This window comes from Arvicola amphibius, chromosome 8, assembly GCF_903992535.2.
Source record: "Arvicola amphibius chromosome 8, mArvAmp1.2, whole genome shotgun sequence".
NCBI classification, from domain to species: Eukaryota; Metazoa; Chordata; class Mammalia; order Rodentia; family Cricetidae; genus Arvicola; species Arvicola amphibius.
In genome coordinates, this window is record NC_052054.1 from 74,399,964 (window position 1) to 74,470,599 (window position 70,636).

The window sequence follows — 70,636 nt, forward strand, 5'->3', positions numbered from 1 at the left end:
TCAGAAATTCAGGGTACTTAGATCTAAAGGGACGGCTCACCAGTTAAGAGCACTACTGTTCTTGCAGAGGACCCAGGCTGGGTTCCCAGCGCCCGCATGGCAGCTTCCATCTGCTGGTTAACTTCAATAACACAGTAAATTCAATTCCAGCCTGCCCCTCCCCCTCAAAAAAAAAAACCCAAAAAGATCTTATTGACCCCCAAGGATCCCCAGGATCCACTCCAGAATAAGGCTGCCTGGGTCTGGAGGCCAGGCATCACCAATTCCACAAATGATTAATGAATCTGAATGAGCACACACTTCGTGTTAGGCCTTCTGGTGACACCTCCATGCTGTTTCCACTAGAACAGGGTTCCCACCCTGGAGCATGTTTTTTGTTTGTTTGCTTGGTTATTTTGAAACTGGGTCTTCAAATTAACTCACATAGCCAAGGATGACCTTGAACTCCTGGCCTTCTTATCTCTGCCTGTCCACTTACTGAGTGCAGAATTACAGATGTGGATCACCACACTGGGTTTAAGTGGTGCTAGGGATCAAACCCAGGGTTTTGGGAGTACTAGAACTCTACCAACTGAGCCGCATTCTACGCCTACCCCTAGACTTTAGTTTTCTTTAGATTTATTTTACTTTACGTGTATGATTGTTGTGCCTGTATGTATGAATGTGTATGCCTTGTGCCTCTGGATGCCATCAGAGCCTTTGGAACTGGAATTACAGACAACTGTGAACCACCCAATGTCGGGGTGCCGGGAACTAAACCTAGGTCCTCCAACAAGAGCAGCCAATGCCCTTAACCACTGAGTCATCTCTCCAGCCCCTGCCACTGTGATTTTTAGGAGACTCTTAAGCACCTACCCACACAACTAGGGTCTGAGAGGTTCACAGAAGATACGGTTAAAACAGTGCTCAAGGGCCAGAGCAGGCATGTCCGCGCTCTGCCGTCCCCCCTCCAACACCCTCACTTCAGCGTTCCCTTCCCACTCAGATGCACATGATCCTGTGCGACCTGCAGCTGGGTCTCAGCTCCTCGCACCGGGCCTTGGAGAAGAGAATCGACGGGCTGGCAGGCAAGCTGGATGCCCTGACTGAGCTGCTGGGCACTGCCCTGCAGCAACAGCAGCTACCAGAACCCAGGCAGGAGGCCACGTAGCTGGTAAGGGGGCAGGGATTGGGCCAGGAAAAGCCCTAAGGAAGAGACAGGCACCTGGTGGCTTGTTGCCCTTGTATAAAGTCACCCTTTCTCTTAAGCTGTGTCACCTCTGAGGGCTTTTGAGTTCTGGGCTGGACTGAGAAAGGGAGCCTGAGGGATTTTAGGCAGGGGCGCTACCACTGAATCATGCCCCAGCCCCTCACCTGGCCCTCTCCCTGTCTTTGCTTGGCCTCTGTCTCCATGTCCATTTTGTACCCCCCTCTCCTGGTCCTTTGCACCTTTCTCTCTTCCCCTGCCTGGCTTCCGACAGCCTCCACCTCTGGCGTCCTTGCCCTGTGCTTTCTAATCTACTACCCATCTACCACCCCTTTGTCTTCAGCACTCACAGAAGAAGAATCAGGCTATGTACCCCAGGACTGACCTCAACAACATCCTCCCTGCCACTTCTGACCGAGTCCCATGAATAAAGCACTTCAAGATGCTAGGACCAAAGCGAGCCCACGTTGAGATGCGTGGACTCTCTGGTGGTAGCGGCTTGGATCTCCAACATTGATGGGATCATGGCTACCCCTACACACATGCGCTCATCAGAAGTCTTCTTGCTGTGCTGCTGTTCATGAACTCTCAAGCTCTGTCAGAGGTGAAGGTGCCTAGGGCTAGACTACGGGTTCCTGGGAGAGAGGCAACTGGTAGCCTGGGGTCCAGGATGCTGGGACGCTTCAGTTTACCAAGGGCTGGCCTCGCTGAAGGAACCAGGTCCGAGAGGCAGGAGCCGGTGCCCCCTGGTGGACGCCATGGAAGATTCCGCTTTCCCGGAATGCAGAGACATTTGCTGGGAGGAGGGGTGTGGTGCCGCTCACCTGTCCACTGTCACACTTTGTAATAAATGGTAAACAAAGCCAGACGCTGCCATTTCTTTCCCAACACCAAAGTCCTTCAGACCTTCTTGTAGAAGGCACTTGCCCTGTCCAAGCTCAGTTTCCATCTACAGAGGAAGCCTGAGCAGGGTATGGTGGCAAATACCTCACCAAAGTGTTCTGAAAATGGGTCTTCAGCATCTTAGGCTGGTCTCCAACTAACTCATGCAGCCAAGAATGACCTTGAACCCCTGACCTTCCCATCTCTACTGTCCACTTACTGAAAAGCTGGTATTACAGATGCAAATCACCGTGCTTGTTATATTTTAGCATCATTCGCTGTCTCTGCTCTGTTTTGGGATCTGTGGTGCACACCTCTAATCCCAGCACTTGGGACAGGAGGATGTCTGTGAGTTCAAGGCCAGCCTGGTCTAGAGGTACCTACTGACTACCACAACCCACCCACTACCCACTACCACAAATGGAAAACAAACAAAATAAAAATGCTATCCAAGTCTCCTGAAGTGCCCACGCCCAGCTTCATAAGCCAGGCTGTTGTCATGGACCCCCTGTCCAGATCTGAGGCCAGAGCAAGGCACTTGAATTCTGGCAGATGGACATCAAGATTCTAAGTCTACCTTCTATTTGCTGTTGACCTAGGACAGGCAGCTTCATTCACTTCTCTGAAGACTTTTTTAGCCACCTGTGAAGTGCTGTGTCTCCATGGAACTGCTGGGAAGATCTAAGGAAAAACAGTGCCATAGAAGGCTGGGCCGGCATGTAATATTGCCCCAAGTGGGAGGGGCTGTTTTCACCATGGTTAATAATTTTCACACATGGTACGTGGCTGCCCAGTACTCGTTGACTTCCCCCTATTCATTCACGCCTGACCCTGTCCTAGATGCTAAGTCACACGGAGGGATGAGTAGGCACCCACTGTGCCGCACACAGTAGTTTCACAACTGCTCCCGTGGAGCTGCCTGGGTCTCAGGAAGTGAGGAGCTGGTGCTGACAGAGCACCTACCGTGTGCCCAGGTTTTGGACCCTGCTTCTTGCATTTTGCATTGTTTGTGTGTGTGTGTGTGTGTGTGTGTGTGTGTGTGTGTACTTGTGAGTACGTATGCATGTAAGGGCCACAGGTCAAGCTTGAGTGTCGTCCTTGGGCTCTGGTCTATCTTTCTGTTTTTCTGAGGCAGGGTCTCACTATGCAGTGCTGGCTGTTCTGGAACTTGCTCTTATAGCCCAGGCTGGCCTCCAACTCAAGAGATCCATCTGCCTCTGCCTCCTGAGTGCTGGGATTAAAGGTGTGAGCTGCTAGGTTCAGCCCCTACCTTTTCTTTCTTTTCTGTGCTTTTTCTTTTGGGACAAGATTTGTCATTGGTATGGAACACACTACACCCATTCATGGCTGGGAGTGCCAGGCATCAGCCTGTGTTTGCTTTCCCAGGCACTGCCACATCTGGCTGATGTCACATGGGTTCTGGGATCCAAGCCTTATGTTTGCTCCACATGCACTGTGCCAACTGAGGCATCTCCCAAGCCCCGCTATTTTATTTGGGACAGGGTCTCATTATGTAGCCCTGGCTACCCCGGTACTTTGTAGTCCAGGCTATCCTTGAACTCAATCCTTTGCTCAGCCTCCTAAGTGCTGGAATTACAGTCATGTGCCCCCTCTGGCTAGTACCCTGTTTTGTTTTAAAAAACACATTTTGTGTGTTGTATGTGTATATTTGTGTGGACACCATGGGCACATGTGGCAGGTCAGGGGACAACTTACAAGAGTCAGTTCTTTCCTTCTATAGGATCCCCAAACTCAGGTCACCAGACTCGGAGACAAGTGCCTTTGCTCCCTTAGCCTCTCTCCAGCTCTCTGCTCTTTAGAAACCCTTAACTCCCACCATCACACATACCTCAGCTTCCCCATTACACAGAACTAGAAACTGAGCTTGCAGAGCACACAGGCCTGATCTGAGGTCCCAGCCAGGAAGCCACACATCCGGCTGCAGAGCCCAGCTTCCCAGCCAGCCCTCGTGTCCCCTGGCTGGTCTGCCCGCCTGCCCTGCCCCATGTGAGTCAGAGCCCAGTGGCCTTGGGCCTGGGACCCAGGCTGCATTCCTGCTACCCAGGCTGAATCATCCTGGCTTGGAAGGGGGAAGCCCAGGCTACGAGTCATTCTGGCTGAGCTATCTTTGGACTTCCCTCCAAGTCCTCTGCTAGTCTCGCCCCTGGGCTAAATTGGAGTATCCACCACCTACTGCCTCCACTGTCCTTCCTCTGCATGCCTGCCCACTTGGTGGCTAAGCAGGGGTTCCAGAAACAGGTTGGAGGGGTTCCAAAGATGTCCATCCCCTGCAAGAGGCCCTCAGGTCTAGAGCTATATCCTGTCAACTCGCTCCTATGGGACCACTATTTCCAGATTCCCTTCAGCTGGGAAACTTCTGCCTACTCCTCGTTTGGGCCTTGGCTCAGATGCCCCTTCCTCCAGGAAGTCTTCCAGGAAGCCCTTTCTAGTGACCTATCCTGTCATCATAATATTGATTGGGCCAAGCATCATGTTAAGCTCTTTATAAAACTTCACTAGTGGGCTGGAGAGATGGCTCAGAGGTTAAGAGCATTGCCTGCTCTTCCAAAGGTCCTGAGTTCAATTCCCAGCAACCACATGGTGGCTCACAACCATCTGTAATGGGGTCTGGTGCCTCTTCTGGCCTGCAGGCATACACACAGACAGAATATTGTATACATAATAAATAAATAAATAATAAAAAAACTTCACTAGTGCAGGGAAAGGAGACCCGGGGACGGTGGAGGGTTGAGTTTTCTACATGAGTTAACTGAGTAGTGGACAGACAATAAATCTGCACAGGCTGGAGTTATAGCTCAGCAGTAGAGTACTTGCTTAGTGTGTGTCACGCCCTGAGTTCAAATCTTGACACTATACAAAAACAAAAAAGTCAAAGAAACCTATCCAAAACCATAGTAAAGAGATAGGGAAAGCCAAATGTTAGGGTGCATACCTTTAATCCCAGAACTTAGATGGCTGAGGAAGGAGGTCATGAGTTCGGGGCCACCCTGGGCCACAGAGTGAGATTCTGTCTCTTAATAGATAAAGAAATGAGGAGTCATAGGGAAGTGGGATGTGGTCCTGCACCCCACTACTCAGTCAAGAGGTCGCTCAGTCACCATTACATTATATTTTAGCATCTTTCACTTTCCTTGCTGTTTCTGGAACCCTTTAGCTAAGCTAGGGATATGGGAACAGAACGATGGTTTCCCCACAGCTCCACAGATGGAGTGCCCCTTCAGCTGGCCTTCCCAGTCTGTGTACTCTACCATCTCCCAAGGCCACGAGGCCAGAGACCGATCTCTGGGACCTGCAAGTCCTCACGGCTGCTCTGCTGAAGGGGATGGCCATCACGCTAACTAGCTCTCTGTCACATCTTCAGTACCGAAGGTTCCCGCACACTACCAATCTTAGAAAATGTCCCCAAGGAAAAATGTTTTATATATCTGGGTAGTCAGAAGCACCCTGCCATCAGAGAGCTCAGACTTAGAGGTGGGGGTGAGGAGTGCAGTTCAGAGGTAAAGTGTTTGCCCAGCATGCAGGAGGTCCGGGTTCCACTCACAGCAACACACACAGACTCTCAGACACACGCACGCACACAAGCACACACATACAAACTCAGACACATGCACTCGTGAACACATGCATCCATGAACCCACACACACACGTGCACACATGCATGCCTGCACAAACATACACACAAACACACATACACGCATCACATCTTTAATGGATTTTGACTGAAACAAAGGCAGAAACACAAGAGGATTTTGGCTGACACTGGGAGCCCCCACAAGAGACCCCTTGTCCTGGGGTAGCTCGGCTCTGTCCCTATTCTCGGGGGGCTCAGAGCCTGACTCCCCTCTTCCCATAGCTGTACATTCCCCTTCACTGTATCAATGCTTCCTAAAAGCCCCATGCCAGGCGGGAGCTGAGCTGCGGGCGGACGTTGAGTCAGAGGGCGCTGGCCTCCAACAGTCTGGAGAGATGAGCTGGGTTACTTGCCTGCACTCCACGAGGATATGTGGGGGAGCAGGGCTCATAGAGGAGTCAGAAGGGCCAGAGGCCAGCCTCCCTCCTTAATGTATACCATACTCCTCGTTGCCCCAGGACCTTCCTAACATCCAGACTGATTGCACCGTTTCCTGTTCAAAATCCACAGTGTCTTCCAGGGGCTTTCTGTCAAGGGCTAGCTGCAAGGCCTAGCACAGACACTCGATCTCTGCCTCCAACCCCCATTACTTTGCACTGCTGGGGAATTGAACCCAGGACCTTACATGCAGTAGACTACATGCTGGTGCTCTATCTCCACCCTCACTGTTGGATTCAATTTCAGGAAATGCTCTACCACTTGAGCCATGCTCCCAGCCCCTCACTGGGGATTTTTTTCTTCGGGTATGCACACGAGTGCACGTGTGGGTATGCACATGGCATAGCATATGTGTGGTAGTTGGAGAGCAACTTGTGTGAGTTGGTTTGCCTCTTCTGCCTTGTGGGACACAGGGATAAAACCCAGACCAAATGTCAGCACTAGCAGGGAGCAGCAGTACCTGCTAAGCCGTCTCCCTGGCACCTTGGTGCACTTGGGCAGATGCATCCTCATGACTAGGCACCACTCAACCCAAGCAAGGAGTCCCCAGCCCTCTTGAAGCTCTCAGGACCACTGCAGTCCTCCACCCGGCTGGCTGTCTTCCACACCATCCCTCCTGGTGTGGTTAACCTGGAAAGAGATCTTGGGGTTCACCTGCTTAGGGCCTAGGAAGTGAGTGGGATTCACAGCTGCTGTTATGTCCTCCATGGACATTATGCCCACCTAGGGCAGGAGTGTTCGGGGTGTCAGGGGCCCCATGAACCTTCACCTGGAGTTTCTTCAAGGCCTGGCTGTGTTTGCCTTCCCCAGCCCCCCTCCCTGTCCCAGTAGGTTCCCTTCTGTGGCTCCCTTACCCCACTGTTCTCCCCCTCCCTCCCCCCATTGCTTAGAACAACCATCTCCAGCATTTGTAGCATGATTTATCATCCTCTGTAAACATCCTCACTCCGCTGGCTGTGCAGAGACCTGTTTGGAGCCTATGTGCTGGGGAGTCTCTGCCAGCATACCAGAGCCAGGCGGTGACGGGGCAGAGGGAGTGCCAAATGCCAAAACCTTCCTTCCTCTTACCAAACGAGGTGAGCCTTCTGTCCTGTCGGCACCCTCCCTCATTTCCTTGTGGACAGACTCCTAGCTCCGCATGGCGGTGCTGGCCTGTAACCTCACACTCCCAGTGCTCAGTGAGCGGAGGCAGGAGGACCAGGCAGGCAGGCAGGCAAGGTCGTCTGCAGCCAGCAGTCTACAGTATGTGAGACCCAGTCCTGAAAAGAGACAAAGAGAGAGAAGGAAAGAAGAAGAGGATCAAGGGAGGGAGGGGGGAAAAGGCAAGGAAAGACTAACTTTAACTCTCATCTCTCCTAGCACTTGCTCGCACTCAGCTCAGACGCACGTCTTATAAACATCTAATCGGGACTGTAAGGGACACTTCAGGTTCTGTGTGGTACTTAAGGCCCACCAGCCACCAAACAGCCAAACATTCAGATCTGAAGTTCAGCCTTTCAGTTCATCCATTCCTTTATGTATTATACAGGCACCCAAACCCAGGGCCCCTCACAGGCCGGGTGTGCGTGCTCTCTGCTGGGTTGCACGGGTCTCGGTTTTAAGCACTGCATGCTTTGCAGGTGTGGTGCACACCTTTAATGTCAGCACTCCAGAGTCAGAGCCAGGCCCATCTCTGTGATTTTGAAGGCAATCTTTTGTTTGAAGACTGTCTCAAAAACAAAACAAACAAAAAAAAAACGAAACAAAAACAAGTACTGTACAATTATCGGTTCTGGAAATCGTTCAAAGCCAGCCCTTAAGGAACACAAGGTGGGTGACACATGACATGGAAGACTTTGACACAAAAAGCTGATGAAACAGATACACAGATGGCAGGCTGGCTCATGTCACTTAGATTAGATTAGGTTGGAGACCAGTTTAGTTTATCCATCATTACAGGTGTTGGGGCATCAGAACCTTCTAGAGTGGGAGAATTGGCCTAGGAAAATGACTCGGGAATTGAAAAATTATTCCATATTATTGCAAGAACATCACCCATCTTGTGTCTTTCGTGTGCTTTGCATTTTTTGAGACAAGGCCTCACTAGATAGCCCACTGGTGACCGTCCTGCCTCAACCTTTTGAGGGCCATGATAACAGGCGTGTGCCACCACACTCTTCATGGACTCTCTCAGCAAAGCTCACTTCTCCCAAGAAAGGACAGACAGATAAATGCTGACAAACATCTCACAGAATATGCACTTCGATTTTGAGAAATTTTCATGTTAGAATGGGGAGTTTAAACGCTTTGCCTGGGCCTGTGATGGGAATTACTTGTAAGTCCTCAAAAATTCAAGGACTGCCTAAGCTACAAAGTGAGTTCCAGGCTAGCCTGAGCTGCTTACTGAGACACTGAGATACTGTTTCAAAGTAAAATCATTAAAAAGAGAGGCTGGGGGGTGTGGTTTGGTGGTAGAGCCCCTTCCTAGAATCCCCCAGTGAGGGGCTGGGGCGTGGCTCAGTGGTAGAGCCCCTGCCTAGAATCCCCCAGTGAGGGGCTGGGGTGTGGCTCAGTGGTAGAGCACTTTTCTAGCTTATGGAAGACCCTGGACTCAGTCCCTAGCATCATATTCACAGACAAAGCAGCCTTTGTCTCTCATGATGGTCTCCAGGTTCACCTCCAGCTCATCACCTTCTCTCTGGAGCACTTTGTTCCCTTGGCTTTAAGTCATGACCTTCCTAACGTCCCTGCTTCTCAGCCCCTCTCCAGCATTCAGCTCCTTTCCCCATCCCCAATTCCAAGAGGCCAAGCCTCACTTGTCACCAACCCCTCAGCCCAGATGACCTCAGCAGGTCTCAGGACTTTAAATACAAGCTACATGTAAACTTAGCATACCTGTGTAATTATTGGTAAGAGGACAGAACACCTGTCATTTGTTTAAGACAGACAAAATCCATCCCAGCACTCGGGAGGCAGAGGCAGGCGGATCTCTGTGAGTTCAAGACCAGCCTGGTCTACAAGAGCTAGTTCCAGGACAGGCTCCAAAGCTACAGAGAAACCCTGTCTCGAAAAACCAAAAAAAAAAAAAAAAAAAAAAAAAGACAGACAAAATCCAAAAGGAAAACGTATCAGTTCACTTCTCTATTACTCTGATAAAACACTGACCGAGACAGATTCAACACAATGCCCATCAAAATCCCGCAAAATTCTTCAAAGACCTTAAAAGAACAGTACTCAACTTCATTTGGAAAAGCAAACAACCCAGGATAGCCAAAACAATCCTGTGCAATAAAAGAACTTCTGGAGGCCTCACAATCCCTGACTTCAAACTCTACTACAGAAATATAATACTGAAAACAGCCTGATACTGGCATAAGAACAGACAGGAGGACCAATGGAACTGAATAGAAGACCTGGATATCAATCCACACATCTTCGAACACCTGATCTTTGATAAAGAAGCAAAAATATCAAATGGAAAAAAGAAAGCATATTTAACAAGTGGTGCTGGCATAACTGGATATCAACATGTAGAAGAATGAAAATAGACCCATATCTATCACCATGCATAAAACTCAAGTCCAAATGGACCAAAGACCTCAACATAAAGCCAGCCACACTGAACCTTATAAAAGAGAAAGTAGGAAGTACACTTGAACACACTGGCACAGGGAATCACTTCCTAAATATAACCCCAGCAGCACAGACATTGAAATAATTAATAAATGGGACCTCCTGAAACTGAAAAGCTTCTGTAAAGCAAAGGACACAGCCAACAAGACAAAATGACAGCTCACAGAATGGGAAAAGATCTTCACTAACCCCACATCAGACAGAGGCCTCATCTCCAAAATATACAAAGAACTCTAGAAATTGGACACCAGGGGCTGGAGAGATGGCTCAGAGGTTAAGAGCATTGCCTGCTCTTCCAAAGGTCCTGAGTTCAATTCCCAACAACCACAGGGTGGCTCACAACCATCTGTAATGGGGTCTGGTGCCCTCTTCTGGCCTGAAGGCATACACACAGACAGAATATTGTATACATAATAAATAAATAAATATTTAAAAAATCTTTAAAAAAAGAAATTGGACACCAAAAGATAACATAATCCAATAAAAAAATGGAGTACAGACCTAAACAGAGAACTCTCAACAGAGGAATCTAAAATTGCTAAAAGACACTTAAAGAAATATTCAACATCCTTAGTCATCAGAGAAATGCAAATCAAAACAACTCTGAGATTCCATCTTACACCTGTAAAAATGACCAACATCAAAAACACTAATGACAACTTATGCTGGAGAGGTTGTGGGGTAAAGGGAACACTTCTGCATTGCTGGTGGGAATGCAAGCTGGTATAGCCCCTTTGGATGTCGGTGTGGTGATTTCTCAGAAAATTAGGAAACAACCTTCCTCAAGACCCAGAAATACCACTTTTGGGTATATATCCAAAGGATGCTCAATCTCACCACAAAGATATGTGCTCTATGTTCATAGCAGCTTTGTTTATCATATCCAGAACCTGAAAACAACCTAAATGCTCGATCAAAGAATGGATAAGGAAAATGTGGTACATTTACACAATGGAGTACTACACAGCAGAAAAAAAATAAGGACATCTTGAATTTTGCAGGAAAATGGATGGAGCTATAAAACATTATTTTGAGTGAGGTAACCCAGACCCAGAAAGACAATTATCACATGTACTCACTCATAGGTGGTTTTTTAAACATAAAGCAAAGAAAGCGAGCCTACAAACCACAATCCCAGAGAACTTAGACAACAATGAGGACACTAAGAGAGACTTACATAGATATAATCTACATGGGAAGTAGAAAGTAGAAAAAGACAAGATCTCCTGAGTAAATTGGGAGCATGGGGACCTTGGGGGAGAATTGAAGGGGGAGAGGAGAAGCAGGGAGGGGAGCAGAGAAAAATGTAGAGCTCTATAAATATCAATAAAAAATGTATAAAAAAACTGACCAAGGCACTGGAGAGATGGCTCAGTGCTTAGGAGCACTGGCTACTCTTCTAAAGGACCTAGGTTCAATTCCCAGCATCCATACGGCTGATCTCAACCATGAGTAACTCCAGTTCCAAGGTGGTCTGATGCCCTCTTCTGGACTCATTGGGCACTGCACATATATGGAGCAGAGACACACATGCTGGCAAAACATCCGTATATAAACGAACAAATCTCAAAACCAACTCTGACCATGAAAGGGTAGGAGCTGTACTTCATACACGCAGTCACTGCTCATCATTGAGGGCTCATCATCAGGGGAGGGACTGAAGCCAAGACCACGGAACTGCTCTGCTTAGCGGCTTGTTTCTCGCAGAGGCTTGCTCAGTCTGCTGGTTTTTATAACCCAGACCACCTGCTTGGGGTGGCACTGCCCACAGTAGGTGGACCCTCTGCCAGCAATCAGCAATCCAGAGAATGCCACATGGACACGTCCACAGGCCGATCCGACAGCGGCAACTCCTTATCAAGGTCCCCTCCCCAAGAGTGTCAGCCAAGCTGGCAACCAAGCTCAGTCAACACAGAAAACAAGCACACCTGGGGGGCGGGGCACGGGGGTGGTGGAAACAAGGTAAGATGCCTCCAGACTGGGTAGTGGACAAGCGGGAGTTCTTGACTCCATCACACCCTTGTGTAGGCTTCAAAATTATTTAGTGAAAAGAAAAAAATGTTATCTCCAAACGCCAACTTCTCTGCTGCCAGAAGCTCTTGCTGTAGAGCCCAGGCTAGCCTTGAACTCAGGACCTTCCTACCTCAACTTCCCTGGGATTGGGGTTATAGGTGTGCGCCACAATGCCTGGCTTTCTGCCAACCTTAAAGTTTGTCTAGTTCTGTCCTTTCCCACATGCCATAAGGAGCATCATTCATCAAGTTAAGCAGTCCCCAGACCCTTGCTTAGGGTAGGTGTGTTAGTGTACATCTGTCATCCCAGCTGGGTGGTCACAAGTTCAAGGCCAACCTGGGCTACATAGTGAGTGAGAGGCCAGCTGGGGTTAAGAGACTCTGTCTCCAAAGATTGTCCTGCATCAAAAGAACTCTCTTTTTTTAAAAGGTATTTCTTTATGTGTAGCGAGTGCTAGCCTGTGTTTACCTATACCACATGCTTGCAGCTGTGGAGGCCAGAGGACATCAAATCTTCCAGAGCTGGAGCTACTGATATGGGTGCTGGGAACTGAACCAGGTCCTGTAAAGATCAGTTGGAACTTGACCACTAAGCCATTTCTCTGGCCCCTCAAAAAGAACTTTTTAAACATCATGGTGTTTTTAGTAAGTGCACACAAGTACAGAAGGTTAACTCGTGCTGCTAACTCGTGCTAACATGCGCACTACCTTAGCACCTATATTCTTGTCATGAGAACCCTTAAGTTTCCCTCAGCAAACTCCATGCATTCCCCATGTGGTTATCATCTGGAGTCATCATGTTGCCCGATGGATCCCCAAGATAACTGTCTGTCACCCTGAGTCATACTTCCTCTCACGCCAGCTTAACCCTCTGCTCAACTTTCCAAACTCCCTGTCAATCAGCTCCTCTACCTTCCCAAGTCATCTCGGGGCATCTTGCCTAGACAGGTCCGGCGGCTTCCACATGCCCTGCCTGCACTTGACAGCGCTGCAGGCCTTTCTCCTCAAAGCACCAGAGAGTCCTTGTTGTAGAAAGCACAGTGCATTCTGAAGTGTCCCCCCACTCCCGCCGCCCCCGCCACCAGTCCTGACTCACATGTGTCTCTCACCTTTACCCTCCAGGCAACCACCATTGTGAAGCTTGGGGGTTACTAGGGAAATATTTTATTATTAATAACAATAACACATCAGAACATGCTAGGCCTTGTATGTAGCCCTCCAACCATTTCTTGCTGCACCTGGAAGTTTTAAATTCACACCATGACTTAGGAAGACAGTAGCTCCGGGTGTAGGGCCAGCTCAGGCTCCTTCCACAAGCATCATGGCCTGAGCTCTCCCGAGAGCCCACAGGGCAGAAGAAGGAAAATGGTTCCTGATGCTGTCCCGACATGTGTACCATGGTTCACACATTCACACCCTACCCACTACTCCACGTCTCCCTACTCCACGACCACATGATAAATAAACAAATGTCAGAAATTTTGAAAAACAAACCAACCTGTGCCTCCATTACTAGTGCTCATGTCCCCACTTTCTTCTTGCCGTTTTGTGGCCCCTCTGGCCATCTCCATGGCTTGTCCCACCCCAACTTTCAGGGACAGGTCAGAGGTGAAGGCCACCTTGGTCAGCAATGGCCAGTGATATCATCAAGTACGCCTACAGAATGCAGCCCCATAAAGAATCCAAAGGGAGAGGATGGCAAAATGGCTCAGTGGGTAAAGGCCCTTGCTGCCATGCCTGAGGGTCTGAGTTCAATCCCCGGGCCCTACATGTTGAAAGATGAGAACCCAAATGCTGTCCTCTGACCTCCCCACATACACTAGAAATAAATGTAACAAAAATAAATTTAAAAGCAAGTGGTACACACCTGAAGTTCCAGCACCGAGGAGGCTAAGGTAGGAGTATTGGCCTGAGTTTGAGGCCAGTCTGGGTTACATAGTGAGGCTCTGTCTCAAGAAACCAACAAAACAAAACGGAAAGACGAGCTTTATGGCCATGCCCCTAGAGATGTGGCAGCCCCTGACCCTCTCTCACACCCAACTCTATGACACACTCCATCCTTCATAAGAGCTAGCACCCAGCATTCCCTACTTCTACGGGAATGGGACACCTGAAGCTTGTGTCTGGTGCGTGGGGGACAGTACTAGGGACAGAGCCCCATCTGTGAAGTGCTGCTGCCAGCAAACGACCTTGTGGGACCCTAGCTAGAGGACACCCAGTTCGTGCTGCTTTGCATGCTGGGGAACCCCCTCGCCCACACCTGCAGTCAGATGCTGTAGAGAGAGATGGGGGAGGGCGGACTGAGTTTGTTTCTTCCTGTCCCAGGCCCACTCCCACCTCTTGGGTGCTTCTGAACCTTCCTGAAGACTCGCTTCCTTGCCCTTTAATGCCTTTGCTCAAGCACCACCCCCTCCTCCTATAGTAACTTTCTGGGGCTCTGCCATGCTCTATGACTTTTAAAACTCTCAATGCCCTTGTCTTTTTTAATTTTATTTTCTTCATAAAATTAATACATAAAAATTGAATGTGTATGGTGGGCAATGAATTTTATTACATTTGTGTGTGTGGTATGCACACACATGGAAGGCAGCGGACAACTTTTGGAACTTCATTCTCTTTATCATGTGGGTGCTGAGGATGGAACTAAGGTCATCAGATCCAGCAGTAGGAACCTTTACTGGCTGAACTATCTCACCAGCCCACACAATGTTTTGGTATAAACGTATATAGGCCACAATTACAGCACACTCATTTGTGAAGTGTTCCAACTGTCCTGTTGCAAGGATTAAGTCTCCTTCCTTGATTCTTTCAGAGGTGCCCCCGGCCAGACGTGGTGGCACATGCCTATGGTCCTCGGGAGGTGGAAGCAGGAGGATGAAGGGTTCAAAGCCAGCCTGGGCTACCCAAAACTCAGGACAAGCTCATGGCCCTCTCTAAGCCTTTTGCAAGGATTATATTCCTTTGTTCTGGTTCAGCATTTTTAATTCCAAAAAGCCGCACACAAATGACTAAGATGTTATCCCCTAAATAATAATCCTTCCTTGGGTTTACAGAACTCAGAAGAACCCGCTGACCTTCAGATGACATCGGAGCACCCTTCAGTTCAGTCACGACTAACATAAACTTTGCAAACTGCTCTGCAGTTTAGCTTAAAAACAAACAAACAAGGTCATAAAACGAAAGAGAAGAGAGGAAGTGCCCCCCCAAGTCCAAGCCCACTTTGAGCTTCCACAAGGAAAAAGGATGGAAATCCAGTCTAGCATGCAGCCTTCCTACCCACTGTCTCCACACAACTCTGTTTCCTCTTCAGAAAAGTGTGGGTGTGAGGGTGCCCATCTTTAATCCCAGAACCCCGGAGCAGATCTCTGTATGCTGGAGGCTAGCCTGGTCTACATAGGGAATTCCAGGACAGACGGGGCATAATGGTGACCCTGTCTAAAAAAAAAAAAAAAAAAAAAAACTGAACCGGGAGCTCAGTTGGCAGCACCCAGGAGCTGTCTGCATCCACCCCATGATGAACGCTAAAACTTCAGTCCCAATGGATCCGATGCCCTCTCCTGACCTCCATGGGAACCAAGCACACACATGGTGTGCTTACATGCATGCAGGCAAAACACCTATACACACAAAATATTTTTTTTAATTAAAAAGAATACTGTCCCATGCATGTATAAACAGGAATACGTTTACAGAAGGCAGGCTCAGGATGCGTGTGTAGGCATCAACAGAAAACTGGAACAGCCTGAGCAGCTGCTAGGTTGAGAGCTCTCTGAGGTGGACTGTGCAGCTGACTCTCTCAGGGAAGCTCTCCCTGGGTGAGTCAACCTTGGCTTGGTAGCCAGGGCTCTGATACTCCCTAACCACGGGGCCTTGGAGTTCAGCTTTCATTTTCCTGTCAATAAGGGAGGGAGCTGTACCAAGAGAAGTCAGGGGAAGCACAGCCTGGTACACAGTGGCCCAAGGTCAATGCTTAGCCTCTCCCTTGCCCATTTGGTGGTGTGTGCACAGATGAGTGCACTCACTACGCATGAGTGAACATGGAGGACAGAGTTTGATGTCAGTGATGTCTATTTTTTGTTTTTGTTTTATGTGTATGAGTGTTTTGCTGCATGGATATCTGTGCACCACATTCATGCTGTGCCTGTGGAAGCCAGAAGAGGCCTATTTTTGGGTCTGGAAAGATGGCTCTGCAGTCAACAGCACTGGCTGTTCTTGTAGAGGACAGGGGTTCAATTCCCAGCACCTTTGTGGTGGCTCACAACCTTCTGTTACTCTGGTTCCAGGAATCCAATGCCCTCTTCTGGTCTCTGACAGCACCAGGCATACACATGGTGCTCAAACACACTTACAGGCAAAGCACTCATACACACACAAAAAAATAAAACTTTAAAAAATATAAGCAGAAAGCTGGGTTGTAGCTGAGTGGTAGAGTGCTTAAGCTCAGTCCCCAATAATACCCTATCTCAAGCATATGTATGCTAAAACCTTAACTCAGGGATCAGTGAGCCAGCCTGCTGCCAAACCTGGGCCCTCGGTCCGATCTGTGCGACCCATGTGATGGAAAGAGAGTCACCCTCTGACCTCCATGTGCACGTGCACACCCATGCACACACAATAAATGTTACAAAATAGACAAGCCTTTAATTCAAGCCTCATCCTAACCCCCAGAGGCCACACACCCTGCTTAAAGTTCCAGTGACTCCCGAAGCATTGAGCTCTTTATGAACAGCCCTCCAACAGCCACGCCCTGCAGGCCACTGTCAGCCGGTAAACCCGTGCTGGGGATGTGGGCCAGGCGGCAGAGTGCTTATCTAGGATGCATGAAGCTCTAGGTCAATCCCCAGCCTCACACAGACAGGCATAATGGAGCATGTCTGTATCTCAGCACTCCAGAGGGCACTTGTATTGAAATTTGAAAGAAAGGGAAGGCAAACTTTTAAGTCTTGGCAGCTGCCCACAGGAGAATGGAGAGAAGAGCTGGGGGGTGGGGGTGGAGGATGCTGTCTGAGTTATGGCCATCACGGAGATTAGCATGCATGGAGATCAGCCATACTGAGGACGTGTGTGTGTGTGTGTGTGTGTGTGTGTGTGTTGAAATGCTACATAGCAAGGCTCTCTTAGTACAAAAGAGAAAGAGGGAGGAAACAAAGAAGAGCTGGAGGGGAGGGGGCAGGGATCCCAGCACTCTGGAGGATAAGAGACAGGGGCAGCAGGGTAACAACACCGAGGCCTTTTTTTTTTTTTTTTTTTTGGTTTTTCGAGACAGAGTTTCTCTGCAGCTTTAGAGCCTGTCCTGGAGCTAGCTCTTGTAGACCAGGCTGGTCTCGAACTCACAGAGATCCGCCTGCCTCTGCCTCCCAAGTGCTGGGATTAAAGGCGTGCGCCACCACTTCCCGGCTTCACCGAGGCCTTTTTTTAAAGAAAAAGAACTAGCGGAGGTGGCACATCGCCATTCACCTGTCTTTCCACTGGGCAACCAGACACCTGGTGGCTGGCTGAGTCCCCATGAGTGCAGCCCACTGCCTTGTGCCTCCTTGCAGCTTCATGCTGTGCGTGAAGCCTTTTGAATGTCTGCCCCTTTTGCAGCCCCCGCTCCTAGCAGCCCTCAGTAATCGATATGATAGTTCTGTCCTCAATCAGGCCACGTACACCTGAGACTTAATGGTCAGCAGAATTCTGCTGCCCATCTTTCGCTACAGATGCCAGTCTAGACCTTTCTCTAGGCCAGCCCTTTCTCAACCTGCAGGTCACGACTCCTTCACAGGGATAGCCTAAGACCATGGGAAAACACAGATATTTACATTATGATTAATAATAGCAAAATTACAGTTCTGAAGCAGTAACGAAAACAATCTTATGGTTGGTCACCATACCACAAGGAACTGTATTATTATTACTATTATTTGATTTTTTCTAAGCATGGTTTCTCTGTGTAGCCCTAGCTGTCCTGGAACGTCCTTTGTAGACCAGGCTGGCCTTGAACTCAGAGATCCACTTGCTTCTGCCTGGGAGTAAAGGCATGTGCCACCACCGCCCATTTGAGGGACTGTTTTAAAGTGTTACAGAATTAGGAAGGTTGAGAACCACTGATGTAGGTGTTCTCGATGCTCTTGTTGAACTGGGCCCTGCCTATAAGCCCTTCAAGATCGCGCCTCACAGCCAGTCCATAGTCAGTCCCGTATTTGCAGCGTTCGGTCAGCCCAGAACACTGGAATTACTCCCCTCCGCCGCATCCTACCCCGTCCCGCCAACACTACCAAAGACCCAGGATTCGAACTCGAAATCTGTGTTTGGCCCGCCTACCCAAACACCAGGCCCGCCCAGAGGAACCATGCGCATGCGCCATTTTCAGCCGCACCGTGCTCCCGCCTCCTCCGTAATCCGCATGCGTACCGAAACCAGGAACCTCCACGCGCGGGCGCGCCCAGCCCGCGGCGCACGCGCAGAAGCAGCAGCGCGGGGCCTGACTTGTTCCACTGCACACTGTCTTCCTCTTCTTCCTCCTCTGGGCGCTTCCGGGACGCCGAGGCCTGTTCCGGAATAGCTGGCACCCGCTTTCTCTGCCTCTCTCTCACGTTCGTGACCTTCCGGCGCCTTTAACTCGGCAGGTGGAGGACCCTCCCCGCCCACGCTGCACTCCTGTCACTCAGAGCGCGCGCCGCGCCCCAGGAACCAATCAGCAGCTGCCGGAGGTAAGGGGGGGCCCCCGCGAGTCTGAGAGAAGCACGCGCGCCAACGGGGCGGGGCTTGAGGGGGCGGGGCGTGCTCAAGCCGCGCCCCCTGCTCTACCGTTAGGAGGTCGCCGGGCAGCTGGCCCATTTGAGTGGGGAGCCGGAAGGTCTCGTATTGGTGACGCCGTTGGCTGGAGGTACAAATAAATTAGAGCTCCTGTGAAGTGTCCCCGTAGCACCGATATGGCCCTCCTAATAACATCAGGAGGATATTTCTGGAAATACTCCCATAGAAGCCTGAAGCCCGACACTCTTACATACCCAAGGAATGTGTTCGTGAGACCTGGGTTTGGGGGTTCCCTATGCCTGAGTATAGGGAGAAGGCCCCGTATAAGATTGCAAATATAAATAGTTTTAAGTACTAGGGAGCACTTAGAAAAATGGGTAAGTAGGGCTGGGCACGGTGGCTCACACTGTAATCCCACCAGTGTGGAGCCAGAGATAGGAGGATTGCCATGAGTTTGAGCTACACACAACAGGAGGACCCTGTTTCAGAGGGAGAGGAGAGGAGGAGCAAGCTGTAGACTATTAAGTTCTGGAATGTGTCGTGCCTCAAACAAAAGCATTAGAACAGTTAGGAATTGGGGGTCTCCAGGAAAATTTTGCAAAGCAACTTGTCAATTCTGGAAGCTTCCCCAGAAGAGACGCTTGAGAACAGAGGTGGCCGTGGCTCAGTCTGTGGAGTGATTGTTTGTAAACACGAGGACCTGAGTTTGAACCCTGCAACCACATGAAAAGTTGGGTGTGGTGGCATGGATTTGTAGTCTCCTGCGGGGGTCCCTTGGCCAGCAGAATAGCCTAGTTGATAAGCTCCAGGTTCTGTTGAGATACCATGTCTTAAAAAGAAAGTGGGGCTGGCAAGAGGGCTCATTAGGTAAAGGTGCCACCAAGGCCAAAGAGCTGATTTCCATCTCTGGGACCTACGTGGTGGAAAGAGAAACTGGTCTCTCAGAGATTGTCACCTGACTTCCACATACATGATACATCTCTGTGCGTGTGTGTATGTGGGTGGGGGTTGGGGGGGTGTGCGTGTCTGCTCATACACGATTAGTGATTTGAAAGAAAGTGGATGTCACCTAAGAAACTACACCTGAGATTGACACCTGGCCTCCACATGTGCACACACAGACACATGGATGCACACTACACCTGAGATTGACACCTGGTCTCCACATGTATACACACACACACATGCATGCACACTACACCTGAGATTGACACCTGGCCTCCACATGTACACACACAGACACACGCATGCACACTACACCTGAGATTGACACCTGGCCTCCACATGTATACACACATGCATGCACACTACACCTGAGATTGACACCTGGCCTCCACATGTGCACACACATGCATGTATGCACACTACACCTGAGATTGACATCTGACCTCCACATGTGCACACACAGACACATGCCTGCATACTACACCTGAGATTGACACCTGGCCTCCACATGTGCACACACACTCATGCATGCACACTGCACCTGAGATTGACACCTAGCCTCCACATGTAGACACACAGACACATGCATGCACACTACATCTGAAGTTGACATCTGACCTCCACATGTGCACACGCATGCACACTACACTTGAGATTGACACCTGGTCTCCACATGTGCACACACGTATCACACTACACCTGAGATTGACACCTGGTCTCCACATGTGCACACACACACATGCATGCACACTACACCTGAATTTGACATCTGACCTCCGCATGTGCACACACACATACGTGACAAAGAAGCTCTGAAAGCCCCCACCCCAAGAATATGCTTATTAGGCTTCATCTCTGTGAGGTCACTGTAAGAGCCCTGAAAATAAACAGTTACGTAATAGTTTGTGGAGAGCACTCCCAGAGAACTCTGAAGACGGCAGGTCAATGGCCGCTTAGGTTCTGGATTGTTCCCCACAAGAGCTGTTAAGTAGACTCAAACACTGATTCCAGAACACTGCCCAAATGGACCCTTACTTGCCTGAAAGGGGGATAGTCACAGTAAACAGGCGCGTTAGTGTGAGGGCAGGATCCCTGTGGGGCACCAGGGAGGTTTTCAGAATAATAGGGGAGAAGACAGTTAATTGCAGGGGAGGAAGGAGTCCCAGGTTGTGGGGAGGTCCTGGGTCTGTAAACAGTCATTTACGCTCTGAATCACTCCCATAAGCATCTGTTATCAGCCCTTCCCCTCCTCTGTCAGTCCAGTCTGTGGCTGGGAAGAGGTGACTAGAGCCTAGGAGGGGCTAGACAAGCCCCTACATGGCTAGCAAGATTGCCTCTCATTTCTAGAGTGTTTCACTGGGACCTGTTGATGTCATTGAGGCCTGAGGTGGTCATGGGGAGGGTTTTGAAGGAACGCAGTGTAAGCACTAGATGCTGTGAGTCTAGGTTCTTGGGGCCCACACTGTCCTTACCTCCACTGCTTCTGCCCTCTGTAGAAGGCAGCCATAGCCACTCTGTAAATTGGTTGGGGCCAGGTTCCGATGAGATTGTATGTTTGGAAACCCAAGACAATGTAGATTCCGTCTACGGGCCATGGTTTGCCAACCTGACCTCTTGAGCTAGAGCAGGCCATTCATACAGTCCTGTGGACAGGGGAGGACTCAGGTCGTCTATACAGTCCTGTGTGGACAGGGGAGGACTCAGGTCGTCCATACAGTCCTGTGTGGACAGGGGAGGACTCGGGCCGTCCATACAGTCCTGTGTGGACAGGGGAGGACTCAGGTCGTCCATACAGTCCTGTGGACAGGGGAGGACTCAGGTCGTCCATACAGTCCTGTGGACAGGGAAGGACTCAGGTCGTCCATACAGTCCTGTGGACAGGGAAGGACTCAGGGCGTTCATACAGTCCTGTGGACAGGGGAGGACTCGGCATCCATACAGTCCTGTGTGGACAGGGGAGGACTCGGGTCGTCCATACAGTACTGTGTGGACGGGGGAGGATTTGGGCTGTCCATACAGTCCTGTGGACAGGGGAGGACTCGGGTCGTCCATACAGTCCTGTGGACAGGGGAGGACTCGGGTCGTCCATACAGTCCTGTGGACAGGGGAGGACTCGGGTCGTCCATACAGTCCTGTGGACAGGGGAGGACTCGGGCCGTCCATACAGTCCTGTGGACAGGGGAGGACTCGGGTCGTCCATACAGTCCTGTGGACAGGGGAGGACTCGGGCCGTCCATACAGTCCTGTGGACAGGGGAGGACTCGGGCCGTCCATACAGTCCTGTGGACAGGGGAGGACTCAGGGCTGTTCCTACAACACATTCCACTGTAAAGAGACACTAGTGGTGGAGAGTAAGTCATCTTGAAGATTAGACACTGGAGAGACCTGTGAAGTTCAGAGTGGGAGGGCTGACCAGCAGAAGGTAGTCCATGGGAACCCAGTGGGCCTGGGGAGCCAGTCCCTGCCGCTCACCACACTCACAGGTCAGCAGTCCTTCGATGGATTTGTAAGAAAATGACTTTTCCCAAGACTCTCGTTTTTGTGTGGCTCTGCTCCTGAAGGTTGTGTTTGTGCTGGAACATTTCAGTAGTTGTGAATAAATATATTTCTCATTGCCCTCAGGGGTAGACTGTGGGATTGCCAATACTCGTGTCTTGTTTTGCCATGGTTGCCGTTAAGTTGCCTTGGTGATCAGACTGGCTGCCTGAGCTCTAGCCTCCGCACTCACGTTTCTTAGTCAAGAGGAAGGAGAGGCAAAAGACTGTGCCTGTCTCTGTAAGGGGACGTTTTCGAGTATTCCTGAACCATGCTTCTGATACCATACCACTTACCACACCAAACTGCAAAAATAAACAAACAAACAAACAAACAAATAAATAAAATTAGAGAAGTATTTTCTGGATAGCTGTGTGTTTACCTGACCAAATGGAAGAAGTCAGGAAAGATACAGGACACCGGCGGCCACCTGCTCCCTCAGCCACAGATCTCCCTTTGGGTTGTTCTCTGTGCATATGTATGTATGCGGTTACATGCACATGCATGTAATACCCAAGGAAGCCAGAAGAGGATGGTGGGCCCCAGAGCTGGAGTTTGATGTGATTGTGAGCCATCTGATGTGGGTGCTGGAAATGGGACTCCATCTTCTGCAAGAGCAGTATGTACTCTTAACTGCTGAGCCATCTCTCCAGCCTCTGGTTTGTTTGTGGGGTTTGGTTTTGGTTGTTTTTGTGAGGATTCATTTATATCAGAGGGTGGGTGGGTGTAATGGGTACAGGTGTGTGTGGAGGCCAGAAGCATTGGTAAGTTGGTGTGTGGAATCAGCTAGTTCTCTCCCACCATGTGGGTCCTGAGGACTGAATTCAGGTCATCAGTGTTGGTGGCAAGCATCTTTACCCACTGAGCCATGTCGCTGGTCCAGTGGTTCCTTTTATAAGAAGGAACCTTCATATAGTCAGATGAGCCCCATGGAGAGGGAGGATTCCTTTGCGCTAAAATCTCCTTGTTCCCTCCAGGTGACCATGTCCGAGTCTGGGCACAGTCAGCCTGGGCTCTATGGGGTAGAGCGGCGGCGGCGGTGGAAGGAGCCGGGCTCCAGTGGCCCCCAGAACCTCTCTGGGCCTGGAGGTCGGGAGAGAGACTACATTGCACCCTGGGAGAGAGAGAGACGGGTGAGTGACCCCAAAGATGGCATGCAAAAATCCAGGGCTCTCGTTTGGTTGAACTCCTGCTGTCAGCCAGGCTCAATACAGGGCCAGTGGACATACCCATGTCCAAAACTGCCCTCAGAAAGCAAGGAGGAAGAATAATAAAGGGGCTGTTTTTGATGATGTGGCTAAGAAGACCTTTGAAGAGGTGACTTTGTGATTTTGTGGGGTTTTTTTATTCTTTTTTTAAGGTTTATTATTGTTATGTGGAAGGGGAATGTTCACATGAGTACAGGTACCCTTGGAGGCATCAGATTCCTTGGGAACTGGAGTTACAGACAGTTGTGAGCCACCTGCTGTGGGTGCTGGAAACTGAACTCAGGTCCTTTGGAAGAACAGCAAGTGCTCTTAACCACGGAGCCGTGTCTCCAGCACCAAGAGGTGACTTTGAGTTGGGGCCTGAAGGAGGTGAAGGGACAAGCCATTCCAAACCCTAGATGACGAGCACTGTGGACAGAACAGCATGTGCAGGGGTCGTGGTGATCTGTGTGGTGGCTGGTGAGGCTGCAGCCGGAGGGGGACCTGAGAGGAGGTGAGCTCAGATCCCACAGGCATGACAGCGTTTTGCAGAGAGGAGCTGCATTAGAGGATTGAGCCAGAGCTGATACCAGCTCCTGTTTCAGAGTCACATGCCCCACTAGTAACATGTATGCCCATGTTTGCAGAGTGTCCTGTCTCTGTGGGGCTTCCTGAACCCTCACAGGTGCCATGTGAGCCCATGGACTCTGTTCATGCACAGCCCTTGGGGGACACTCCAGGTCTTCCCACAGCTTGTCAGCCATAGTCCCTGAAGAAGCTGCTGAAAATCTTACCTTTGTCTCAGGCAAGACTGCTCCCTGAGCCTTTGTACATCTGCCTTACCCACCTGACCGCAGCCCCTTCTTGTCATTCTGCTCATGTGTGTTCTTCTCCTGCTGGGCTTGTTCTGGATCCCCTACCCTTCCCATCCTCCTTGTTAGACACCCCTGCTCGTGAGCACACCTGTCTGTCACCCCTTGCCCCAGCCTCAGTCCTGGAGGTGTTCTCTCAGAGCTGTTCTTGCCAAATACTCTGGGTCATCCTGGGGTTCCAGCGAGCCTCTGAGCCAGCAGAATGAATAGGACTTAAGGAGAAATAGGCCCAGTGCGGGTCCACAGTGACCTTAAGCAGGAGCAGGCCTGAAATTTGGACCTTCTCCTCTAGACTAAGGGTGATCAGGAGGCAGAAGAGGATGACGCATAGGAAGGAGTCCATTTGCCTGTGAGAACAGGGACAGGGCCAAGGGCTTGGCAGTCAGGGTAGTAAGGATCCCAGTGGCTCTCACAGAGCAGGTGCCTGCCATGTATCAGGGGTCCCACTAGGCAACACACAGGCAGTTTCCCTCTGTCCTATACTGTCCTGTGAGGGTGGAGCTCCTGCCCTGCCCCCAAGGTTGACCAGGTAGGAGTGGGTGTAATTCTCACTTGGGTTCCCACACCAGCTGCAAAGCTCCCACTCTCCCTCCTTCCCATGGGGCTGCAGAGGACGCTCTTAGGGGTGGCGAAGATGTAACTCTGCAGCCAGGTGAACAGGTTCAGAGCTTGTTCCCATGCTCAGCCACATTCTGCATGGGTTTCCCAGTGTCATGGGAGTAGTATCAGCACCAGGGTAGGGTTGGGAGGCATCATGGAGGTTGTCTGAATTAATAGCTGCATTCTCTCTCCTCAGGATGGCAGCGAAGACCCCAGCACTAATGTCATGCAGAAAACCCCCATCATCCTCTCAAAGCCCCCAGCAGAGCGGGTGAGCATTGAGGACCTCAGGAGGGAGGTGGGAAGAGGGGTGATGGGAGATCTCCATGGTGATCTGCAACCTTCTCACTCCCACAGTCAAAGCAGCCTCCACCGACCACAGCCCCTGCTGCACCGCCAGCCCCAGCCCCACTGGAGAAACCCATTGTGCTCATGAAGCCACGCGAGGAGGGAAAGGGGCCTGTGGCTGGAGCAGGGGCTACCACCCCTGAGGGCACTGCCCCGCCACCCCCCACAGCCCCTGCGCCACCCAAAGGAGAGAAGGAGGGGCAGAGACCCACGCAGCCTGTGTACCAGATTCAGAACCGGGGCATGGGCACTGCTGCACCAACTGCCATGGACCGTGAGTGGACCCCACAGCCTTGACAGGAATCAGTTCCTGGCCGCCTTAGATCCTCTCCATCCTGTCCCCTCTTTGTATCCAGCCGTGGTGGGCCAGGCCAAGCTCCTGCCTTCCTCGCCCACTCAGACCCTCACTGCCTTGTGTAGACAGCAACTGTACTTTCATTTCTCAGACACTCAGACCCAAATAATCGTACAAAAACTATATTAATTACAATACTGTTTGACCAATATCTTAGGCGTCTTTCTAGCTAACTCTTATATCCTAAACTAATTCATATCTATTAATCTGTGTATTGCCACGAGGCCATGGTTTACTGAAAAGGTTCTGGCCGCAGAATCTTTCTCCTTGACTCTGCCTACTCTCTTTATCTCTGTTCAGATTTTCTACCTGACTTTACTCTGCTAAGCCATTGGCCAAAACAGCTTTATTCATTAACCAATAAAAGCAACACATTTACAGAAGAACTTCCCACATCATTTCCCCTTTTCTATCTAATTAAAGGAAGGTTTTAACTTTAACATAGTAAAATTACATATAACAAAACAGTTATCAAACAAAAATTATAGTTACAATATTTAGTCCATTTACATTTGGCAAATTAAGGAAAATACTTTATCCTGTATTTGTGAGTCTGCAGTTTTATATCTAATTTATCTTTCATCATAACTAAGGAAAACTATAACTGTATTCAACTCCAGCAAAGACCCCAGAAGGATATATTACCTAAATAAACACAAGTGCATTGTAACAACTTCCAAAGATCTAGAATTGACAGAGATATCTTGCTGCCTGGACAGTCACCCAAAGTTCTTTTATAACGTTGGGGCATCCATCTTCAGCCTTCAGGCCCATAGTATCCAGCAGTCTTTTCCATGAAGCAGGAAATTTGAAGGTTTTTTTTCTGCCTTGTAATGACAAAGTTTGTCAGTTCCTTTCTTCTGTGTCCTGCAGAATGTCTAGCAGTTTCTTCTGTGAAGCAGGAACCCTGAAGGACGACCATCCCATCTTTTGGAAAGTTTAGCAGTCACTTTTCTGTGGGTCTTGCATGTCCAGTTCATACAGCATACCATTAAGCAGTCCAGGCAAGAGCCATTTCTTGCCCAGATGGCTAGCCTTGTATTGAAGGCAAATTCCATAATGAGTTTCTTCAATGTCCATTAACCTCTCTGAATTGGTGCTGCCAGAAGCAGACATGTCTCACTGTCAAGAAGTCTAAGTTCTTAAACCATTTTAAATGCTATATTCTGTAGGTCTTTGGAGTGTTGAAGATTATCTAACTGAAATAAATCTCTATCTAGAAACTAACATGACTAAAAGTTTGATTATTATAGATGACTACCTATTAACCTGTATTTCTTGATTATACATTACATTTTTAAATGAGCTGCAAACATAATACTTTAAACAAGAGCAAAAATACATATACACAGTGTAACAAAATCGACCTTAAATCTGTATGGACCAAAATCCATACCAATACAAAGTATTCATCTCTATATGAATCTTCTCTCTTTCTGTCCAGCTGTGGTGGGCCAGGCCAAGCTTCTGCCCCCGGAGCGCATGAAGCACAGCATCAAGCTGGTGGACGACCAGATGAACTGGTGTGACAGCGCCATTGAGGTACGGCCTCCCTAAATCCCACACATCTGTCCGTAACCCTATAGAACAGCCCTCAGGACCTGCTAGGAGCTCCCATCAATCAGGCCTGAATTTCATCCAACTTAGGGGCAGCAGTTGAAAGACTGGGTTTGCTGATTTTAGGCGAGAAACAGTGGGGATTGGACCCCCGCTAGCAACTTCTCTGTTCCCGAGCTCCAGCTCCAGGCTGCTTTGAAATTTTTTGGTTCAGAAGTAGGGTACTAAGTTGCTCAAGCTGCTCTTGAACTGTCCAGTTTTCCTGCCTTAGCCTCCTGTGACACCAGGGCTAGTTGAAACCCTGACATGATCTGATGTCTCTTGCTAGACATCCCTGCTACCCTAATACCAGAACCTCTGTGCCATGGCACAGCAGAGGAAGGTCCTGATCCCGCTCCCACACTCCTCCAGGTCCAGCCGCATGCTGTCTTCACGGTGCCAGCCAGAGGCTCCTTCCCAGCAGCTCCTGCTCTAGCGAGGGCGTCATGTTATCAGGCCGATGTGCCTGTGCCTCTCTACTTTTGTACCTCTTCCACTGTTCAGCAGACTCTGGAAGGGCCGCTCTTTCCCAACCCTGTAGCCTGAGCCTGTTAGTGCAGCATGCCAGGGCTGTTTATTAACCTGGCCCTGCCTGCTGGCTCCACTGGGCCCTTTCTGTAGAGATAAGCCACTCTTTTTGCACTGCCTTGTTTGGCAGCCTCCACCTCTGCAGGACTACTGAACACTTGACATTGTGACCCCTATTTAATGAATTAAAATAGCCACAGCGAACCCCAGTCCTGGGTAGTTTGGCTCATTAGACTCCAGTTGGCCTTTGGAAGAGGTTCTTCTGCCCCCTGGTGGTAAAGATCAGCAAAGCTGGCGACTGTGTTTACAGACATAGCTCCTTGCTCTGATCTAATCACACTCTGATCTGCAGAGACTGCCCAGAGCAGGGGCCTGACTTAGGTGGTCCTGTCTTCCTGCCTCTCCACTCCTCCCCTGAAGTACACTGGCCTTTCCCCTGTGGTTCTCAACCCTCCTAGCTGCCCCTGCCAGGCTCTACTAGGCTTGTGAGGCTCATGTCTTCCATTGCCCCCCAGTACCTGCTGGATCAGACTGACGTGTTAGTGGTCGGTGTCCTGGGCCTCCAGGGGACAGGCAAGTCCATGGTCATGTCACTGTTGTCGGCAAACACTCCAGAGGAAGACCAGAGGTGAGGCGCGGAGCCGTGTTGGAGACGGGCGTGGGGCAGCGGACTGGGATTGTAACGAAAGGCTTCAAAGTGGCTTCCTTGTCCTGGGCTCATGTCATGGACGAGGATGAGTGTGAACTATCTTTGGAGTGAGGCGTCACCAAGGCTTTTAGACAGTGGTGGCTGCCTCAGGCTCTCCTCTTACTCAAGTAGTTTTTTAATTTAATTTCTATGTGTTTGAGTGTTGTGCCTGTGTATATGTCTATGTACTGCTTGCCTTCGTGGTGCCCACTGGAAGCCAGGAACGGTTTCACATCTCCTGGAATGGTGGTTACAGGCAGTGGGAGCCTACCATGCTGGCGCTGGAAACTGAACCTGGGTCCTCTGGAAAAGCAGCCACTGTTCTCAGCTGCTGAGCCATCCCTCCAGCCCCTCAAGTGAATTATTGACAGATGAAGCAGCTGGCACAGAGCCCAAGAGTTAAGGGCACCTGGTGATCTGGGAGATAGGACAGGGAAGAGCGGGTTCTACGCTGGCCTTGGTCCTCTGCACAGGGACAGTGAGGCCTGAGGTGTCGCTGACCTGCACATGGGTCTTCCGTGAGGGGACATGAGATGAAGATAAATGGTGGTAGAAGAGAGGGTTTGGAAGGGGACCTTAAGAACTGCATCCTGACACTGAGGCAGGGAAGCCTGGCCCTCCTAGAAATAACCTTTCCACGTATGTGAGTCATAGGTTAACCAAGCCCTACCCCTTATGTGGAGAGTGACCTACCACATGTCTCACGTTACATATGCCTGCCTTCTCTCCCTCTCTCGTGTGCACATGCTCACACACACACACATCCACTAGGTTATCCCTCCTGTCTCCTAAGGCACCTCTTAACACAAGACTTACTACTTCAGGCGCCACCATACTGTTGGCATTAATTAGCCCTTTCCTAAAGTTGATTCAGGTCAGTGCCTCACTGGAACTTCCCCCTCTATCTACACAACTGAGTGGGAGCAGGGAAGGCAGGGATGGGGGACTAGAGGAGCTTGAGAAGACCAGAGGAAGACTCAAAATAGGGATGGGCAGTGTCTTAGTTAGGGTTACTGTTGCTGTAATGAAACATCATGACCCAAAGCAATTTGGGGAGGAAAAGGTTTATCTGGCTTCCACTTCCACATCACAGTCCATCACTGACGGAGTCAGGGCAGGAACTCAAACAGGGCAGGAACCTGGAGGCAGGGGCTGATGCAGAGGCCATGGAGGGTGCTGCTCACTGGCTTGTTGTCATGGCTTGCTTATTCTGCTTTCCTGTAGAATCCACCTAGGACCAGCAGCCCAAGGATGGCACCACCTGCCGTGGTGTAGGCCATGAGATAATACGCTACAGCAGTGGTTCTCAACCTGTGGGTCTTGACCCTTTCACAGGTCACCTAAGACCATTGGAAGACACAGGTGTTTACATCACGATTCATAACAGTAGCAAAATTACAGTTATGAAGAAGTAACAAAAATAATTTTATGGTTGGGGGTAAGCATAGCCTGAGGAACTGCATTAAAGGGTTGCGGCGTTAGAAAGGTTGAGAACAGTTTTGCTGCAGCCTGATCTATTGAAGCATTTTCTTCCTTTCACTTCGAGTGGGGGTGCTCAAGACAGTTTCTCTGTGTGGTCCAGCCTGCCTGGAACTCACAGAGACCCACCTGCCTCTGCCTCCCAAATACTGGGATTAAAGAGGTGTGCTGCCACCATCCAGCCGTGAAGGTATTTTCTTAATTGAGGGTCCCTCTCCCATGACTTTAACTTGTGTCAAGTTGATATAAAACCATCAGCACATTGACTCCTTGTCAGCTTGATAGACACACATACCACATTCAGTCACAACCTTTCCTTTCTCAATGATCCCAAGATCTCACATGAAAGACATAAATAACTTTAAAAGACCCACAGTCTTTTTCTTTAATACTTATTTATTTATTATGTGTACAATATTCTGTCTATGTGTATGCCTGCAGGCCAGAAGAGGGCACCAGACCTCATTACAGATGGTTGTGAGTCACCATGTGGTTGCTGGGAATTGAACTCAGGACCTTTGGAAGAGCAGGCAATGCTCTTAACCTCTGAGCCATCTCTCCAGCCCAAGACCCACAGTCTTTACAGATTGAAACACATTAGAAATTCCTTTAAAATGCCCATCTCTTTAAAATTCAAAAATCTCTTCTACTGTGGACCCCTGTAAAAAGCAAAATTAAGTTAAATACTTTCTTGTTTCAAGAGGGAAGGACCAGGGTACAGTCAAATCAGATCAAAGCAAAATCAACAATATAAATAGCTCAACGTCCAATGTCTGGGATTCACTCGACGATCTTCTGGACTCCTCCAAGGGCCTTGGGTCACTTCTCCAGCTCCACCGTCTACCGCTCACACACTTGTCTTCTAGGGTCTGCAGCTCCACTCCACCACAGCTGCTGTTCTTGGTACTTATCCCATGTATACTGGCTGGTTTTGTGTGTCAACTTGACACAGGTTAGGGTGATCAGAGGAAGGAACCTCAGTTCAGGAAATGCCTCGGTGAGATCCAGCTGTAAGGCATTTTCTCAATTAGCAATCAATGGGGCAGGGCTCATTTCCATGGTGGGTGCTGCCATTTTTGTGCTGCTGGTCCTGGGTTCTATAAGAAAGCAGGCTGAGCAAGCCAGGGGAGCAGGACCGTGAGCAGAACCCCTCTATGGCCTCTGTATCAGCTGCTGCTTCCAGGTTCCTGACCTGACTTCCTTTGGTGATGAACAGCAGTGCTGAAGTGGAAGCCTAGCAAACCCTTCACTCCTCAACTTGATCTTTGGTCGTGGTGTTTCATCCCAGCAGTAGCAACCCTAACTAAGACACCATGGTGCTGGCATCTCCAGAACACTGGGGCCTCTGCTGCAACTGGGCTGTACTTTCACCAGTAGCTTCTCCTAGGCTCTCTTCACGGTACCGTCTCAACTTCTTTACATGACCCCTTCAGTCCTGAGCCTTCAACTGCCACTGAGGCTGCACCTTCCCCAGTGGCCTCCCCTGGCCTCTCACAGTGCCAAGCCTCAGCTGCTCTCCATGACCCCTTCCTGCCTTCAAAAGCAGCACTTCCTGGGTGCCTCTTACATTACCAAGTTCATTTGCCAACTTGTACAACCTTGGCCACCTCTGGAACACAACTTCTCTGTGATGACTTCACCTCAGTGATGCTGGCCCCTTCCACAGTCCTCTCCAAAACAACATGGTCAGGTCTGTCACAGCAGTACTCCACTACCCGGTACCAACACAGCACTATTGCTGTAATGAAACACCGTGACCAAAATGCAAGGTTTATTTAGCTTACATTTCCATATTGCTCATCATTGAAGTCAGGGCAGAACTCAAACAGGGCAGGAACCTGGAGGCAGGAGCTGATACAGAGGCCATGGAAGGTGCTGCTTACTGGCTTGCTTACAGGCTTGTTAAGCCTGATTTCTTATAGAACCCAGGACACCAGTCCAGGGATGGGACCACCCACCCATGGTCTGGGCCCTCTCCCATCAACCACTAATTAGGAAAGGTCCTACAGGCTTGCCTGCAACCCAATCTTTCTGCGGCATTTTCTCAATTGAGGCTCCCTCCTCTCAGATGACCCCATCTTGTGTGGAGTTGACATAAGACTGCTCAACACCAGACACAGGAACGAGGGCCAGGTTGTTCCCAGAAGCTGGAGCTGGGCTTTTGTACAGAAGGTGCCTTATCCTTAGAGTACAAAGGGCTGTGAGCCCTTTGTGTGGAGTCTCGCATCTGAAGCACAGTTTTATTGTTGCTGTGGTTGGGGATGGGAGGGTTGGTTCTGTTTCTTTAAGACAGGGTCTCTACATAGCCCAGGCTGGCCACATAGCCCAGGCTGGCCCCTATCCCATAGCCCAGGCTGGCCTCATAGCCCAGGCTGGCCCCTATCCCAGTCCCTCTGCTCTCCCTCAGTGTCAGGTTTTTCTTCTATGGGAATGGGCCCGTACTTCTTACCAGGTCTTGGCCTAGTGGAAACCCAGAAAACGTTAGGGATTACCATTGCCTGAGCCTCGCCTCTCCATCGCCGGCCTCTCTGCCCAGTTGCATCTACAGCTTTCTGTGCCGTCATGGTGTTTCACCTCTTGGGTGGCGCTTTGCACACCCCTCAGCAGCAGGCACAGTCCCCTGTGCTCTCTGTCCAGACTCCAGAAACCGCTCTCAGTTTGCATTTTACCCATGGCGTGTGGTAGACTTTGGTTCTGGCTCTTTTTGTCAGCTCATAGAGATTTCACCTCATTTACAGCCTGCTTCCCCTCCTTCATGCCCAACCCCTGCTACCAGCCATTATCTCCCCTGGCAGATGCTGAGATCTACCCAGGCAGTCTTTGTGCCTTCGCTCAATTCAGCAAATGTGTACCAAATGCTCCTTGCATTGCCAGCCCCTGTTCTTGGTGCTGGGTTCCACAATGCGCGTGACTGTCATAGCCTGCCATGTGGGCTTGTTTTCTGGGGAGTTTGTAAAGAGAATCCATCTGGCGTGTTAGAGCCATTTGGCATGTTGGAGGATGATAACAGCCAGGCATGTGGTGAATGCCTGTGGTCCCAGCTTTCAGGAGGTAGAGGCAGGAGGATCAGGCATTTGAGGTTATCCTCAGCTACATAATCAGTTCAAGGTCATCCTCAACCTTATCCTTGTTCAAGGACAACAAAACCAGTTATAACAATTGGCCAAATTACAGTTTTTAAATCCAGCAATGAAGGAAGAATGGACTCAGTGGATATTGTGCCCTAATGAGAGGGCATACAGACACAAAGCCTTAGGCCTGGGACATGGGCCTGAGTTGCAGAACAAACAAGAAGGGGGTCAGTGGCTCAGGGACAGCTTGCCAAGTGAGGCCCATGGGTTTCAGTCACACTGCAGAGAAACATGGGCAGAGGGCTATAGGAATGAATGTGAGAGGCCCCGGGAGGTCCCATGCCTGCGGAGCCACCTCCAACCTTTCCTGCAGCCCTTGCACACAGCAGAGAGGAGCATTTTCCAAACCAAAATCTATTCATCACTCCTCCGCTTCAGGGCATCCTGGACTCATACACCCCCACCCCAACTCCTGCCTGTGTCCCATGAAGAAAAGCCTGTATGTCTGCCTGCTGATACTCCTACCTCAACCTGGCCTGTTGTTGCCTTTCTCCTCAGTGTTGCCCTCTGTGCCTCCTGTCAGTCTAACACAGCCCTGGTCAGCATCCACCCGTCCTCACGTGTATAAACCTGCCCCTCATCACTTGCTCCCTGGAACATCTTCTTGCCCTCCTCAGGGCAGATCCACTACCCCCACCCATCCCATCATTGTCTTTTCTTAGCCGCATAGTTTCAGAGCATCTTTGAGCTAAATGGAAGTCTTTGGAGCCAGCGGCTTTGTTTCATCTGATACTCTGTCCCGTGAGCACTCTCAAATTGATGTTGGGAATCAAACCCAGGTCCTCTAGAAGAGCAGTGCACACTCCTAACTGTCTCTCCAGCCTAATTGCACACTTCTTGAGTGTGAACTTCGTAGGTGATATTTGCACCACACATACCAAAAGTTGGACACACTTGGTTGGGTAGTAGTATCATTCCCTTCTTTAAAAAATAAATAAATAAAATGCAACAGCATCTTCACTGTGTAGACCAGGTAGCCTCATAGTGATCCTCCTGCTCTTGCCTCATAAGTGCTGGAATTAACAATATACCCCCACGATGCCTAGCAGTTTTCATAATTTTTTGTGACATAGTCCCACTTTGTACCCTGACTAGCCTGGAATTCATAGAAGTCTGCTTACCTTGTTCCTCCAGTACTGGCATTAAAGATGTGCACCACGGCTTCCTGCCCTTGTCATCTCCATATTACAGATAAGGAAACTGAGGAACAGGGCTAAAGGGCCAGGAAGACAGAGTTGAGATCTACAACCTGGAAGTCTGGCGGTCTCTGCCTGTAAACACTTGAGTCTGCTGGCTCCCTTAGCTGCACTGACTGTACCTGTGGGTGGGCATGAAGCTGTGTGCTGAAAATCATGTCGTCACTCCCTAGCCGTGGCGTCACATGGAAGAGATGGAAGGCCTGGGGGCTGGTGGAGAGACTCAGTGCCAGACAGCTCATGTGCTCCATGTGTTCTCCTCATAGGGCGTATGTCTTCCGGGCTCAGAGTGCCGAGATGAAGGAACGAGGGGGCAACCAGACCAGTGGCATCGACTTCTTCATTACCCAGGAGCGGATCGTCTTCCTAGACACGCAGGTGCCAGCCCGGCCCCAGCCCCCTCTCCCTGGCCCTTAGCATCCTCCTGTTAGAGTGTATCCCTCCCCATTCACTTTTGCACTGTGGCCTTCAGGTGTGTGTGGCCTTGGGTCTGTGTCAGTCTAGATCCTGAACTTCAACCTTACCAGGAATGTGACCTGAAGGTGAACTCTGTTCCTTCACCTGTCAGTGAGGGTGCAGGCTCTCCTCAGCCTCTTGGAAGCTCGTTCTAGTCTATGGAATGGTCCAAGAAAAGTGTTTGACCAACACCTGGTACCAGGTTCTTGCTTAGAATTGTCACTGTCATTGGGACTGACCTGCCATGGACATCCGGGCAGTTGTTCTCAGCTTCACCCTCAGGCCCTTCACAGGTCCTTTTCCATTTCTGACCCCAAGTTTCAGAAAAGGGGAGTCATACTGCCTGTCTGCCTGGGAGTTGCTAAGTTTCACAGTAGCACCGACAGAGGTAGACCTGAGCCGGATGCACTCGGCTCTCAGCACTGGGGTCTCTAGAACAGTCTCTCTCTACACTTTGACCTGTTTGCCTGGCCAATGTCTCCCCTCCGAAGACTCCCATGGTGCATGCTTCTTGACATTTGCGGCCTCTGATGCCTCTGTTCTCCATGCCCCTCCACTGTGGTGTGAATCACTGCTGTGTGTGTCCAGTCCCCAACTGCCTAGAGTCATTTGGGCACTGGGCCTGGCCCAGCGTTGGTACTCCCCCTTGGGGAGGTTCTGTTCTCCAGGCACTGACGACACAGAGTGGAAAACCGGCTATCTGGAAAGGCTTCAGGAAAACCTGGAACCTTGGGTGCCAGGCCTTGTTGTGTAGGGTCTGCAGAGACCTGAACACAAGCAGGCCTGGCCAAGAGCACCTTCCAGAACAGCTCACACCCTGCTAAGGGCAGTATGACTGACACCAGAGTGGTTTCCCAAGGTGTTCAGTCGACTGTGACTTTCAGGAAAGCTCAGTGTGCTAACCACTGTTTCTTCTGCATGCACTGATGCAATTTGTAAACCCACACCAAATTTCACACTAATCATTTTTTGACCTAAGTAATTATTTCAGCAACACTTTGGAAGCACATAAAACAGCCAGCGACAAAGAGTCTTTAAGGGGCCAGGGCTTATTTACGCTGTGTGAAACTTAGGAGCACCAGGGGCTCTTGGAACTCGGGGCTCTTGGAAATAGCAAGGCTTGTCTCAGGAAGGCTGGGAGCCTGGCTATGCTCCGGAGTTCATGGTTCGTCCCCTCTTGCTGACCAGCGCTGCAACTGGTTAGACGTGACCTGCTCCGCTACTATCCATGGCTGTGTTTGCCTGCACTCTCAAAGCATGCCTTGCAGTAACTGCCTCACCTTTCGGGTCCATCTCTTGCAGCCCATCCTGAGCCCATCCATCTTGGACCACCTCATCAATAATGACCGCAAATTGCCCCCAGAGTACAACCTCCCTCACACCTATGTCGAAATGCAGGTGAGGGAGTCTGGTAGGGACTGAGCTGAGGGCTGGGTAGGGGCCGGGGGAATCTGGACCAGGGGCTGGGCTGGGGGAGGGGGCAGCTCTGGCTGAGGACAGACCTGGCCTCCAGCAGTCACTTTCCACCCCTTGCCCTCAGTCTGGTGCCCCTCTATGTAAGGCGGCTGCTGCTTCCTACCTGGCCACATTTAGGGCTGGCCTGTAAGGAAACAGGTCACACAGTGTCACTCACAGAAAGAAGCCCTTTGTGTTGCCCCTTGAGCTGCATCCTGGGAAGAAGAGCCGGTGTCTGACCTCTGTCTCCTCGCCCCCAACAGTCACTGCAGATAGCTGCCTTCCTCTTCACGGTCTGCCACGTGGTGATCGTTGTGCAGGACTGGTTCACGGACCTCAGTCTGTACAGGTGAGCTGCGAGACAGGCTGGAGGGAGGACAGCCTCAGGCCAGGACCCCACCGGTCCCCTCAGTAGCCATGGGGGTACTGTTACATGTTCGTTGCACTTGGTCGTTCCCACAGGTCCAAAGGCCTCTGCTGGCTTCTCCACAATGGAGTCTAGGTAATGCCTGTCTCCTCTGCTAAGGCCCCATAACAAACCTTCACCAAGTTCTCTCAGTCACTGTTAGACTACTTACAGGGCAGTGGTTGCAGCAGGAGCGTAGGTAGTCTTAAAGCCACCCCATGGGAAGGCCTGCACATGGAGGGATGATGGCTTCCCCATGGCTATGAGGATGGAGCCCCTCCCTAGTCCTTCCCAGCCTGCAGGCTTGTGCCTTCCCTGACATAGGTGCAGGTAGGGTAGAGCTGCAAACAGCTGCTTGGGAGGAGTAGCTGGACACTCAGGCGAGGGTCTCATGCCTTCCTCGCCCTCTCCTGTGAGGGAAGTCAGTGATCAACAAGCCCGACATGGTGGTCTTTAGCCAGTGGGCACAACTGAACTCATGAAGATGGCTGGGCCTGTGCAACAGTCCTGCAAGTGCTTACCCTGAGCACAGCCCTTTCTATGCTGCCTGATAGTGCCACACCATGAGGAAGACACCCCGGGGATCTGGCTAGCCTAGGGCCCACACCATGAGGAAGACACCCCGGGGATCTGGCTAGCCTAGGGCCCACACCATGAGGAAGACACCCTGGGCATCAGCTAGCCTAGGGCCCACACCATGAGGAAGACACCCCGGGGATCTGGCTAACCTAGGGCCCACACCATGAGGAGGACACCCCGGGGATCTGGCTAGCTTAGGGCCCAAACCATGAGGAAGACACCCTGGGCATCAACTAGCCTAGGGCCCACACCATGAGGAAGACACCCCGGGGATCTGGCTAGCCATCCCTCCTGCAGCTCAGTGCCAAGGTGCTCCTCGTTATGCCTCTTGTCCCTGGCTGTAAGCACTTGGCCTGTAGATCTCTGATGCCCTCATGGTGTGAGGCCAGCTTCAGTCCTCCCCTCCCCTCCCTTCCCACACCCCCACATGGTGCCTGCCACTCTGAAGTGACACCACTGTTCTGATGACCTCCCTTGGTGCAGGTTCCCAGCACTTCATGCAGGGTCTGACACAGGTGGGTGCAGAGTGCATAGGGGCAGGTTTGTTCAGTCCTTGGAGTTTGGTTTCCCAGCAAGCGTGCGTTCTGGCTGGTCCCTTGGGCAGCAGGAATAAGGTGGTGGGCCGTGGGGAGGAGAGTTCTGCCTGAGCATCAGGGGTCCCCAAAATTAGGTGTTTCTAAAGTTTGAATCCCAGCTATGTTGAGTGGGTACCTGCCTCTGTTCCTCATTCTGTGCAGACCGAGTAAATCAAGGAGCTCAAAGCATCTGGTGCAGCACCCACAGCATAGTACTGACACAGTGCCCACTGTGGTGGTGTTGTGCCCTGAACTGCACAGTAGTGGGTACAGCACAGTTCCTGGTTCAGAAAAGCACGTGTTCAGTGGGGGCTGCTCCTGGATAACTCTAGAGGTGGGGCTGAGTGGTGGGTCTCCCCAGCAGTAGAAGTCTGCCAGGAAGCAGAAGGGTGTGGCCACACCTGAGTGATGTAATTTTGGAGCATCCACTTACCACCATCCACCGGGATTCATTCATACAAGTAAATTAAGGAGCCCTGTCCAAGGCTCTGGGCGCAGAGGTGTGAAGAACACAGAACAGGCGGCTCCTGTGGGGGTTGTGTTCTGCTGGGACCCTCGGCAAAGCTTTGTTGTGAAGCCATGGTCTGCAGCTGGACCCTGGGAATCATGGGTAAACATATAGAGAAAGCCCATGTACTTAACAGGTTTCATTTCCCTATTAGATAACGGGTTTGTTTTATTTACTGTTACACACTTGGAAAATGTGTTGGAAAACAGCACAGAGTGAGAACATCCACATAAAGACCTGTGTGCAGATATTTATAGCACCTCTGTTCATAATGGACGCTCAGAAGCAGCCAGCGTGCTTTGAGTGGGTGAATGGATGAAGAAGTGGGTCCATCCAGACAATAGGGTGTTATTCAGACTAGGAAGAAATGAGCTGTCAAGCTACGAAAGGAACAGAGGAACCTTAAATGCATATTGTTAAGAAGCCAGTGTGGGAAGGCTGCAGCATGTGTGGTTCCGGCCATGTGACAGCCTAGAGGAGGCAAGGCCTGGGACAGGAGGGGGGTGAGGGTGAACTAGCATAGCACAGGGGACTTCCAGCACAGTAGCCCCCCACCCCTTCTATGCTGGGGACTTCTTGCCCAGTGCGTGTCTCCAGACTAGAGCGTCTGCACCAAGACTGAGCGCTGTGTGCAGGGTGAACTGGGGGGCAGTGATGACATGCTCTGGTCTGCCAGGTTGTCATAGGTGTACGCTGTGCGTGCAGGAGCGTGGGCCAGAAACTGTCTTGAGAGGTCTTGGTTGGTTTTATTCTTGGTTTGTTGGGGTTTTGTTTGTTTTTGAGGGACTCAGTTTCTATGTAGCCCATACTGGCCTCAAACCCCAGGTGGCTGGGATTACAGACACACGCCAAAACTCAAAGACAGAACCGCTGACCCAGGTGCCATGAGCTGGTGTCATAACCCTAAAAGTTCATGAGGAGGTCGTCTGACTTTCACCAGAATCTCAAGGGGCATCCTCCCAGAATGTGGAAAGGGGGTGCACATGCATGACCATCAGCCGCTCATTCCACACCTGCAGGTTCCTGCAAACGGCAGAGATGGTGAAGCCGTCCACCCCGTCCCCCAGCCACGAGTCCAGCAGCTCTGCAGGCTCGGATGAGGGCACTGAGTACTACCCGCACCTTGGTGAGAGCTGCTCTGGGGTCAGGGCCAGAGGGTGGGCAGGAATGAAGACTTGGGGAACACTTTTGTGCCTGCGAGAGGGGAGTCTCTGGAGCTCCCTCTCTGGTCCCCACTGTCTCAGTCCAACCCTGGGGCCAAGCCTGGGTCTGGTTCCATGTCAAAACGGGAGAGAAGTTGGCCTGCTGTTTCTATATCCTTGATGTCCCAGGGGGAAGGACCTGCTTACCGCCTGCTCTTTGCCTGCTGTGTCCTCCCTGGTGCGCTTCGACCATTGTGTTCCTGGACACACGTGTACACACTAGCCTCCTCTTGTGTTCCTGATCACACAGCTGTCCTTGTCTGTCTTGTCATCAGGCTAGGGATCCTTGATGCTGGAAATTGGGTCTGACTGTGTCTGTCCCCAGCACCGCCCTGCTCACAAATACTGAATGACTTGAACTAGTGGGGAAAGAGTGTAGGGCCAGGCTAAGCGTTGTCTGCTGCATGGCTATACCTTCCGCCCCTTCCCCCCTCCAAGTCTTCCTGCAGAACAAGGCACGCAGGGAGGACTTCTGTCCCCGGAAGTTACGGCAGATGCACCTGATGATCGACCAGCTCATGGCACACTCCCACCTGCGCTACAAGGGTGAGCATCCTCAGGCTCCCCTCCCATCTCCCCCCGGGCCGGCCAGTGGCCTAGATCCTTGTGCCACTCCCTCCCAGGCAAAGACCCCCAGATGAGCCTTCTGGCCTCTAGTCCCCCACCATAGACCACAGCTCAGGCTGCGGACTGGTGTCTGTTCCCAGGGACGCTGTCCATGCTGCAGTGCAACATCTTCCCAGGGCTGCCACCCGACTTCCTGGACTCAGAGGTCAACTTGTTCCTCGTGCCCTTCATGGACAGTGAAGCCGACAGCGAGAACCCACCTCGAGCAGGTAGTTACCCTTAGAGACATCTGGCCATGGGGAGACAATCTGCCCTGGGGCCGGAGAACTCGCTGGCCTGCCACTGGTGCTGGGACCTTTCTCCGGATCAGAGAGGTTTAGGAACAGCTGGTCCGAGGCAGAACTCTAAAGCACCCATCCCCCGTTTTAGGGCCTGGTTCTAGTCCACTTTTCTCACTGCTGCCTGGGTACCGAGGCCACCCCAGCTTCCAGTCCTTGGTTAGCAAGCTCCGCAGTCAGGTGATGTCCATGGCACGGCCTCAGCTGTCGCACACCATCCTCACCGAGAAGAACTGGTAAGAGTTGCTTGGGGTGCATTTGAGGAGCCCACTTAGTGCAGCCTGGAGGGCACTCTTGCAGGGGAACATCAGTAAACCCTGTCTCTCCATGCTAAACAGCACTTCCCCAGGGCCAGCAGCAGGAGTTTTGTGTGACTAACTCACGTGTCTCAAGCTTGCTACGGTTTTTGTTTTTTTTTGTGTTGTTGTTTGTTTGTTTGTTTGTTTTCTGAAAGAAAGCCTGTGCCTGTAGTCCCAGCATTGGAGACTAAGGCAGGGGGATCATTATGAGTTCAAGGCCAGCTTAAGCTACACAGTGAGTTCCAGACCAGCCTGATCTACAAAGCCTACCTTATCTCAAAAACAAAAGTTTAGGTTCAAAGAAATGTCACATAGCAAAGTCACATACTTATGGTATGACTCTGCCTCCAGCCTGCCCTGTCTAGGAGAGAGTTGAATATGAGCAGGGCTTGGTGCAGCCTCTCACTCTACTGCTGCAGTCACTGAAGAGTGGAGAGCACAGGCCACAAGGCATGGTGCTTCTCTGAGCACTTAGGGCAGAGCTCAGGTTCCTGTCATTGCTAAACCAGGGCCTGAGGGAAGGGGAAGACCTGGGCTGTGCAGCTGCTGTTGAATGCTTTGTCTATCGTGATGCTGGGAGGGAGTAGAGACACCTTTCCCCCTTGGACCTTCATCCAAGCCCAGCCCCTCAGCCTCCCCAGGAGAGGGCATGGAAGCAGGGCCACTCAGGGTGGCATCATCGCTCCAGGCTCTGGGAAGCTCCTTTGTATATGGAAACTTACTGGGCCTCAGTTTCCACCCCTGACTGCAGCCCTCCACCCACAGGTTCCACTATGCTGCCCGGATCTGGGACGGGGTGAAGAAGTCCTCAGCCCTGGCAGAGTACAGTCGCCTGCTGGCCTGAGACCGAGGGGGTAGCACACAGGGAACCCCTGTCCTGTGGACAGTAAGGGCACACAGCCTTCCCGCAGCAGGGGAGGAGAGCGCCAGAGGCCTGGCAGAGGGATCGTGGCTCCCTCCCAGAGACGTGAGGTGTCTGAGGCCAGCCCCTCCCTCAATGGGGTGCTGCTCGGGGTGACCAAGAGATCCCACCCCCAGCCTGGGATGAGCAGCCCTTCCCAAGTCCCCATAGAGACAGGCAACAGGAGTCAGAGCAGTCCCCAGGAAGCCTTCCCTAGAATTGGGGCTGGGGTTGGAGAGCTTTGTGGGGAGTGGGGGAGGGAAATCTGATGGTTCAAATAAACCTGGTCACAGGAGCCTGCTCTGCGTTTGTTCTTTCCCCGACCCATCACCCACTCCAGGAACAGAGCAGCTGATCTTGTCACTAGAGCAACACTATGTCTGTTTAGACTGAAAAGGTAGAATTGTCAAATGTGGTTTGGCCTATAATCCCATCAGGAAATGGAAACAGGAGGACCAAGAGTTCAAGGCCAGCCACAGCTGTGTAAAGAGAACGGCCTGGACAGGAGACCCTGTCATAAAAATAAACAAACAAATGCAGGCATGGTGGTGCATGCCTTTAAGCCCAGCATTGGTTGGGGGGTGGCATGGGAGGATCTCTGTGAATTTGAGGCCAGCCTGGTCCTAAGAGTGAGTGCCAGAGCTGTCACACAGAAAAATCTTCTCTCTAAAAATCAATCAATCAAGAAATAAATAAAATAAAGGAGTAATAGGATCGTCCTGTAACAAACTGTTTGCCCTTACCCGGCTCTTCTCTCTCCCTTTGGACCCACTGACTCTTCAGTTTGGCCTTCAGATGCCAAACATCCTCCTGTTCACAGACAGTGGAACTTACAGACTGGGAGGTCCAAGACCCAAGGCAGCCTGTGGCCCATGGTTCCCAGACTCACTCTGGAGTTGTGGCCCCATGCAGAGTTTTTTCGTTTGTTTTGAGCAGAGGCCTTCTAATGAATCTTTTACAAACATACTCGATAGTCCTGCGGTGCTGCCTGCATTGGGTGCAGTTCTGGGCCACAAGTCTGCATGTCCTTTGCTACTGGACCTGATAGCAGAATCTTTCTTCTCACCTTGGTTGTTTACTGTGACCCCTGCATTATTTTCAAAATAAAGGAACTCCGGTCTTTTCTTTGATTTGACTTTTGTCGCAGAATTACCACTGCTGACAGATGTTTTTCTTAGCTCTGGTTTGCCTTCCTTAACTGGCCATCACCGCTGAACCCACACAAACAGCAGGAAGTCTGTTCAGTCATCCCTTGATTCCCTTCACAGACAAGACATACAGATTTTTTTTAAAAGATTTATTTGTTAATGTATACAATGTTCTGCCTGCATGTATGGCTGACGGCCAGAAGAGGGCACCAGATCTCATTACAGATGGTTGTGAGCCACCATGTGTTTTGTAGGAATTGAACGCAGGACCTCTGGAAGAGCAGCCAGTGCTCTTAACCTCTGAGCCACCTCTCCAGCTCTGATATACAAAATTTTATACAGTTTATTTTTATTTTATGTTCATTAGTGGTTTTGCCTACATGTGTGTCTGTTTAAGGGTGTTGGATTCCCTTGAACTGGAGTTATAGAGGTTGTAAACTGCCATGTGGGTGCTGGAAATTGAACCAGGGTCCTCTGGAAGAGCAACTGGTGCTTTTAACCACTGAACCATCTCTCCAGCCCCCAATATACAGAATTTTGTCTTCTTTTTTTTTTTTTTTCCACAGTTGATCACAACTTTTGCACAGTTGATTACAGTTCCTACTGGAAGACCCAGGGAAATCCAGAATTTTGCCCTGGAGGGCCCACCACGTTCTGGCTTTGACATCTTGAGTACCTAGGAAATCAGGAAGGAAGTCCAAGGACAATGGGATATGCGCTTCCATATGATCTTAAGGCCCTCCGGGGCTGTGCCCTCACATGGAGCTTCCAAAGCCTTCGCCATACCCCCAACTGTGCAGAAACCCTCCTGCTGCCCTTCCCTGTCCAAACTTGTGTCTCATGTCAGACAAGGTGCGCACATGTATAGTCCCAGCTCTGAAGAGACGACAGGGTCACAAATGCCAGGCCAGCCTTAGCTATATAAAGATTAGACCATCTCAGGGATCCGTGAACAGACCAACCTCTGCTCATCCAGGCTGTGGGAGGGCTTCCTCTGGGAGTTTGCCCCAGAGTAGGGCAAGAGAAACTGGCCAACAACCAGGCCTCATCCCAGAGAGAGGGAGCCTGAGGTTCAGTCCTAAACACCAACTAGTCTGGGACAGCCAGAGCCGGGCAGGGAGTGCCCTGCAGCTGGGTCACAGAGCTGTGTGCAGGGTCTGCCCTGCGGCTGGTCAGCTTCATGTCCAGCACAGTCAGATCAGCTGGGGATGGTGCAGAAGGTGCCACTGTGCTCAGGGCATTGACAGCAGAGGCACACATGAGTGGCTTTCATCAACCATGTCTTTTTTTTTTTTTTTTTTTTTTTTTTGGTTTGTGGTGGGCTGGCTCAACTTGTCTGATGAGGAGTGAGGAGTGAGGACTTAAGACAGGCAAGCACCTCCGAGACTTCCTGAGCACTCCCTCTGCCCAGCGTGGCGCTTAGGGTCGTAGAGGGGCGGTGAGATGGGCCAGCGTGGCCACCAGAAATATCACCCAGGCTTCTGCAGCTTACTACTCTCAGCCAGTGGAAGGCAGATTTAGCCACAGCCAGCAGGGACTTGGTGTTCACTGAAGGAAGCGCCACCCACTTCTCTCCTGTCCCATTGGCACTGCCTGGCTCACACTTAGACTCTGATGGAGCACAGCATGTGCTGGGCTTAAGGATGTCAGCCCTAAAGCCCAGCCGGCCTCTGTTCAGACCCCTGCCCTACCAACTGCATGTGGCCTCGGGCCAGTGACCAAACCATGCTGAGGGTCTGCTTTCCCGTCTATGAAGGTTTTTTGACCAGTGGATCTGAGCTATAAATGTGGGCTCAAAAGAGCCCTGGCTTTCCAAAATAACAGGCATGTCTCTGCCGTTTGCCTCGGCACGTGTGGCTGTCCCTCTGTCACTGCTGCAAGGAGAGCCAGCTGTCGGGAAACAGTATCCGTGAGCACTCCTTCACCGTGGTGTTTGATCCAGTCACATGATGTGACCTTGAACAACCTCTGCTCACGCTGGACCACCATTGGAAGGTGGCGGTATTTCACACAGCCCGCACCTGCCAACACCATCCCAGAGCCAAGAGGGTGCCAGACTTCCAGAGGCAGGGAAGTCTGCTTGGCTTAGATCAGATGAGGTAGAAACAATTGCCCTGGAAGGCATTGTGGTGTACTTCCAGTACTTGAGAAGCTGAGGCAGAAGGATTGCTATGAGTTCTAGGTCAGTCTGAGCTACAGTCAGGCCATATCTTAAAAAGCAGAGGGCAGGGAGGAGCTGAGAGAATTAGTAAAGGTGTTTGTTGACAATATGACATGGTTCGATTCCCTGGAACCCATGGTAGAAGGGGAGAACTGACTCTTTGGGCTTGTCCTTTGACCTCCAAATGCACACTATGACACACATGTGCACGCACGCGCTCACACACACACACATATATTGATAAGCAAACGTGAAAAAAAAGTCAGTGCACCTGACTCTAGCAAGTTAAGTATGGCTCACACCTGGACAGCTGCTATTGGCGGGTGTCCTTGTAAGCATTGTGGCTCAAATGGAAAGGGATCCCAGCAGTCAGGAGCTAAGGCATACTGAGTGCTACAGTTTGGATGGAAAAATTCTGGCAGTCGGGGTCCAGGGGATACTGAGTGTTACAGCTTGGGTAGTAGAGTGTTCTGGCAATCAGAGTCCAGGGGATACTCGTGTCACAGCTCGGGTAGAAGAGTCTTCTGACAGGGTCCAGGGGATACTGAGTGTTACAGCTCAGGTAGAAGCGTGTTCTGGCAGTCGGGGGCCAGGGCATACTGAGTGTCACAGCTCGGGTAGAAGAGTGTTCTGGAAGTCGGGGGCCAGGGACTAGCACAGGTCACAGTAAGCATAGCAGCTTACAGCCCTGCTCTAGGGAAAGGCTTCCCGATGTAACAGGTCTACTCTGGCTCTGGTGCCTGGAGTAGAACAACTGCTCTCTGCTAGGGGAAGGATCTCCCAGGGAAAGTGTTACAGCCCCACTCCACTGGCTCCTTCTCAGCTCCAGCAAAAGAAGGTCTTCACTCAAACCTCATTCAGGAGGTTTACTGGAAGTGACTGCCTCTACCAGGGTAGAAGACAGCAGCAAATGGAACAGACACAGGGCTTAGATAGGGCTTCTTAGGGGTGGAGTTTTTCCAGGGAGATTTTCAGGGTGTGAATTGGCCAGATTGCGTTCAGATTGGCTAGATACCTGCTCAAGGATTGGTTGGTTTTATGCTTAGTTGATCATTGGCAGAGTTGGCTCTGATTTCAGATCCAAACTATGTTTCTTTCACTGACCTTTGTTTTACCTTTTTGCCTCTAGTTTTGGGGCCAGGTCATATATCTTTCACTGACTCTGACTCTAAGGCCAAAGTTTGTTTCTTTAGCACTGGTTTCAGAGTTGGGGTGCTTTTCTTTGGTTCTGGGTTCAGGGCTGAAATCTTTCTTTCACTGGCTCTGGTTTCAGGGCCAGGATGGGTTTCTTTGGCTGGCCTTTCTACCCTACGGTCCAGTCCTGATGGCCCCCGCCACAGCCCTGGGCGCCAACAGCAATCTGAACTTGCCAGCTTGAGCACTGCTAGGGCTGCCCGAGCCCATGTTCTCAGCTGTCAGAATGTAGCCTTCAGCGGTGGCTGTGCATCATCACTGAGTTACCTTTCTCTAGAGCCCGTGGCAGGCCTGTCATAGTTTGTTTAATATCAATGACAAATTAATCTTACTGCCGTGGCTTCCATCTTGAGGTCTGTCATAAGTTGTCTGAAGCCCAGAGGTAACTCGTCACCTCACCCTGCCCTGTGGTGACTTGAGATACATCCCACTTGTTAATCTTGGTGACCCAAGCCTAGCATGTGTCATAGCGATTGACCACAGTAAAACAGTGTCAGCATCTCATAAAGAGCTTTCCTTCCAAGCAGGTTTTGCCCAATGCCCAGGGGACACTGCCAGTGGAACTTAAGAAAACCGTAGCCCGACAGGTGTCTGTCCCTTCCTCTCCCTTCTCACTATTACCTTTTCCAAATAGAAAGAAATCAAAAGACTGAGCTTGATGCCCAGACCTGTAATTCTAGCTATTTGAGAGCCTGAGGAAAGAAGATTGCAAGTTCAAGGCCTGCCTGGGCCACGGAGGGAACTTGAGCTAGGTAGTGAGATCCTGTCTCAGAATAGAAAATAAAAAGGCAGGAGAGATGGCTCAGAGGTTAAGAGCATTGCCTGCTCTTCCAAAGGTCCTGAGTTCAATTCCCAGCAACCACATGGTGGCTCACAACCATCCATAATGGGATCTGTTGTATACATAATAAATAAATATTTAAAAAAAGAAAATAAAAAAGGCAACTAGAAATAAAGTTTATCTGTAGAACATTTACCTAGAGTCCCCCAGTGAGGGGCTGGGGTGTGGCTCAGTGGTAGAGCCCTTGCCTAGAATCCCCCAGTGAGGGGCTGAGGGTGTGGCTCACTGGTAGAGCCCCTGCCTAGAATCCCCCAGTGAGGGGCTGGGGGTGTGGCTCAGTGGTAGAGCCCCTGCCTAGAATCCCCCAGTGAGGGGCTGGGGTGTGGCTCAGTGGTAGAGCCCTTGCCTAGAATCCCCCAGTGAGGGGCTGAGGGTGTGGCTCACTGGTAGAGCCCCTGCCTAGAATCCCCCAGTGAGGGGCTGAGGGTGTGGCTCAGTGGTAGAGCTCCTGCCTAAGATGCCCCAGTGATGTGCTGGGATGTGGCTCCCTGGTAGAGCACTTACCATTTAAGAGGCACTATGTTTCCTTTATCAAAAAAAAATCATAAAAGCTAAAGTGACAGAGGCTTTGCCACTGTAGGCCTGAGAAGAACAATATGGCTGACTAATTAATGTGTATTCACTGATAGTCCTGTCTCAGCAGCTGGGGAACGAGATTCTCCACCTACTTGTACAGGCTCTGAGAGGAGGAATAATGTGCAGGGGTTGCCAGCTGGCACACGGGGCATTAGGAGTGGAACCTGAAGCCCTCTGCCTCAACCTCCACGTGCTGGTTTTCCAGGCGTGCGCCACCACATCCAGCCACCACATCCAGCCACCACATCCAGCCAGCTCCGCGTGCAGGAAAGTGAGGCCTGGGAAGTTAAAACTCATTTCGTTAAGACCTTCAGCCTGCTTCAGAGGCAGGATGTGGTCCAGCACTCACGGGTCTCTTTTGGCATAAAGCCCATCGATGGCTTCACTGCTGCATACTCAACTTGGCATGGCCAGACCTCCAGTCAGCACAGGCCTGAGGGAAGAGACCTGATGGAGCTGGTGTGTGAGCAATGACTACCCTGGCCTCCTGCCTTCCGAGTACCTGTGCCTGCTCAGGAGTGACGACAGATCAGCAAATCCCATCCTGTGTCCGGGCCTTGCTGTCCTGATGAATATGGTGGGCATGGACAGCTGGTGTAGACATTCTGTCATTGTGTGACCATGTGCATCCCCAGCCATGACACTAAGGCAGATGCTCCGTGTGTGCTCTTGTAGGTACTTCAGTGTGTGCAGGAGCAGGCACACACAGCGTTGGTGTGTAGAGGTCAGAGGATAACCTCAGGGATTGGTCCTCAGGTACCTTTCATCACCTGTTTGAGACAGGACTCCTCATTGGCTGGGAACTTTGCCATGTAGCCCAGGCTAGCTGGCCCTCAAACTCCCAGAAATCCCCATATCTGTCTCCCACCTCATCATCACTGGAATTACAGGTCCTCTGTTTTATTGTGATTTTGAGTCAGGCTGCCTTCCGGCTCACTGTGTAGCCAAGGATGACCTTGAGCTTCTGATTGGCCTGCCTCTACCTGCTGAGTACTGGGGTAATAGGCACACACCGCCATTCAGTTCGTGGGGTGGATGGATGGATGGATGAATGGATGGATGGATGGATGGATGGATGGATGGACTCAGAGCTTTGTGCGTTCCAGGCAAGCACCCTACCCACTGTTACTCCCTCCCTCAACCTCAACTTTCTTCTTCAGTGTTAGACTTTCGGCCGATGCCTTTGCAACTAGTAGGCAAGCCTTCTACAACTGGGCTATGTGCCCGCCCGCCCCTTGCAGGCTTTGCTCCCCCTTTCTCCAAGGAACTGGGCTGGAAGGTGGAGCCTGTTTTCTTGTTCAGTGGAGAGGATGTTCCCAGGAGCCTCAGCTGTGCTGTCTCAGAAAGACCTGAACTGTGGATGAGATTTGGGCAGAGGAAGGGCCTGGAACAGCAGGCTGGGAAGCCGCGGAAAAGTTTGAGCAACACATGTGCACACACACACAATGCGTGCGCACGCATGCGCGCACGCACGCACGCACGCATACACACACACACACTCTTCTGTGGTTCTGTGGGGAATGGGGCTGGGCCTGACCCAGCAGAGCAGAGCCAAAGCTGAACTCCAAGAAACTGAGGGGATGGAGTGGAGAAGGGAGACAGGAAGTGGGGACCCATTGACTGAGGGAGTAGAAGAGAGGTGATAAAGGAAGAGCCTACTGCATCCCTCTCGACCTTAAGACCTGTGGTGAGACTCGCTGGCTCCCCGTTCCTAACCCTCCCATCGCAGCCCCACATGGAGCCAGGATGCTGAAGGGGAACCTCAGCCCATCACCTTGTGTGTGGGGTGTGTTCCCCTTAGGCTAAGATTTACTTATAAAACTTGAGGGTGTGCTTCCCTTTTCCTCTTTGTTTTTCCTGTGCTCCTCACTGGAACCCAGGCTTTGTAAGTCCCCCTTTCTTTCCTTTATTAAAGCTGAATATTTTATATTAAAGCTAGTCTGGTTAATTCTATCGACCGCTCGCCAACAGGATGCACTGAGTTTGGGATGTCAGCAATCCATAGGGTACAGGGTCATGGGCTAATTTAGAGCTCAGATTTAGAAGGGACCTGCTGAAGGTCTGTGCTTCTTTAATATGTGTGAGCGCCTGTGTGTATATCTGTGCATCACAGACAGGGCTTGTGCCCACAGAGACCAGTCGAGGGCGCTGCATCCCCTAGAACTGAAGTTACAGGTGGTTGTGGGCCACCATGTGGGTGCTGGGAATTGAACCCAGGTCCTCGGCAAGTGCAGCCAATGCTCTTAACCACTGAGTCATCTCTCCAGCATTGAGCTGGAGCTTTTATTGTAGTGGGTGCTTTTGCTTGTTTTCTCTTGAGATGTTTTTTTGAGCCATCGGGGCTGGCCTCAAAGATTTCTTTCTAGTTCTAGGGGTTAAACACAGGGCCTCAAGCATGCAAGGCAAGTGCTTCTACCCCTCCCCCAGTACAGCCCCAGCTGAGCCTCTATGTAGCTGAGGACAGCCCTGAACTCCTGATCCTGCTTCTACCTCCCAACTGCTGCGATTTCAGGTATGCCCTACCACACACAGCCAGGTCTGGGTTTTTTCTATTCCTGCAGCCCGTTTGGTGCAGGTAGGGCCATGAGTACCCCTAAGTAATTCTGATAGAGATAAAACAAGGGAGAGGGGACTCCTGGGAAAGGGAGTTCTGGGTAAAGTTACTTGCATACAAGCCTGGTGCCCTGAGTTCAATCCCCAGAACCGACATAAATATGGGAGGAGAGAATTAATTCAAGTTGTCCCGTGACTTCTGTGACATGCATGTTTGTGCGCGCGCGCGCGCGCGCGCGCGCACACACACACACACACACACACACACACACACGAGGGGAGAGAAAGTCCTTTTCAAAGCAAAGAGAGTTTGCCACGCCCCCATAATCTTCCCAGGGAAGGGGAACCCTCAGTCTGGGGATGTTTGCTAGGGCCAGGTCACCCAAGGCTAGAGCTATCCTCAGATCTGGGAATCCTCAAGAAGCAGATGGGTCCGACTTGGGTGAGCCCAGCTCCCTTGTCCCACATCCTCGTCTGCCACCTGCTTTGTGCAATCTCCAGAACCTTCTTGGGAGCTTCACGAAGCTTGGAAGGTTTCACACGGCGTAACTGCCAAGCTGGATCTCAGCCCAGCCTCCTCTGCACAGAACATGAGGCGGAGACGGTGAACACTTCATTTGCTGCCTCCCCTGCAGGCGACTCTCCCAGTGGTGGCCAGGACTCAGTCTCTCCCGGAACCACCAGTCATGGGGTGGCTGATCCCATCCATTCACCTGCCCCTGCCTCTCTGCCTCTCGGAAACCACAAATTTGACTTCTCATCTCACTGCCGAGCTCACACCTCTGACTTCACAGCTCAGAAATACCTGTCTTTCAGATATTTCCAGACCATTCTAAGTTGGCCACACTGGGCAGCAAGCTGCAAATCGGCTCCCCCACAACCCCTAGGCCTCAGTGATTCTTCTGCATGCCCAACAACTCCTTTATTTTTAATACAGGTTTACTCTGAATAACTCTGAATGCCCTAGAACGCACTCTGTAGACCAGCCTGGCCTTGAACACACAGAGATCATCTTGCCTCTGTCTTCTGAGTGTTGGGATTAAAGGTATGCGCCACCACCACCTGGCTTTCTCTTAGGTTGAACACTTGTGACCCTTAATAGGGAGTTCAGGCTTGAGTCCAGGCCTGAGTTCTGATCACTTTTGTGTACCACCATTCGTGGGACCACCACCAAGAACCACACACAGAGGAAGGCCCTCAAAAGTAACTAGGAGACTAATCTCACTGGGACACCTAAGCCCAGAAGTCTCACCCCTTGTGGCGTGTGTACCAGTCACAACCATGTGTTATCAGATCCCCCCACCCCACACCAGACACACCCTCCAGCCCTTCGGCCTAATCCTAGTAACCACACTCAACCATGTTGCCATGGCTTGGATCTTAAGCACCACCAAAAAAAGGCATGGGTCCTCAATGCAGTATTCAGAGGAGGGGAGCTGGGGTGGGAGATGAGGTCATTATGGTAAAATGCTCACCCAGCATTCAGGAAGCCTTGGCTCCATCCCCAGCACCCATTAACCAGATGTGGTGGTATACACCTGTAATCTCATCACTCAGGAGGTGGAGGCAGAAGGATCGGAAGTGCGAGATTCTTCAAGACGTAGTTCAACGTCAAGGCAGGCTGTGTGAGGCCTTGTCTCTACAGAAAGCTTTTAGGACGGGATCAGGTCATAAGAGCCTGAAGGCATCATCAGATTGCTCTGTTAATGGGTTCATAATATGATGTAGGGGTAGGAATGGGAGACATAGCTTATAGAGCCTGGGGAGGAAGTGAGTAGCTGGGGATGTGTGGTTTTGATCTTATGCCTGGCCTCTTCCTCTGTGGGGTGTGTGTGCGCGCGCACGTGTGCGCGCGTACGCCATGGTCAGTCTGTGTGTCGCTTCTTGGGTACCATGAGATAAGCAGCCTCACCTGTCGTGTATTCCTGGAGCCAAGAAATTCTAAGCACAGGCCTATAGCTATGAAGCCAAGTACCATGGGCTGAAACCTTGGAAACTGAGCCAAAAGGAAGCCTCTTAAATCTTCAAGTTGATTTGCTTAGGTATTTTGTGTAGATCCACTATCTCAGAGTCATGGAGACTTACAGGATTCTAGATGGGGATGTAGGTCAGCTGTAGAGCACTTGTCCCCCTGTCCTGAATCCCCCAGTGAGGGGCTGGGGCACGGCTCAGTGGTAGAGCCCCTGCCTAGAATCCCCCATGGCTCAGTGGCTAGAGGACTTGTCTAGCATGAAGCTCTATATATGGTCCACTGGGGAGAACCAATAGCCCTCCCACTCATAGATTCCGAGACAGCTGAAGCTTAAAAGGCTCAGTCTAGACTTTCTTCTCCTCCTCACGTGCACCATGAGCATTGCACGGCCTCTCATTCTGCCAGTCTCCAACGACCCACACCGAGGGAAGCCCCAGGCTTTCTGGCCTCCTCTTCCTTGCAACCCGCGCCCACCATTGTTCCCGGCTATCAGGGCAGACCCTGTGCCGTTCCCGCCAATCTGTCTGTTCTCTCTCTCCAGAAGTAGCCTTCACCATGTGACTCTAGGGCTGTCGGAATGGGACAAGAGAATGAAAGTTTAGTACAAGGAGTGGGCGTGCAGCTCAGGGGTAGACAATGCTTGGAGCCGGGCCCCAGGTCCATGCCCAACACCAAATTATAATATAGAGTACCTCAAGAGGTCCTCTCTCTCTCTCTCTCTCTCTCTCACACACACACACACACACACACACACACACACACACACGCGCGCACACACACACCACACACATGAAAGCACACAGCCTCCCAGGCAATTTACTACTCCCGCCTTGGCCTCATGGGGAGTGGAGAGAGAGACCACTGAACAGTCCTGGGCACCCCTCCACCCCTCAACCTCCCTGCCCTGGGGGGTCAAATGTGACCATATTCAGTATTTACCCCCTAGATCCAGGGCTGTCTGTGTGCCTCCATAACACCCACCCTGCCACCGGTCCCACCCACCTCCCACCCAGCAACGGCAGCGCTCAGTTTGATCACAGTAGCCATGTTTGGTTGATGTTGGTTTTGTTTAAGGGCTTGGCTGGCCGGTGAGGTAGAGGAGGCAGACTGGGGCGGGGGTGGGGGGGCTGCACTTTCATTTGTCTTCTGACAAGTCGCGCCTCTTCCAGCTGTCAAGAATGTACTTGAGGAGGAGACCGAGCTTCCTGCGAGTGGACAGCGGGGCTTCCTCGCTGGTTCCCTCCACCGACACCCGCTTTTCCACACCGCAGTCACCGGACGCCTCCAAGCTGACCTCGGCCTGGGGCTCATCTTCCTCCAGGGCCTTGATGCGGACGCGTTGGGCGTCCTCAGCCATCTCATTGAGACAGCCCTGGAGCATGGTGTAGACCGTGCCGAAGCTGATGCCCCCAGCCACCAGCGTTCCGAACACAGGGATGCCCCGTTCGAAGGCACGGGCCACCCGCATGGCACCATCCGAGGACTGCGAGTACAGTCGCAGGACAGTTTCTGGTGAGACCTCATTGGCCAGAGGGGAGCGGATGACGGAGCGCAGGTCCCCTGCCTGCTTGCCCACCTGCTCGGCCAGTTTGGCCAACGAGTCGTCGTCTAGGCCAAAGCTGCGGTGGTAGCCACGCAGAGAGCGGATGAGCAGGGCGTCGTCGTAGGCGGCTGCCAATCCAGGGACAGGCAGGGCCTGGATGACCCCGGACACCAAAGCTGTCTTAAGCACCTGCTCTTGTAGCATGTCCTTCTTCCTTTGCAGAGCCTCCAGGGAGATGTCAGGCAGGGAGAGCAGGCCAGCGTGGCGACGGTGGGCGGGCAGGTCATGCTCCCAGGTGGACATGAGCATCGGGAAGTCATAGCGGGTTGGCGACAGGTTGGACACTAGGAAGATGCGTGGGTCGTTCAGGCCGGCTGCACGCAGCCGCTCCGCGCAGTGATCCCGGATCTCCTGGAGGACAGCGGCCTCGCTGAAGCCCGAGGGCCGCTGGCTGCGGGTGGCCGCCAGATCCTCGTCCACCTTGGTGCGCACGAAGTAGAACTTCTTCCCCTGGCGCAGGATCTCCGCGGCCAGGCGGGTCTCCACGGCCCCGCAGCGGCGCGGGGAGACAAGCAAGAAGAAGTCATAGCGGCCGAAGTCCACCTGCTTCAGGTACTTGTCTGCTGAGCAGCCTGGAGAACCGGCCCCCGGCAGGTCCCACAGGGTCACGTCGGGAAACTGTGGGTGCGGGTAAGGCGAAGGCTGCATGGTGGTCTCCACGACCCCTGTGAGAGCTGCGCCAGGATCCTCGGCTCCCAGGCCACGCAGGGCATTGATGAGGGAGGACTTGCCGGCTCCCGACTCGCCCGTGACGCCCACCTCCAGCCGGGTACTCTCTGAGTTGGCCAGCAACTCCCGGAGGCGAGAGGCGGCTTGAGGGATGTCGCCAGACTCAAAGGCGGTGCGCAGGGCCTCCAGCTCTTCTTTGGCCATGAGGATGGTGGTCTCGTCCTCAGGCACTCCGGGCAACTTGGAAGCTGCCATGGTTCAGAGCTGAACAGGAAGATGGGGGACAGTCACGGGACGTGTGACCTCTCAGCGTCTGCAGAGGAGAAGGGAGACGTTCATATGACAGGGGGAGGTGAAAGGACTCTCTAAAGATTCTCTTTACCACCAGCTTTCTCTTCCTCAAGAACTGGGGTACCCTAGCTCTCACCTGCAATTCAGCACTGGGGAGGTTGAAGCAGGAGGATCAGCATGAGTTCCAGGACAGCCTGGGCTACACAGTTTCAAAACAACAATGCCCGGGTATGATGACACTTGCTTCTAGTTCTAATAGCGGAAGGCTGAGTACATGAGTTCAAGGCCAGCCTGATCTACACAGAGAGTTCCAGGCTGGCCAGGGTTTCATAGTGAAACTCTGTCTCAAAAAACTATAACAACAATCCAGGTCTAGTTCCTCACACCTGTATTCCTGGTACTTGGGAACTGGAGGCAGAGGATCATTTGAAGGGCACCCTCAGCTATACAGGGAGGGTTCAAGGCTAACCCTGTCTCAAAATAAGAATCCAGGTCTATTTAACATGAGTTAAAGGACTTTGGGTCACTGGCTTGCCGTGTGACCTGGGACAAAATGGGCACCACGTTGGGCCTGTTTGTCTCTACAGTCAGAGGGCATAATAAGCAAGCAGCCTACCACCACCACCACCACCACCACCACCACCACCACTGCTGCTGCTACTACTACTACTGTCGGGGTCTGTGAGTAACCTAGAAAGGACTCAACTTTGTGAGGGACGTGTGCCCTGTGCCCAAAGCGAGGCTGGGTGGCCCTGTTGAGACCAAAACCTTACAATATCTGGGTTGAGACAGGGTGTCACTATATAGCTCAGGCTGGCCCAAAACTTACTGTGTAGCCCAGGCTGCCCTGTAGTCACAGCAGTTCTCCTGAGTGCTGGCATTACAGGCATGAACTACGATGCCCAACTGACACTTCCAAATATTTTGAACCAAAGCTGCCCTGTCTTACTGTGGCCAGGCCTCCCATCCTGGGTAGCAGGACCTGCCTGTGGCTCTGGCCAAGCTGGAGAGTCACTAATTTTCAACTGCTGTGGTCACCAGGAGCCAGTAAGAGGTGGCTCTGCCACATACTGGCACAGCACTGCCTTGCTTTCCTCATCTGTGAGATGTGGCTGTGACCATCCTCACCACAACGTCTCCTAAGAGTGGGAGACTCCCATGAACTATGACATTCATAAAACAATGGCAGACACACAGCAGGCGCTATTAGCCACCAGTGTTGTGATTAATATCTGTGATCTACAACTTTCTTTTCTAAAGACAGGGTCTGGATGTGTCTAGCCTCTAATCCAGAGCAGGGCTCTCACCTTAGCCTCCTGAGAAGGGATTGCAAGAATGGCCCATGCCTGGCTAGGCTGTAACTTTGAGCCTCTGGCCTCCTGAGCCCTGCCTGCCTGCCTGCTCTGAGCCACCTTCAAAGGCCTCTTGGGCCCCCTTAGGCCCACCTATGTTACCAAGTCACTCCAGTCAACAGTGAAGGCATTCCTCATTCAGCCTGTAGGCTCCCAGTCAACCCCCACTCAGGCCATGGTGGCCTTGCCAGGCCCACTCTCTCATCTCCTCAGATCTTTCTGACGGTCTCTCTCTGTATCCCCTCCCTGTAGCCCTGACAACACACAGCTCTCCCTCTTCTCATTTGTGAACCATGTGACCCAAAGCCTCGAAAATCCAGCCACTCACCCAGTTGTGGTGGTACACGCCTCTAATCTTAGCATTTAGGAGGCTGAGTCAGGGAAATTACCATGAGTTCAAGGCCAGCCTGTGCTACATACTGAGGTCCTGTCTCAAACAAACAAGCAATCCCCCCCGCCCAAAAAAACCCTCCAAATAAATAATGAAATCTCTTGCTTATAGAGAGACTCCCTTAGAATCAGGGCTCACTTCATCTGGCAAGGAGAGGGATCTAGGCTCAGATAACACAAGGGATATCTCCCTGCTCAGAGATGCAGTCAGAACTCTAGTCCAGATCCATGGGCTCCTTTAGCCACCTTCCCCTCTGCCACATCCTCCTTCCCCTTGGCCCTCCTGTACCCCCACCTCCTCCTCCACTGCCCTCCCACTCTCTGACCCTCCTTCCCCAGCTTCAGCCTCCCCTTCCCAGGCCCCTCCCTCACCTACCTCACCTACCTCAGGTGTGGTCTGGGACAGGTCCCAGCAGATCAGTCGTCAGTGGTGATGGGGTTCGGATGGGAACTTTGGGAAGCTCGGGTTTCTGTGCACGGACCCAAAGGGCCCAGCTGGAGATCCCGGCCCCTCAGGGACTCACCTGACCTGCAGGCTCTCCCTCTCCCCTCACACTCTCCCCGCTGGTGACGGCTCCTCCCCAGCTAGCCCAAGATCACAACCTGTTGCTAGGGCCCATTATAACAGTGAGTGTCAGTTCATTGGTCAGCTGGGCGCCATGTAATAATCAGACGGTGACATCAGAGGGCAGGGTCCCAGGGAGCAGAGACTCCCACCCCAGGTGCCCCTAGAGCCACCGTATGGGGTCACTTTGGTCCCTCCAAGGGGTCTTTTCTAACAGATTTGTTCAGAGTCCCCTGTTAGCTGAGGATGGAGGGTGCGTAGAGGGTTTGGCTAACACAGCGAAGCCCTGGGCTTCATCCTCAGCACCAGTCACACCCAGCGTGGTGGCACTCAGTCAGTAAACCAGCACTCAGTAGCTGGAGGCAGAAGGAGCAGAGGTCAAGGCCATCCATGGCTTTGTAGCAAGTTCTGAGGCCAGCCCGGGTCTCATGAAACCCTAACACAAGCAAACAAACAAATATAAAACCAACAAACAAGCCACCCCAAATCAATAAGAGAAACTATCTGTGGTCTCCATCACCCCCAGGACAAAGTCCTACATGAATAGCTCGGACATCTGAGGCTCTGGCCTCGCTCACCACTCTGCAACCGAGGGAACTCTTCAGCGGGCTGCTTGCCGGTCTGTCACTGTCACTCGTCTCTCTATGTAGCTCTCAGGTGTCCCACGCGCTCTGGGACATTAGGGCCAGGGTGGAGGTGGGGGTTAGCTTGGCTAGTACTGTCTGGGACAGGAGGAAATGGGCAGACGGAAGGACCTGGTTTCCGTGATGGTTCATGCCCGTGACCCCAGCTCTGGGGCAGTAGATTCCACGTTCAAGGACAGCCTCCTCTATATAGTGAGTTGGAGGCCAATCTCACAAGCCCAAGGACCCAAGTTCAATCCTCAGAACCCGTGTACAAAATGCTAGGTGTGGTGGTGGGCACTGGTGACCCTAGCACTGGAGACACGGAGACAGAAAATCGCTGGGGTTCTCTGGCCAGCAAGTCTCACCTAATTAGTGTCCCACAGACCTACAAGTGGTCTTTGTCTCAAAGGAGGCAAGTAGATGGCACCCGAGGTTGTCCTCTGGGTTACACAGACACCATAAACAAAGCCTGACACCTGGTCCTAGCTGTACCACCTACAGACCATAGCGGCTTTGAATGGAGGACACCAGACAGGGCACTGAGCCTTGCTTTCCTCCTCCCTTCTCTACCTACCCGCCCCTCTGCCACCTGTCAGTCTTTGCTCAGGGCCCGTGTGTCTATCACGCCTTCCTTCATTCTGTCCCCACTGCTTCCTCATTACCCTGTGAAGCCGCATCCAGGCTATAAAGAGGGAAATGAAAGTAGACGTGAGTTGGTGGTCGTAGCCCATGCTTGTGACCCCAGCACTTCAGAGGTGGAGCAGGAGGATCAGGCGTTCAAAGGCATCCTCAGCTACTTAGCAAGTCTGAGGCCAGTCTGGGTCCTGTGAGAGCTAAGAGCAAGTGGAGAGCCCTGAAGGCTCCAGGAAAGGAAAAGTCAAGGTGAAATGGAACGGAGGGACGTGGGCACTCAGAGGTGCCAGGCACAGAGAGTGAATGGGCTCCAAGCTAGAGGCCTGTGAATCAAGGGGAGATGTGAAAGATAGAGATGAGGGTGACTTGGCAAAGCACTTGCCCAGCGTGCACAAACCCTGGGTCCCATCCCCAACGCTGCAAAGAAAAGAGAAGAGGGCAGGAAAAGGTCTAATCTAGGTGGCATGTGTCTGCCAATCAGGCTACTTGGAAAGCTGAGGAAGGAGGAGCACCATTTCCAAGCCTGCTACTGAGTGAATTCAAGGTCAGCCTGGGCAACTGACTGACACCCGTCTCAAACTGTGGTCCCAGCATCGGTAGATAGAGGCAAGAGGATAGCCACACATCCAAAGCCAGCATCGGCTACAGGGTAAGTTCCTGGTCAGGCGAGGCAAACATGAGGCCCTACTTCAAATGAAAAAAAAACAATAATTAATTAAAACAAAAAGAGAAAGGTGGGATATAGCGCAGTGGAGGGGTGCTTGCCCAACATGCACAAACCCCTAGGTTCAGTTCTCGATACCATAAAAAATAGGTGGGGCCAAGACGCCCACAGCTGAGGGTCGAGGCACCCAGTCATGGGAACGCAGGATTCCAGCCGCTCTCAGGACCCTGTTGTCAAGCTGCAGCCCCTCTACCCTCCAGCCCATGGACGCCTGTCTGCCTGTCCCCCTCCTAACATCTCCTCAGCCAGGCTCCAAGGGCCTTCCTTCCCCCATGCAGTTTCTAGGATGTTCCTCAGGCTTCTGCAACTCAAAGATTTGTTCTGGCCATCTGAGGAGCCTCCAGGGGTGAAGACAGAGGTCCCAGAAGGGACACATTGGCTGGAGCTAGGGCAGGAGTGACTGCTGCCCACGGTGTCCAACATTTCCAAACCTCGGGCAGCAGCTGCGTGCTCTGTGGGATCCTGCTGACTGGCAAACTGCAGAGACGGAGTCAAAAATAGTCTCAGACGTTCCCCGACACTGAGCAGACTGTGGCACATCCCCAAGACTTCCTCAAACTCGCAGACACGTGTGAGGCCCATGAGGGGAAGGAGGGATTCCAGAAGACCGGCAAACACAGAGTTGTCAGACTCGCAGGCACAGAGAGCCATGGGGCTGGAGAGACAGCTCTGTGGTCAAGAGCACTGGTTATTCTTGCAGAGGACTCCAGTTTGGTTCCCAGCATCCTCATGGCAACTTGCTAACGTTAGTATCTCCAGTTCCAGTGGATCTGACACCCCCTTCTGACTGCCACAAACATCACACAAACACATGGAGCACATACATGGATGCAGGCAAAATACCCACAGACATTTTTTAAAAAGGTTTTTAAAAAATCTTATAAAATAAATTTTTAGAAGGTGAGCAGGAGTTGGGGACTTATCTCAGTGATAGGCGCTGACTTAGCAAGTGTGATGGTTTGAAATCTAGCACTAGAAAACACATATGCACACATACACACACCACACATACATGTAAAGAAGAAAAGGGACGGTCAAGATTGCTTAGTGGCGCTGGATGTGGTGGCGTCTGCCTTTAATTCCAGCACTCGGGAGGCAGAGGCAGGTGGATATCTGTGAGTTCAGGGCCACCTTGGTCTATCTATTTAGTGAGTTCTAAGAAGGCCAGGACTACATAGGGAGACCCTGTCTGGGGAAAGGGGGAATAAAGGGCTGGGTGGTAGTGGCACATGCATTTAATCCCAGAACTCGGGAGGCAGAGGCAGGCAGATCTCTGTGAGTTTGAGGCCAGCCTGGTCTACAACAGCTAGTTCCAGGATGGGCTCCAAAGCTACAGAGAAACCCTACCTCGAAAAAACAAAAAACTGAATAAAGGTGTTTGCTGACATGTCAGATAACCTGGATTTGACCACAAGGTAGACAGAGAAAACCGATTCCCACAACCTATCCTCCGACCTCCACATGTACACTTTGGCAACAAACACACACTCCCACATAAGAACACATGCACACTCGCACATCCAAGTCAAGTGTTTGGGAGGTGGAGGCAAGAGGATCCCTGGGGCTACTGGCCGGCCACTCTAGCCCACGGGGCGAACTCAGGTAGCCACGCCCATCTCATCCATGGGTGTTGAGATTTGAACTCAGGTCCTCACGCTTGCATAGCAAGGACTCTTTATTTAGTCATCTCCCAGCCCATGTTTAAACTATTTCTAATTTAATATTTTAAGAGCTCAGGATTAGAGTACGTGATTAGCAGGAGGCCTTGGGCTCCATTCTTGGCACCAGAAAGAGAGAAGGAAGAGAGAGGGGAAGAAAGGTGGGGGAGGAGGAGGAGGAGGAGGAACTGGGTCCAGAGGAGGTGACCGAGACAGATGAGAGTGTCACATTTACTCACTCCTTCCTTCCACACATAATCAAACCTAAGATGCCTGTGGTTGTCAGACATGTCCTTTTCTGATCCCGCTGACAAAGGGAAAAATAATGCTGCCAATAAAACCACAACATGACATTTCCTATCACTTCAAATACTTATTCCAAGACAGCTGAAAGAGCTCTCAGGAGCTCATTTAGAAAACACAGATCTTATCATGCAGCAGTCCTGTGTACAGAAAGTAGATTGGTGCTCGCCAGCCATGCAAGCACTCGGGAGGCAGAGATGGGAGGATTGAGTTTTAATAGAATGCCAGCCTGGGCTACACAGTGAGCCCTGTATAGCATCTGGCTGGGCAGTGGTGGCGCACGTCTTTAATCTCAGCACTCGGTAGGCAGACACAAGGGGACCTCTGTGAGTTCGAGGCCAGCCTGGTCTGCAGAGCAAGTTCCGGGACTGCCAGGGCTACACAGACCCCCTTCTTGAAAACAAAGCAGAGGAACAATGAGAGAGTGAGATAGCTCAGTAGCTAAAGGCATTTGCCAAGCAAGCATGAAGACCTGAGTTGGATCCCTAGAAGAGAACCCACACTCCCCGGGTGTCGACCTCCACATGCACATGCACATCACTGCGCAATGCACATTATCATCATCATAATAATACTTTAAAATAGTGCCTGTAACCGCAGCACTTGAGAAATGAAGAGAGGCAGACACTCAAGACCATATAGTGAGTCGGGGCCAGCCTGGGAAGTAAGAGACCCTGTACACACACAGACACACACACAGACACACACAGACACACACACACACACAGACACACACAGACACACACACACAGACACACACACACAGACACACACACACAGACACACACACGAATGATAAAACAAAAGCCAACAACAGCGACAACAAATCCTAAAACACTTTTACTTCTGTACAACATGCGTCATTGTCCCTCGTCCCCAGCGACCCAGCCTTGCATGCTGTACCCTTCCCGGGTGTTCACTGTATAGAACATCTTTTTATTCTTTGGTTTCTTTGGAGCCCCCACATCCTCCTCCTTTCTTTCTTTCTTTCGCTCTTTCTTTTTTGACACAGTCTCTTGTAGCCTAGACTGTCCTTGAGTCCTGTAGCTAAAGAGGACCTTGAACTTTGATCCTCCTGCTGGCATCTTCTGGGGGTTAGAATTACAGGTATGCGTGCGTGCGTGCGTGTCTGTGTGTGTGCGTGTGTGTAGTGTGTGTGCGTGTGTAGATGCGTGTGTGTGTGCGTGCATGTGTGTGTGCGCGCACGCACGCGCGCGTGGGTGCATGTGTGTGTGCGTGCATGCGTGCATGTGTATGCATGCATGTGTGTGTGTGCGTGCGTGCGTGTGTGTGTACATGGAATTAGCTTCCAGGGTTTCACTCATTCTCTCATTCATACGTTCGTTCAAACATTGGCTGCCATATAGGTGCCAGGGACACAGTAGTGAATAAAACTCTATATTCCCAGGCTGTCCTGAAACTCACTGTGTAGTCCAGGTTAGCTCTTGTTTTTGTGGAGCTTACATTTTTGAAAGATATAGATAACAAAAACAGTGACGATGAGGCCAAGGGGTGAGAAAAGAGAAGAGAAGGAAACCACAGGGACGTGGATGTGGTGGACCGCCACACGTGACTCCCTTCCTCCCTGGGGCAAATGCCACGCTTCTCAGGAGACATGGAGGGTCCTTTTTATGAAATTGGGACTTCAGTTCTAGCCTGTGGGTGGTACTGGCTCCATATTTTATTTCTTTCTTGGCAACCTGACCTGCCTTTGTGGACAAATGTCGGGCAGGGACGGCAGCTGCTGCATGACCCAAAGCTGGCTAGCACACTCCAGCCACTAGGGGGCACCAGATGAACGCAGCCTCTGTGCAAAGCCGGGGGAGGCTAAAAGAGGGTATCACAGCCTCCGTGGGTGCTGGGAATCAAATGTGCGTCCTCTGGAAAGCAGCTAGCGCTCTTAACCACTGAGCCATCTCGCCAACCCTCTTCTGCAAACTTTAGGACTTCTTTGTCTCCCTCCCTCCGTGCCTCCCTGTCTCTTTCTTCTCTCCCTCTTCCTGATCCTCCTGCCTCCAGCTCCCAGAATGACAGGTGCTCTCAACCACACCCAGCTAGAATTTTCTTTCAATGTCATCCCAGTGTCTAAGATTTATTGGAAATTATTTGTGAATTGCAGAAACGGAACAGACATTAGTCCATGTCCTGTCAACGGGATGTTAACTCCTGTCTCTCCTCGTCAGAGGAAGATGAGAGGAAATTGCATGAATCCTCACCAAAGGTAGGCAAGAAGAGGAAGCCCCGTGAACCTCCCTCCCTCAATAAGGAGAGGACAGCCGGGCGGTGGTGGCACACGCCTTTAATCCCAGCACTCGGGAGGCAGAGGCAGGCGGATCTCTGAGTTCGAGGCCAGCCTGGTCTACAAGAGCTAGATCCAGGACAGGCTCTAGAAACTACAGGGAAACCCTGTCTCGAAAAAAAAAAAAAATAAGGAGATGACAGAGTGAGAATCAGGACATCCATGCATGGTCACGAGGTTCACACCACACAACCGAGGACCGGGGAGGAACTGAAGACTTGGAAGATTCCCATGAGGTGCTAAAAGCTGAGAAAAAGGGAGATGGCGAACCAATCAGTTGTGGTGGTGTACACTAATCTCAGCACTGGGGAAGCCTGTGGTTTAGAACTGATTCCTGCTGGTCTAGCCCGTTTATCCCATTCTCAGAGAATCTTCTGCTAACCAGCAAGTGGGGACTTTCCAAAAGATTAGAGGAGGGATTCTTTTTGTATCATCTGTCTGTCTGTCTGTCTCTATCTATCATCTATCATATCTCCATCTGTCTGTCTATCTATCATCTATCACATCTCCATCTGTCTATCTGTCTATCCATGTGTCCATCCATCTAGCTAGCTTTTTGTTTTTGTTTGTTTGTTTTGCTTTGTTTTGTATTCAAGACAGTTTCTTTGTGTAGCCCTGGCTGTTCTGGCTGCTCTGTAGACCAGGCTGGCCTTGAACTCAGACAACTGTCTGCCTCTGCTTCCCAAGTGCTCCACCACCACCTGGTTATGTCGTTAAACCTGAAAACCACAAGAAAAGACCAGTCCCACAATTATCAAATATCCAGTAAAGCAAGCTTTATTTTATAGGTGCACAGGACTGGTCGGCTGTTGCCTTGCAGTGACCTCTGGCCTTTGGAGGTCCCTTTTATGGGGTGAGGTAAAAGGTTAACAGCTGTAAGTATGTTTACAGGGATGTGAGAACTGGCTGTTAGAGTTTGTTAAAACATACAATGAAAAAGGAAGGCAAAGATATGCATCGTGTAAATGAGGTCACGTGTTTTGCAGGTTACAACAAATTTAAGAAACAGAGACTTATTCTTTTTTTTTTTTTTTTTTTTTTTTTTGGTTTTTCGAGACAGGGTTTCCCTGTAGTTTCTAGAGCCTGTCCTGGAACTAGCTCTTGTAGACCAGGCTGGCCTCGAACTCAGAGATCTGCCTGCCTCTGCCTCCCGAGTGCTGGGATTAAAGGCGTGTGCCACCACCGCCCGGCTTCAGACACTTATTCTTAAATAGAAATCTATACATTTTTTTGTAAGGTGGGGGGGGGCTAACACAATGGACTCTGTAACTTGCAAGGTATGTTGCTCCTGCTTTGGCCTCCCACTATGTATCTATATCAGTCTGTCTGTCTGTCTGTCTATGAAAGTTAGAAAACTTAACTTCAGGAGTTCTTTCCTTTCACCTTGTAGGTTTCAGGAAATAAAGTCAGGTCATCCGGTTTGGCAGCAGGAGCCATGGGTTATATGGGGCCATCTCACCAGCCCCCCCCCCAGACACACCACACACACACACACACACGTTTGTGCACATGTGTGTGGGAGGTTGAGAGAGGGCTGGAGAAAATGACTCAGCAGTTATGAGCCCTGGTTGCTCTTCCAGAGGACCAGAATACAATTCCCAGCACCCACATAGCATTCAACAGCCCTCTATAACTCCAGTTCCCGGAGATCTGCCGCCCCCTGCTGGCCTCCAGGGGCACTTCACACACATGGTGAACAGATAGACATACAGACAAGACAGCCATACACATAAAATGAAGACAGGTTTAAAATCTGATGTGTGTATGTGTGGGTGAGTGCAAGCACACTTAGGAAATGGTTCCTGTGTGGAGGACCACCACTTTCAGGAGTGGGTTCTCACCTTCCACCTTATTGAGCAGGGTCTGTCTGTTTCTGCGGCGGAGCTTCATGCTCCAGGCTAGCTGGTCCACAAGCTTCAAGAAGGTTCTCCCACCCCCACTTCACCATAGAAGTCCTGGGGCTATGCGGGTCTTGGGAACTGAACTCTGATCCTCGGGCTTTACCCACTGAGCCATGTTCTGAGAACGGACCTAGATGATGCTAAGTCAAGAAGGATAACTCTACCGCCTTGCCAGTACTGGGTGGCTCAAGTCTAGCCAGGGAGGCAAGAATGAAGGTTCTTTCTTCCAGGTTTGGATATGGTGGCACCAGAGCCCAGTTTGGAGGCTGTAGCCCTCATGAGGTAACGTCAACATGCTGAGGACAGCAGAGCAGGGAGAAAGGTTCCCTATGGCTCCTTCCAATTACGGGATCAATGGGACGCCTGTCTCTGTCCTCTCATTATGTAATATTAGCTGTGCTGTTCAGCTTACCTCATGGCCTTTGAGGACAGTCCCTCTGCTCGGACTGTCCTACTCTGAGCTGCCGATGGTGGCACACACCTTTAATCCCAGCACTCAGGGGGCAGAGGCAGGTGGATTTCTGAGTTGGAGGCCAGCCAGGGTTACATAGTAAGCCCCTGTCTCAAAGAAACGAATAAAAAAACCTACAAACCTGTCTTTGGCAACAGCTCCGTTACTCTTGACTGCACTGCTTCTCCCTAACGCCCTTCCCCCGGCATATTGTCTGTGCTCTCCTTTGTCCTCCGTCTCCCCCACTATCCCACAGTCTCCCCATGCTTGCTAACTTCACTGGATCTGAGATCAGCTAAGAGGTGGCAGCCTCTGGGGAACAGTGATGGATTTGCTTGATTAAATTAGCTGATGTGGGGAAACCCATCCTGGATGTGGGAGGTGCAGTCTTCCCATGGCTCAGATATAAGGGAGTCCAAAGGAAAAAGGCAGCTGTTGGCATCATGAGGTCAGGAAAGAGGGCTTAGCTATCCAGAAGGAAGCCGTAGTCCCAGAGAGGAAGTCAGCCTGGTGACCCCTCTGTCCCCAGGTGCTACCGGGTCTCAGCAGTTCTCCATAGAGACAAGAAGGGATGAGAAGCCTTCCTGCCAAGAAGGACCAGGGAGACTCTATAGAACATCACAAGCATGACAGGGACCACACTTGAGTGGCGCTGTGCCTATCCTGGGCAGTGAATGGATTCTGTAGTGTGTCTGGCAGGCCAGCGGATAGCCTGGGAGCTCTGGTGCCTCTGGGTCACCTCCAGTTCCCTGTGCAGGGTGCAGAAGCCACAACGACACAGAGAGGCGTTCTGGTGGCCTGAGGAGATGGTAAGGAAGGGAATTAGGGCCATACCCAGGCAGAGGTTCACACTAGCATGTGTTCATACCTTGCACACACACACACACACACAGCCTTCTCACAGACTCACTTTGCACACCTATATACACGAACAGCACCCTTGTCCTTGGTGAGAACTCACTGGGAGCTTCTAGCCCCCGACCGAGGGGCTACTCTCAGCTCGCTCCTTCACTGTGATTTTTCTCCCTTACCTGCTTTCCCTTAGTTCAGTACTGACAAAAATCGACGACCACCCCTCCCCCGCCCAGGCTGCTGTTTCACACCTCGGCTTTTACAGCTCCATCTTCCTCCTGTGCTTCCTTGGAGCTGTGGATGAGCTCATGCCGTGTCGGCCTGGATTGATGCCTCAAAACAAGCCACAGTTTGTACAGGATTGGATGGACGTCATGAAAGCGAAATGTTTTTATTTCTCTAATGCAGAAACTCTGAGACGAGGCCAGGTATGGTGGCACAGGCCTTTGATCCCAGCGCTCAGGAGGCAGAAGCCTGTGGGTATCTGTGAGTCAGAGGCCAGCTGGGGCTGCATAGTGAGACCCTGCCCCAAAACACAACCAAAACAATCTCAGGAGTCAGGTTGTAATCAAGAAGTAGAGAACCTACCCAGAATCCCCCAGTGAGGGGCTGGGGTGTGGCTCAGTGGTAGAGCCCCTGCCTAGAATCCCCCAGTGAGGGGCTAGGGTGTGGCTCAGTGGTAGAGCCCCTGCCTAGAATCCCCCAGTGAGGGGCTGGGGTGTTACTGGGTGGTAGCACATTCCCTAATATGTGCATGTCTCATGGTGCCCACCAGTCATTGCATCTTACAAGTTAGAATTCATTATCAAGGCTGCCCAGTGCTCAAGCAGGAACTGGAGCAGAGGTCATGGAGGAACACTGCTCACTGGCTTGCTCCTCAGACTTTGCTCAGCTCCTTCTCTTATACATCCCAGATGGCACCTGGCTAGGGATGGCACCACCCACGGTGAGCTGAACCCTTCCTCATCAAGAGCAATCAAGAAAATGTCCATAGGCCAGTAAGCAGGCAAAACCCAATCAGTATACAGAAGCACCAAGTCTACACAGGCTACTGAGAGGAATCCCCGAGACCCTTAAACACTCGCAGCTGCACGTCAGTTCAGCCAAGTACCCCACATCTTGCTGAAAACACAGCCACAGCCAGCTAGAGAACCACACAAAGCCAGAAACCAGCACCAGCAGCTAAGTCTAGCTGTTCAGACGTGTGGATACCTACTCACATGGGCCCTCACCCTCCCTGAGACAGTTCTACATCACCACAGGGGCGTGATGGGTGGTATGAGAAACAGTCCTGCAAAGTCTGCCTTGCAAACATCAGTACTGCAGAAATAAACACACAAAAGCACTTTTCAAGAGTCTGAGGAGATGAGGGCTCCGTGGTTCTTGCAGCTATAGCGGAGTACCTGAGTTCAGTTCCCAGCATCCATGTAGGTAAGTTATCTGTAACCGCAGTTCCAGGAATCCATTCCAGGAGCGCCCTCTTCTGGCCTCTTCTGGCACTGCACATGTGCACGCATACACACATGTCCACACGTAAATAAAAGTAAAATGCACCTTTTTAAAAAGAACATTGTGTGCTTGATGGAATATACCAAGGTGCCTAAAAACTTGCACACACATGCATGTACACACACATACACACACCCCACACAGGCACACTGTGATGGACATGGACGTTAGTTGTCTCTGTCTGGCTCCTCAGATGCGTGGCCAAGGCTGCCATGTTTTACCTGCTCAGACCTCCCCCGCTGCAGCCGTCTTCCTGCCCGAAGGATAGAAGTTACTGTCCTCAGACAGAGGGCACTGCGTGTGAGGGAGCACCGTGACAGGAATGTGGTCTGAGGCTTGGGGGACCTCTCCTTGTCCTCCCATGCATGGGGCCTCAGCTTTCGGTGGTCACCTAGGCCAGAGGCTTCTGTAGTCGGAAGTGTGGACTGCAAGCCCAGCACTGTGTTCTTCTGACTTATTGATGAGTAATCACCAGCTCAAAGCTTGGAGCACAGGGGACAGAGAGTGTGGTTTCACTTACTTGAGACATCTAGGGCAGTCAGCAAAGCATGGAAACAGAAAGTAGATGGATGGATATCTGGGCTGGAGGAAAGCGGGAGGGAGGTAGAAGGATGTTGAACTGGTGGAGCTAGAAATTCTCCCCTCCATCAACTAGAGATGGAACCCAAGGTTTTAAGTATGTTTCCTAAGAGATCTACCACTGAGCCACACCCCAGCCCTCACTGGGGGATTCTAGGCAGGGGCTGTACCACTGAGCCACACTCATAGTCCTTCAATGGTAAATTTTAGACAAGCCTTCTACTGCTGAGCTACACCCTCAGCCCTCTGAGAATGGAGCTGGGACTGAACACACGGACATATGGACACCTTATGTCCATATTCATAGGGACTATATATGCAAAACTTCCACATCCCCATCCCTGCTCTAACAATCTTCTTTTGTCCTCTTCCTTTCCTATTGTAAATTCCAAGCTCCCACATCTGCCTCTTTTTCTTCATTGTGATAATTAATGTGCTGCTTAGTTTTGAAAGTAAAGCATTAGCAGCTGGGAATTTGAGGATGTGAAGGTGAGAACGTTCTGGTGTTGCCTACAGACCCAGCACGTGGAACATCTTTTTGCTTCTCAGAATGGGCCATGCTGTGCAGAATCTAACAAAGGCATCTTCTGCATCCTTCAAGTGCAGAGAACACTGTTCTGCCCAAGTAAAATACCGTTCACATGTCTAGAATATCTACAATTCTGTCAGGCTGAATTCACTTAATAGTTGCCCAGTGAATCTCTAAGTCTGTCTCTGTCTCTCTATGCCACTGAGCCACACCCCAGCCCCTCACTGGGGGATTCTAGGCAGGGCTCTACCACTGAGCCACACCCCAGCCCCTCACTGGGGGATTCTAGGTAAATGTTCTACCTTGCATAGAGTTTCCATCTTATAAACCATTTTTAATCAGTATTCCTTCCCCAAAGGATAATGGTGATAAAGGATAAGTCACAAAAATAATGGTGAATGCTCTTGGGTGGTGTCAAAGAGGACTATTAGCAAATCTACCTTCCTACACAGGCAGGGAAGTGGAAAAAGAAAGAAGTAGACCGTGCGATTTTCCTTCCTTAAATAGAACCTTGGTCTCCAATCTCACAGCTCAGGATGCTGGAGCTTAAAATTCCTGCAGCTGTGGAGCTTCGCAGTGGGTGTTGGGATAGAAGCCTGAGAGTCTGTAGTGAGTGCCAATGGCGCTCTGCCTTTGCTTGTGTGAGGCGCTGTGTAAGAGGTTTCTCTCCAGAGCACTGTGGCAGGGCGCTGAGTACCCTGGGGACACATACTTTTGGGAAGAGCAAATGTGAACCTGGAAAGGTTGAGAGGATAGGTTCTGAATGGTGGCGGGGTTCAGAGCTCCTGGCTGGGTAGGAGGAGCCCCAGATTCAATCTAGCCTGAGCAGTGAGATGAACCCTGCATCCTCTGGACCCGGGTGTCATTCTCCTGTAGGTCTGACTTCAAGTGTAACGCAGCAGCCCTTCTCTGGGATTTAGAAAGGCCTTGCAAAAGCGGGGTAGGGATGACAGGAGCAATTCAGAGGCAGAACCTCCCATTTTGATGTCTGTCTTCCTCTTTCTGAAACCACTAGAGCCATTTCCTGCTCTTGTCTCAACAGTTCTATATGACCTTTACCGTTTAACAACCGTTCTTTGTCTGCTGGTTTTTGTTTTGGTTTTTTTGGCATTTATTTATTGGAGAGTGGGCATGTCTGTACCACAATGTGCGTGTGGAGGTCAGAAGACAGCCTGTGAGAGTTGGCGTTCTCCTTCCACCTTGTAGAGCTTGGGCATTGAACTCAGGTCGTCAGGCTTGGCATCAAGCACCTTTTCCCGGTGAGGCATCTTGTCCTCTCTGCTAGGGGTTTTAAATTTTGAAATATTCTCCCTTCAGCCAACATCTTCCCATAATGCTTCTGTCTCAACAATATGTCTGTAACCAGGCAACAGCAATGCCAACCAGTCCTCACAGCTATTTGGGAGGCTGAGGCAGGAGGATACATTGAGCCCAGATGTTTTGAGCAGCTTAGAATACACAATGAGACCTTGAGTCAAGGCTAATAAAGCTGAGCATGGGCCTGTAATCCCAGAATTTGGGAAGCAGAGGAAGGAGAATCGAGAGTTCAAGACAAGTCTGATTAATATACCAACGCTGTCCCAAAAATGCAAGATGTGGGCGCTAGAGCCATGGCTCATTGAGCACGGAAGCAGCTGAGCCTGACAACCTGAATTTTGACCCCAGAAACCCCAGGGTGGAAGGGGAGAACAGGGTCCCTCAAGTTGTCCTCTGACCGCTGATATTTGTGTGCAACCACAATTTTAAAACATGGTAATAATAAAATCTATACATAAATGAAAGTGAATAAATAAGTACAGCGCCCGTGTCTGACTGAGGAACAGACCATAGTTCTAATCCCCCACGTCCCTGTCTTCCTTCCAAAGCCAGCGAGATCCCGTTGTTTTCGTGTTTTTGAGACGGTTTCTCTCTGTAGCCTTGGCTGTCCTGGAACTCACTCTGAGGACCAGGTTAGCCTTCCAAGTGCTGGAATTAAAGGTGTGTGCCTCCA

At 51.2% G+C, this 70,636-nt stretch overlaps 3 protein-coding genes across 4 annotated transcripts in view; 2 read left to right on the top strand and 1 right to left on the bottom strand.

Moving 5' to 3' along the window:
• Kcnn4 (potassium calcium-activated channel subfamily N member 4) overlaps positions 1–2,032 on the top strand; it is a 19,300-nt gene extending 17,268 nt beyond the window's left edge. The window contains exons 9-10 of the mRNA XM_038338611.1: positions 986–1,153; positions 1,530–2,032. Of these exons, the coding sequence (XP_038194539.1) occupies positions 986–1,150 (165 nt within the window). The 3' untranslated portion in view covers positions 1,151–1,153; positions 1,530–2,032. The remainder of the gene's footprint in view (positions 1–985; positions 1,154–1,529) is intronic.
• A 16,118-nt stretch (positions 2,033–18,150) lies between these two features.
• Smg9 (SMG9 nonsense mediated mRNA decay factor) lies at positions 18,151–41,565 on the top strand. Of its 2 annotated transcripts, none has more exons than XM_038338608.1 (14): positions 18,151–18,475; positions 22,979–23,134; positions 24,857–24,931; positions 25,018–25,282; positions 26,808–26,905; positions 28,003–28,115; positions 34,248–34,359; positions 35,740–35,835; positions 36,156–36,241; positions 38,980–39,086; positions 39,601–39,708; positions 39,870–39,998; positions 40,159–40,303; positions 41,132–41,565. In XM_038338608.1, the coding sequence occupies exons 2-14, from the start codon at positions 22,985–22,987 to the stop codon at positions 41,208–41,210; spliced, it is 1,563 nt and encodes a 520-aa protein (XP_038194536.1). In that variant the 5' UTR covers positions 18,151–18,475; positions 22,979–22,984; the 3' UTR covers positions 41,211–41,565. The 2 variants fall into 2 exon arrangements, with proteins under 2 accessions (XP_038194536.1, XP_038194537.1); XM_038338609.1 differs by lacking the exon at positions 18,151–18,475 and adding an exon at positions 18,562–18,651.
• Positions 41,566–52,847: 11,282 nt separating this feature from the next.
• Irgc (immunity related GTPase cinema) lies at positions 52,848–54,239 on the bottom strand. Its single transcript, XM_038340791.1, has one exon. It carries the CDS (start codon positions 54,237–54,239, stop codon positions 52,848–52,850), a length of 1,392 nt encoding a protein of 463 aa, XP_038196719.1.
• Between the last annotated feature and the right edge of the window lie 16,397 nt (positions 54,240–70,636).

Bases quoted from the DNA above. Each gene is read 5' to 3' on its own strand.
- Smg9 (XM_038338608.1), top strand. From the start codon at position 22,985: ATGTCCGAGTCTGGGCACAGTCAGCCTGGGCTCTATGGGGTAGAGCGG. The intron at 28,116-34,247 runs GTGAGGCGCGGA...TTCTCCTCATAG, and splicing joins ACTCCAGAGGAAGACCAGAG to GGCGTATGTCTTCCGGGCTC. The intron at 34,360-35,739 runs GTGCCAGCCCGG...CATCTCTTGCAG, and splicing joins TCGTCTTCCTAGACACGCAG to CCCATCCTGAGCCCATCCAT.
- Irgc (XM_038340791.1), bottom strand. From the start codon at position 54,239: ATGGCAGCTTCCAAGTTGCCCGGAGTGCCTGAGGACGAGACCACCATC.